General features: G+C 38.6%; 3 protein-coding genes across 3 annotated transcripts in view; all 3 read left to right on the plus strand.

The window, feature by feature from the left end:
- Nucleotides 1-4,333, plus strand: part of LOC104090131 (E3 ubiquitin-protein ligase SIS3-like) — a 6,164-nt gene extending 1,831 nt beyond the window's left edge. Inside the window, exons 7-10 of the mRNA XM_009595184.4 lie at nt 177-242; nt 2,589-2,708; nt 2,832-2,945; nt 3,713-4,333. Coding sequence (XP_009593479.1) covers nt 177-242; nt 2,589-2,708; nt 2,832-2,945; nt 3,713-4,108 — 696 coding nt within the window. The 3' untranslated portion in view covers nt 4,109-4,333. The remainder of the gene's footprint in view (nt 1-176; nt 243-2,588; nt 2,709-2,831; nt 2,946-3,712) is intronic.
- Nucleotides 4,334-13,837: 9,504 nt separating this feature from the next.
- LOC104090132 (CASP-like protein 4A3) lies at nt 13,838-16,057 on the plus strand. Its single transcript, XM_009595185.4, has 3 exons — nt 13,838-14,573; nt 14,725-14,860; nt 15,651-16,057. The coding sequence occupies exons 1-3, from the start codon at nt 13,930-13,932 to the stop codon at nt 15,843-15,845; spliced, it is 975 nt and encodes a 324-aa protein (XP_009593480.3). The 5' UTR covers nt 13,838-13,929; the 3' UTR covers nt 15,846-16,057.
- A 17,292-nt stretch (nt 16,058-33,349) lies between these two features.
- On the plus strand, nt 33,350-43,127 carry LOC104090133 (4-hydroxybenzoate geranyltransferase 2). The gene is made up of 10 exons (XM_009595186.4): nt 33,350-33,841; nt 33,938-34,073; nt 34,883-35,004; nt 36,005-36,074; nt 36,239-36,388; nt 40,080-40,215; nt 40,318-40,414; nt 40,664-40,739; nt 40,853-40,886; nt 42,604-43,127. Exons 1-8 carry the CDS (start codon nt 33,426-33,428, stop codon nt 40,728-40,730), a joined length of 1,194 nt encoding a protein of 397 aa, XP_009593481.1. The 5' UTR covers nt 33,350-33,425; the 3' UTR covers nt 40,731-40,739; nt 40,853-40,886; nt 42,604-43,127.
- The last annotated feature ends 28,962 nt before the right edge of the window (nt 43,128-72,089 follow it).

Below are 72,089 nucleotides of genomic sequence, written 5' to 3' on the forward strand. Positions count from 1 at the left end.
ATCTATTTTGGAGGATGGGAGAATATTTCAAATCCTGATGTTTTATTGGCGTTATATTGTCTGTATTTGAACTAATAGATTTTTGTAATCTGAATAATGACAAATTGACAATTATGCTAGTATTCCATTGGCGTCGGTGTTACTTCTTTAACTAATTTTTCAATTTCTTACTGCAGTGGTTAGCTAGAAGACAAGCCCATTTATTACGCGCTCAACAAGGAATTCCTATCTCCGAATTTGGGGTATGCATTAGAACCCAAAACATACTTGATTTAGTGTATTTTAACTTTCGCATATGGCATATTTGAATTAGGTTGTTCCTGTTATATATTTCCTGTGCCCTTTGATTTTGTTTCCGTTTATTGTATAAAAGCATTAAATTGATGTTATCTTTGCTATCTCTTTAGTCTCCATGTTAAAGTTGTGCTTTTTGCTAGTCAGACAGTTGCTCTTTGTAGGTTTCTATTGATCAAGTCTAATTTCACTAATAATAGGAAAGCTCCGTATACAAGAAATATATCAAAAGGTAGAGATCCTACAAAAAGATATGGTTCTCTGTAAATGATACCCAATCTTTTATATAAACAGTAGTCGCATCTGTGCATCAAAAGGACATTAACAATAAGAGGCAGCTACTCCACAAATGTACAAATCATGCTCTTCCTTCAAAAGCTCACTTATTTTTCTTCCTCCAGACAACTCACATTAGTGCTAATGGAGTACTAATGTGAATAGTTCATTTTTCATAATACCCTGCATGGCCCTATGTAGTAAGAACCATCTAAAAATCTCCCACCCCAGATGTGATGCTACTGCTCGTGGTTGCTCTTTTTTAGGTTTAGATAAGAAACAATAATGTGCACCTGAAATTGATTCACTTAAGAAATATTATTTTATAAGTGCAGATGAAAGAAAGATGTCATAAGGTGAGAAGTAGACTCTCATAGCTTGTTGCTGCCTTTTTATTTTAGTTATCTATACTATAAATAAACCCTACAGAAATGGACACATATATATACGTACAGATGTGTGTGCATGTGTATTTACATATATGTATGATATATATATATATATATATATATATATATATATATATATATATATATATATACATAAATATATGCATAGATGTGTATATGTATATGTATGTATATATAGGGTTTTGCTAACCTACTACATGAAGGTAGTAGGTTAACATTTTATCCATTTTGATTTCTCTTAAATATCCTTAGTTTTTAATGATCACTTCATTGGTGTGAAGGGGCTTTTAGTCTTTTGCGAAAAAACTCAATAATTTGATTTTCATTCCCTTTATTTTCTCCCTCTCGATTTGTCCAGGTTCCTCTGCGATTTTGAATTCCGACGATTTGTAGTCTAACCAACAATTTTAATACATAAACAAACAAAAAAGAGAGTAGAATGAGATTGAGTTGATTGTAATGGTTTCACTTCACTTTCGATAAATTCATATCCAAATATTTGGTAAATCCAAAATAAAGCAGCAGAGGCAACAAAACGAACGGGTGAACAAAAATGAATCCCGACATTGTCCGGCGAACAATCCAGCTGATGATTTCGCATATCAACAGTTCCCAACATTCACCACCTTCCAACAACAAACATCCCCAGTGAACTCAACAGCTAGAAATTAAAAATAGAATTGAAACCTATTGAATGAAATTCAATAAAACATAGAAGTGTCTCTGCTATCGCCGATCTTGATCTTGAAACTGTGTTGCTAGCTTGAAGGCTGAGGAAGGGTTTCGATGTGAGTTTACAGAGGATGATGACGCACATGAGTCGTCTGGTTCTTTCTTTTTTTCTTTTTTGGAGTAAATGACAAAACTGTCCATAATTTAACAAGAGATTTAAGTGGCGGGGTATTTAAGAGAAATAAAAAATGGGTACAAAGATAACCTACTACCTTCATGTAGTAGGTTAGTATGCATGTTTTGTGTGATTTATGCTGTGTATATACACGGGCGTGCAACTTTTTTTTTGATAAGGTTAATATTGTCCACTTATACTGCGCTGGTCAAGGTCATCCAAGTTCACCTGTAGCTTGACTAATAGTGGAGCTGTGTGGGTACCTCTTGTGATTTAAGACTAGGTGTTGGACTAGATAAGATATGCTATTTTCTACAAATTTACCCTAGTTTTGGTCCTGTTTTTGGGAATCAAATTGTATCCCGCCTCCAATTTTTCCATCCGTCGTGGTCAAAGTACCCAAAATAATTTGATCAGATCAGATATGGATCCCATACGCACACCCATACTAGTGTCGTGTCGACAAGGGTGTGGCACCTAAACTGCCGTGTCGGAGCAACTTAGGTGTAAACACTTTCTCTCTTGGTGATTTCCGTGGTAATTTGGTTCGACTAATCTGCTCTATGTCATCAGAAATGAATGTCGAACGATTATAAATGAATAATCACAATGGTCAATGTGTTTCTTGGATCACTAGTACGAAAAATACTCTATGACTTCTAGTTTTTAGAGTCCTGTGTGTCATGGTATGGTGATAATTTGGTTTGCATGGTAAGCTATTCTGGTTTTACTCCACAAGCTTAGGATTTTCCTTATTACAGGTGTTAGTTGACATGATCAGAGTGCCAGATTGGGCATTCGAAGCTGCTGGCCAGGAGATGAGAGGCATGGGCCAAGATGCTGCTTCATACCATCCAGGACTTTATTTGAGCCAAGCTCAGGTAATGACTGAAAACTTATTGTCAACAGCTCAAGGCAGTCCTTTATATGATTCCCTTGCTACACTTGGTGAATTAGAAGATTTTCTCTCATCTTAACTGGTTAATTTTCTGTTTGGCACATAGAGAGAAGCAGTGGAGGCACTCATTCAAGAACTTCCAATGTTCAGGATGAAAGCTGTTCCAACTGACTGCAGTGAGTGCCCTATCTGTTTGGAAGAATTTCATGTGGGAAATGAGGTATTTGTTTTTTCGTAAACTTTGCTTCTCCTGATTATTAAAGAATTTTTATGATTCTTCTTGTATGATGCTCTCAAATGTTGACTCGTTCTTTGATAATAGTAACATTTCGTATTTGCATTCTCAGCTTTAATTAAAAAATACAAATCTACACAATTATATAAAGCTTCCACTAAAAGAAATTGTGAACATCAAGCAAACAATTTGGTATTTCTCTTATGTCCAGTATTCTGTATGCAAGTCGGATTAATTTCCAATTTCGTAGGGTAATACTATAGGAGTACTGGATCAACAATAGTCTAGAGGTGCATGCTTCTCTAGTGGAAATATTCATTGTCGTGCAATGGTCCCCATCCCCACCCAATTTGAGAGAAACTCAGAGCTTAAATTCTGTGAAAGATGGTTAAAAGAAGACGAGAAAGACTTGGTTTGGTGTCGTTTTTAGGTTGTGGTTGCTATTTATGGTCTTCAGGTCTCTGTAGCTTACCGACGAGGATGATTGTATATCTCGGTATCCCTTGAAGACCTTTAACTTGTTAAAAGATAGTTGGGGAGATAAATGCATGCTAATTCCAGTGAACCAGGATTTGGACATTGTGCCCATCTTGCAATTTGTTATCCCTTTTTCTAATTTTCCTCTTTTTCTGGTGTTGTTGGAGGAGGTTGGTTTTTAGAAGCCAACACAACGACTATCACACTAGTTATGTCGGTGCTGTCCTTTATTCGGGCTCTGCTACCACTTTTCTTATTACAAAAGCTTTGTGCAGGTTCGTGGTTTGCCTTGTGCTCACAACTTCCATGTTGCATGCATTGATGAATGGCTTCGCCTAAACGTGAAATGCCCTAGATGTCGTAGTTCTGTTTTTCCAAATCTTGATCTCAGTGCTTTGTCAAATATCCGTGTTGATTCAGAGAGGTCAGCAACCAACTTTGTGACAGCAGCCCGGTATGTGAGATCCCAACCTTCTAGCCAGAGCTATCTGCTGAGGTTGCAAGGTTTTCTTCGCCCTGTGCGCACAGAGGATGCTGGCCCAAGTAGTGAGGTAAACGCAGCTGCTGCTCAAACAAGAGTTGAGAACGGAGCCCTAGCATCAGGACCTGACAGTCACGGAAATGTAGAGCGTGTGGAAGTACTTGTGGAACATTCTCCAAGACAGCTGTAACTATTTGTTCTGGGGAGGTTCCTTCCAAGTTCAAATATTCTAACTTTGCGGGCACTGAAATTTTTTGTCAACCTCTAGCCAATGTTGAGTGTTGTAGGGGCCTCTAATTGTAATTAGATTGCTAAAACTAGCGTGTGACTAATGGACGAAAACAGCCAACGATCGATATATGTTTTTGGCCTGCTTGTTTTGATGTACATTTGGCATCTCCTAAGCCTTCTCTTAGATGGTTTATGTTTTGTAGTCCTTAGTTCGCCTAAACAATCTTGCATAGGATTTTTTTCTCTTCTGGGCAATGCAATGGACTCAGCCTCGCAGCTCGGTATCAATCAGTCAGCTGCATGATTGACCTTTGAGCTCTCACAGCCGATCGCTGCATGGTGTGGGTTCGATACATCTTACTATCTTACGTGCGCAGAAGTCATAAGTCTGCATATTGATCGGTCATCCTTTTAGCAATTTGTATGATTCCTCTTGGTCTATTTTAGAGTTCGACTCATATTCCTTGAAAAAGTTGAAAGGATCTCCTCTGGGATAGTCAATGATGTCTGCATGTGAGCCTTGAGGAGATGAAAGTGAAGAGGAGACAGTGACATAATTAAACACGTCCCTACAAGTGCGACGGATTACATTGAATTAATCTGAGCCTTATTTTGCATAAAATTTCTGCCAACAATTGTATATATCGGAGGTACTGTAGACTCTAGTTTATCTTAAAGGCAGTCCATCTCATTTTTTCGCAATAAGAAACTGTTACTTGCGAACAAACAAGATATCTATATGATTGAAACCAGCATGAGCTAGCTATTCGACGGGAATAAAATTTCAATTGAACATTAAGTTAATAAAAATTAAAATTCCAATGACACTAGGATAACACTAGAAAATTAAAAGAATTCAACTCACACAACATTAAACACTTTTTATAACTTCAAAATAATACTAAAAATACTGCTTTTAAAAATAAATGAGAGATAGTAAGTAGGAGATGATTCACTAAAACATACGAGTAAATAGTTAGAGGAACATTTTTATTATTTTGTACAAGAGTTGAAAGTTCTTAAACAGGGATTAGCTAAAGTGGAAAATGACGCACCAATAATCTTTCTGGAAGGCATCGTTGGTTTTTGTTTTCAAAGGTAATAAAGGCAGTTTTGGTGAAGTGCATTCTCTTTTTGTACGTCCACTTTTGAGAAAAGGGAGGCTTTTGGAGTTCCTTTTTGGTTTTGAATTAGAAAGAAACTTGCTCTGCTTGTACAGAGGAGGTGTATTATGAGAAAAGAATGTGATGCTTTTCTTATCACAATGAGCACCCAAGCCCCGGGAATATGTATTTTTCCGCGCGAAACATACCGAAACATTTACTTTGAATTTTGTATAGGGTAAAATCCGTTCATATTAAATGTTCGTTGTATACGGGTAAAAACGGGGACAATGCATACCCCCATTTCCCTGTGAAGGAGACGGAAGAAGGGCACAGACACACGGGGTTAAAATCGAGGCTAAGAGCCTTTCGTACCGAGACCCATAAAAGGTGAACAATGTGCTCATGGTCGAGCATGATAAAGCAACGCTCCCCGGACCCGAAATGAGCCCTAAGACCTCGGGAAATATGGCAAACGGTTATGCACGACTAACAGAGAGCCGTGATATCCGTACCTAACCGGATATCACAGCACAAATCTCACCCGATGTCGATTACGGATCAATATTTAACGAGAAAGGAAAATTTTCATCTTTTTTAGACTTGTACTAGAGATGAATCTCTCCTACTATATAAAGGAAGATCCAAATGGCGAGGTCATGATCACGAGCCTGGAACTATTGGATGAAAGGTGGGAGGCCATCCTGGTCCGGTTGGCTGCCCAGAAATAACGAATAGAAAGGTATTACAATCGAAGAGCTAGCCTTCGACAATTTCAAGTCGGGGACTTGGAGTTTAGGAAAGTAACATTACACACCAGAAACCCGAACGAGGGAAAGCTGGGACCGAACTGGGAAAGACCATATCGAGTTGTCGAAATAACCGGCAAAGGCTCGTACGAACTCGAAGTGGAGTAAAACTACCAAACAATTGGAACGTGGCACATTTAAAGTGGTACTACTACTAAGGTACGAACTCAATTACTCTTTAATCATGTTATAAATTGTACTAATGTTTGCAGGTAAACGACCAAGGATGGAAGTGGCTATTAGGTCTGAAAGTACGTGTTGCACTCTTTTTCCCTTAAACCGGTTTTGTCCCAAAATGGGTTTTTTGGCAAAGTTTTTAACGAGGCAACAGTAAAACGTGCTAAGAATTCAGAGATGTCCGAAGGCCTTTACAAAAATTCAAAACATACTAAAGAGTTACCCTCTGCAAAAACATCGTTTAAAAATACTTAAGCATCTTTGGAACCTACGATCTCATCGAAGGTCCAAAGCCACGAGCAAATAAAGCTGCATCAAAGTCGAGCTTCATTTGAACTTCTGAAAAACGAATACCCCGGAACTATATCTGATCCTATATTAAGGCACCAAAAATAATACACGAATAAAAGATACTGGAAAAGTAAAGACATGATACTGCTAGAAAGGGAAAATTTCATATATTAATTCATAAATATATTTATAAAGGCCCAATAAAACGTCCTCAAAATAAACACAAAAAACATAAACATAAGGAAATACAAAAAACTAAAAAAGTACTAAGGCATCTACGCCTGGTCTTCACCGGGGCCTGACTCATCGCCAGAACCGTCAGATCCCTTAGATCCCTCGGAGCCCTTGGAACTCTCGAAGCCTTCAGCACCCCCAGGCTCGTAGAGCTCCTTTTCCTCGGTCGAGCTTCTTAGATTCTTCGATCTCGGTCGATAGGTCGAAGCCTCAGGCGTGGATATCTTCGAGTATCTCTCTTCAGGACAACCGCTTCATGTATTTAGTCTTTGTCTTTAGTAGGGTCTCGGCTGCCTCCACATCGGCCTTGTACTGGGCCACCATTTACTCAGCATCAACAGAGGTTGTGTCCAATTTGGACCTCAGTGCCTCATATTCTCTTTCGAGAGCATCCCATTCTGTGACAACCGAGCTCAGCTGTACCCGGAGATCATCATTCAACTGAGATAACTTATCGGCTTTGTCCTTCACCACCCGGAGTTGGTTCTCGACCGATGCCAGCTCCGCCTTTGTAGTTTCCTTCTCTGAAGCCAGCAGGTACATCCTGCCCTTCCACCATTCGGTCATGGCATTGAATTCATCCATCTCGGCCCGGAGTTTGTCGATTAGGTCTATCTTCTGTTGAACCTGCGAAGTTGTGTCATTAATCACCATGACTAGCTGCTCATTTTTAGCCTCAAAGATCTTTACCTTCTCAACCAGGTCGGCATGTTCCCGCTTCAGGGCAGAGGCCTCCTTCTGAGCTTTTTTTAGCTCGACCTGGAGAATCAGGAAGTATTTAAGGGCCTCGTCATGTTGCTCACTCAGAAGTCTATACATGTCCTTCTTCCGGACCTACTCTTTGAGCTCGAACTCAAACTGGCTAATTTCCAAGCGGTATCGGAGGAAACTTTCATGGTGAAGCACTGAAGCCTGTAAAATAATGAAAGCAATGAGAAACACCAAAGGAAAACCTAAGTGGGATTCTTAAAGGGGTACAAAAGTGTTGATGCCTCCGGTTCAATGCCTACTGTGCCTCGTTGAAAAGACTTGACATGCCCACCCCGTTCATCTTTGCTTGGTCCTCCTAGATCACTAGGCATCAGAGGTAGCTGGCTACGCCCACCAGAGTAGACAGGACCCGGGTATCCTCCGGGACAGTGAGAACGACCATTCTCTTACGCCCAGGGTCCACACGCAGTATGAGAAATTGCTTTACCAGTTTTGGGCTCGAACTCAGCCCACCAGCCCGAGGGTACGTCCTTCTTCGGGATCTCCAGGTTACCCAGCCCAAAAGAATCATCCAATGTATATATGTCCATGCCGTCGAAAAAGGAGTTGAGGGGATCATCTGAACCCTGTATTCCCTCACTTGACTTTTCTTTGCCCGTTTGGGCCTCTTCGAGCATGGACTCAGTATAGGAGAGTGTCTCTATGATATCAATGACACCGGTCGCCTCATTCGGAAGAGGAGCGGCTTCCTGGGAGGTCGCAACCTCTATCTCCCCTTGAGGTTTCCAAGCCAGAAGGGGATCGACCTCGTGGTCCGCTTTCTCGGTCGTTGCCTGCTCCCCAGCGGGGGTCGATCCATGGGCGACGAAGATGTCATCTTCTTCGGACTCATCCCTGAGTAGGTAAATATAGCCAGGGTCCGGTGCCCTGGACTTGGTATTCTTCGTGGGCTTCTGGGACCTAATGGCCTCCCTCTTCTTCCTCTTACCCTCGGGGTCTGGGAAACCCAAAGACTTTCTCTTTTTCTTCTTCTCCTTTGCGGGAGTCCCGGGATGTCCTGAAACGGAGGGCTCGGCAAGCAAAGACGGATCCTCGTCCTCATCAAGCGGCCTAAGTTCGGTGGTCTTAGGCAGACCTGTAAGAAAAAAGAAAAGGTTAGCACTATATAAGTTAAGAGCGTGGGAGTAACTATTTTAGGGAAGAACCTCACCATGAGAACGGGCCTCCCATTTTCCCTTCGAAAGTTTGTGCCATGCGCACTCGGAGTACGATATCTACTTACAAATCCCCTTGGTCCACTCCTTGAATTGGGGAATTGCATCTGGAACTTGGGCAACAGCTGCACGACCACAGACACAGGCGATGAGAAAAATAAATAAAAGGGAAGAAATACCTAAGAAAAACAATACTTACGGGATACGTTCCACTCCTCGGTGAATGGCAGAAACTCGAGGGGGATCAAGTCTTCGATTTTCACCCGAACGAACCTCCCTTGCTAACCTCGGTCTCGGTCCTCGTCAATTCTCGAGAAAGGAACCTTGCTTGCTCGACGAACGAGCTTGATCAGTATCCTTCGAAAGATTCGGGGACTGTACAGGTGGAGTAGGCGGTCGAGGGTGAATCGGGGAGACTCAGTGTTGTTCATGAAATGGCGCAAGAGGATCACAATCCTCCAAAAGGATGAGTGGATTTGCCCAAGGCACACCTTGTACCTCTTGTAGAAAGCAAGAATTGCGGGATCCACGGAAGCGAGCATGAAGGGGTAAGTGTAAACACTCAGATACCCTTTCACGTGAGTAGTAATATTGTCATTGGGCTCGGGGATGAACATATCCTTGCCCTCCCACTTGCAGTCCGCTCTGACTATGGCTAAGGTTTCTTCAATGACGGAGCACATGTATCTCCATGCTCCCTCGCCTTGGTCTAGTTGACTAGAGGCCTTCTTGACCTTGAAGTCGTCCCCGATAGAGCAGTCCCCAGGTATGAAGCTCTTCATGGGGGGCTCCTGAGCCATATCGGGAACGGCCACCTCGACATCCGCGACCGCGTGGGAAGATCAGGGGGCAGCCTGCTGAGGCACATACTTAGAAGTTTTAGCCATCGTGATTTAGTAAAATATGAAGATTTGAAGGGAAGTATGAAGGTTCGAAGGAAAAATATGAAGATTTGAAGAAAGAGTATGAATGTTTGAAGGTGGGATGAAGATATGAAAATCTGGGTTAGAAATCTAAGAGAAAATATGAAGGTTTGAAGATCAGAGATGAAGTTATGAAGGCTCAAGTAGCAGAGTATAAATATTTGAAAAAGTTAAAAGCCGTTGGAAAATTCGAAGTTAAAAGCTAGGATCGAAAAGTGAAAGAAGTATGAAAGGTCGAAGCTTTTATAGAGGAAATTGCAATCAATGTGTGACGTTTCACATTCGAAGACAGTCAGCTGATGACTGACACGTGTTCGAAATCAGAATGACGCGATTGATGGGACGTTTTAATTTACCCGTCATCTCACTTACAACGTATGAGAGAAGAAACCGGGGTTCATCTATTCATTTCCCATCGATCTGGTGAACCTAATCTCCGAAAATGAGGGGACTAACTGTATATGGGTAAAATCGGGGACAATGCATACCCCGTTTTCCCTGTGAAGGAGACAGAAGAAGGGCATGGACACACGAGGTTGAAATCGAAGCTAGGGGCCTTTCGTACCGAGACCTATAAAAGGTGAACAATGTGTTTATCGTCGAGCGTGATAAAGCAACGCTCCTCGGACCCGAAACGAGCCCTATGGCCTCAGGAAATATGGCAAATAGTTACGCATAATTAATAGAGGGTCGTGATATCCGTACTTGACCGGATATCACGGCGCAGATCTCGTCCGATATTGATTACGGATCAGTAATCAACGAGAAAAGAAGCTTTTTACCCTTTTTAGTCTTGTCCTAGGGATAAATCTCTCCTACTATATAAAGAAAAAAAATTTTCTTTGATATGACACATTATAACATGCAAACCAAGGCAATACAAATTTATTTTTCTGCTTTCTAGCTATTGAAAAGTTCTTACTTTATTGTTTGTTCGTCATTCACAATTGGCTTCGAACCAAGGGTCCGATCGAGGGCAAAACTATCATTCAACCTAAGCTCGAACTGGGTCGTAACATTGCGATTGGTTTGATTATTCATTTTGTCTTTAACCAAATATCCTTAAAATCGCGTACAAATTCAATTATTATCCATTTTAAGGGTAAACACTCGTATAATAGAGTGACACGTGGAATCGAAAACAGATAGAAAACAAAACAGGTGGAAACCAAGATAAGGGGTAACAGCTTCGGTTGGCACCGGGAAGCCCCCGAAGAGAATATTGTTAATGGAGACAAATGAATGTTTGCCACCCGATAGCAGTCAATGGAGAATATTTTACAGTATTAAATACACAGGTCGTTATAGAGAATTTTGGCATTCATAGCTTGCCATTAGACATTCTTCAATGGCCCTCATAATTGTCATTTAAGTGGAGCTTGATCCTAGGGCCTTGTTCCCTAGGTACAACTTTAAATTGTGACTTCAAAAGCCATTGTAAAAGACACAAATTTTCTAATAAACTTATGCTACATATTACTTGAAAAGCTCAATAATACTTTATTTCTTGTCTATTGATATTTGTATTAGTGCCTTCGGAAGCTCTGCTCCCGGAACCAAGCTATTTGATGTTTTATCTCGATTTCAACGCTAAATCTTGTATTTTATTTAATTTTTTTTATCATTTTGGAATCAAATCGATTCGATTATCTATAAACCACGTTACAAATTCAACTGTACCGTTTACGGATAAACAAATATTTTTCGAGACTTTGATGTATTGATATGACGAAAGTTATTTTTGATTAATTTTTTTTTAATTAAAGTCATTTCCATTTGTTAGAAGAAAATGTTTTTCCACCAAATGGAAAAAATGACTTCTCTCACTTTGGCGGAAGCCATTTTCTGTACTACTATTTTAATCGTAACTTCATTTGTTACTTGTTTAAGCTAAATCCTGTTGTTATTACTAAATTAATACTTAAAAATTCATCAAAACACACTCCACTAATCCACTTTGCTAATATTAATATTAATCTTTAATGTATATGTTAAAGGAAAAATATTCTATTCATCAATATTTTGCTGAAGTTCGTGTTCATCGAGTAACATTCTAGGCTAGCTACTCTAAAAAATAAGTAGCACGGGGCCAAATTGATAAATGCAGGGGCGTATGCAATTTGCTGTGGCATCATCGGACACCGCTTCATCAAAAAAATTTACTAAATATTTAAAAGAAAAATAAAAATAGTAGGGATACATATAAAAAATAACACCACTTATATGTAGTGATTTATTAGTTGGTCGATTTCTTTAAATTGTGACACCATTTTTTAAAGATCCGCGTACGCTACTGTTATAAATGGTATCCTGTGTTTCTTTCATTAATTCAGGTCTGCTAATTAAGACAGGCTTCTGAGCACTTTACTAATTAAAATAAGAACAGTTTGTGTTGTCCCGTATCAGTATATGATTGATCATTCTAAGTGGAAAGCTCTTTTAATAAATTGATTAAAGGGACTGCTAGTGAGTGGAAATTAATATCCGTTGAGTGTACTTGATAGTGACATAAAGCAAAATGAACGCCACTTTTTCTTTTTCTTTTTCGGGCCTAAAAAAAGATAAGAGAGTTTTGGAGTTGATAAATATAAACCATAAAGCCTCTCACTTTAGGAGCCTTTAGCTTTACATGAGGCAAAGATACCTACTCACCACTATCGTCACTTTTTGCTGTAGTAAAAAAGTGGAAACCTTGTTTCTTAACCGAGTAGTTTTCTCTGTGTAATTGGGCTCCTTAAATTTCCTTAACACACGTGAGTTTGAGATATGTTGGACACGGGGACTAAATAAGTGCAATAAGTGGCGCTAAATCTAATTGTCGTGATTTTCTTAATTAAAGTTCAAATTCTAAATAAAAAATTCCTTGGTTAAACTTCAACTAAGTTACGGCCATACTTTGGTAAAATGATTGTAAGACACTACTGTCAGATAAAAATTTAATCAAATAATGGAACGGAATCGAACCAAAACAGAACACTAAAAGTCAAGATATGCGTCCCAATTAATCGACCAATATAACTGCATAAATATTGAATCTTACTGTACTAATCAAAATATATACCTGTAATTTAAAGATATATACACATATATATACATATATTTTTTTTGAAATTATCGAGGGCAATCATTAGGAAAAAAGTTAGTAATAAAGAAGAAAGAAAAGTTAATAAGAGTTGCAATCAATCAAAGGGCATCGTGCTATAACCTGCAAATAGGGATGGTAATGGGGCGATGCGGGACGGAACGTGACGGATTTGAACCTATACGGGGCAGTGCGTGTTTGGGCTTGTGCGGGGCGATTTGATTGTTTTAAAAAATGAGTTTTTGCAGGTGCGGGGCGATGCGGGTCTTGGTGCGGTTTTGGCCAAGCTAGAGACATTTATTGATAATGCAATCACGCAATAGACTCCGGCCTGACAGAAGAACTTTAATGCTTATAACAGTCTAGTATTATACCATATAATCCCAATATCATTTGCACGCTTATGCTTAGTATTAGCTAATTTTTTGGTAAGTATTAATATCAGTTTCTTCGCTCCTTCTCCTGCTTCTTCACTTGCAAATTTCAGTACATTACAATTTTAGTAGTTGTTACCTCTCAATTCTCATCATTGATATTGATTAATTCTGAGTGTCTTAAATTCGTCATTTTGGTCATCGGTGATTTTGATTTATGTATTTAATCAATACAACTTGAATTATGAATTATTTTTTGATAAAAAATAAATTTAGTAAAATAATTTACAGTTGCACCCACCTTAAATCCTTAATTGACTCTAACAAAAAAAAAATCCTTAATTGACATAAAAAATTCCAATCAAAAGACCAAAAAGAAATAAAATTGACTAAATGAAGAAGAAAAATTATGCACGGCGGGGCGAGTGAACGCGAATGTAGGTACAGGATGGGTGGACACGAGTAAAAATATTATGCGGGATCGGAAATTAAAATTTTGCGGATTAAGACAAAATCCGTCATCGCACCCACACCGCTTGCCATCCCTACCTGCAAATGCGATGTACGCACTACGTAAAGAATCAGTTGTCACAAAGGTTCATGCAATCTAACGTAGAGCTGAAAATCTTAACGGACACGGACCATGGTTAGCTTTATTAAGCACTAACCATTCCTAGCCACCTCAGCAAATTTTTTTACATTTAATACGTGGCAGTATCTCATTTGGTACAAAAAATTCACTAAAACTATGAATAGACAGAGAGAGGGAGAGCCCGCAGTTCCATTAAATTTCCTACGGAGTACTTTTCTCTCTCTCTCTCTCTCAATAATAAAGCTCAAATATTTCCCGGTAAACTCAAATATGGAGAAATCCAATTTCAAATCGAATTCCAATTACAATTCAAGTTCCAACTCCAATCACAACAACAACCACCGGAATTTTCACAGGCAGAATAGTCACATATCAATGTCGGACACCGACTCACAGGTGAGTCAAATGGACTCGTTCCACTCACCTCTCCGATCCGACTCACCTCTCCGTTCCGATGAACCCTTTCCCGATGACCGCTCCACCAAGTCGCTCTCCTCAAAAGCCTTGGTTTCAGTCGACAAATACTACTCTCCACTTCGATCTCCCCGTAAACCTTCCTGGGAGAATTTAAGCTTACCTCCGACGCCTACTCCGCCGTCGGAAGCCGGCAACAAGGATCGGAATTCGGCGCGGATGATGAATTTCAGTAGGGCGGTTAGGGAGGATATGACTGCTGGGGTGACGAAAGTGGGGCCGGTTCGCGATGATGACGTGGAAGGTGGAGAGTTGGCCGGAGGGGAGAGGCCGCCTCCGAGGGCACCAGGGCGTTCGAAGAGAGAACTGATGCTGAACAGGGCGGCGTTAGGGTTTAGGGTTTGTGAGTTTATTTTGTGCTGTATTTCTTTCTCGATCATGGTATCTGATAAAACTGAAGGTTGGAGCGGTGACTCTTTTGATCGGTACAAGGAGTACAGGTCTTAATTTTCTTTTCCTCATTTTTACGTAGTACAGTATTAAATATTAATTATAGTTGGCAGCTGCTAATTCCCTGTTTCTCATTTATTATTTTCCTAGAACTACTTTCCTTGACTTGGTGATTTTTAGACCTTTTATATTATGTCACAGGTATTGCGTCGCTGTTAATATTATTGGATTTGTATACTCTGCATTTCAAGCGTGTGATCTTGCATACAATTTGGCAAGTTGGAAACACTTTTTCTCTCACTACGTGCGATATCATTTTGATTTCTCGATGGATCAGGCAAGTAATTCCTTTTAAACTTGTATTTGGGTGTAACATGTATTATAGTTTAAGTATTGGTTTTAATACTTGGGTTGGAATTGGATGTTACTTCTTCATAGTGGCTGTTACTCTGCTGCTAGACAGAAAGGTGTAAGTCCTGATGATTTGACTCTTCTAAAACTCTAAAAGTCAAAAAACCTACTTCTTTGGAGAAAAATGGCATTCCTTGAGACCTTGACCTTCTCAAATAGTCCAAGCTTTTCAGAGCATCTTAGTGCATTTTAGATCCGAGTCCACCAAGTTCTTGTCGTGGTTTGTTCTGAAGAAAAACCTCTGATCTTGGGAGCTAGCAGATGAGAAAATCATGTTGATGCCTCATTTACACTTTATAATACCTAAGTTTAGCATTTAAAGACCAAGCGTACGTGTGGTTGCACTATATGAGATAGGATGTCTGAGAGGCCTTTACAAGGGATCAGCGATACAATCAATGTAAATTCTAGTATGCCAGTCATGCTAAAAAGAGATACAGGTGAGGTGAACCCGATAAAAGAGATACGGGTCATCTACTATACTTCCTTTTTTTTTTGGAGGGGGTGGGGGTGGGGGGAGGGGAGAGGGATGGCCTATACTTCACTTATGCTGAACCTCCTAGAAAAGTAAAATATGCACTTAGCCTTAGAAATCTTTCCTTACTTCATAGTGGTGATATAACAACTGTTTTGAATCCTGGTCACTACTCTGCTTCTTACTTCTGCTGCTGTTTTTATGTATTACTGGCTCTCAAAATTTTTGCTTTTCTGTACAGATATTGGCTTATCTTCTTATGTCAGCATCTTCTTGTGCTGCAACGAGGGCAGATGACTGGATATCAAATTGGGGAAAAGATGAGTTTACAGAGATGGCAACCGCATCTATTGGGTTATCTTTCCTGGCTTTTATAGCCTTTGCCTTTAGCTCCCTCATATCTGGTTACAACTTTTGCAACCGTAATTCCTCATGACCCGAGAATGAGTTCATATCCATTTAGTCGTTGAGTATATTTGAGTTTCCCTACATAAAATTTTATTTTTAGCTTGAAAAGCTGTACAGATGTAGCGAATAGATTCAGCTGTATAACTGTTCCTCTCCTATTACACCAACAAACTCATATCGATTTACCAATGGATTTGGAAGTTAGGAACTCTCAATAAAATAAAGTTCTTTCTTTGGCAATGCTATATATCGTGACAGGAAATTGGAGTCACTAATGACTACCTTTCCCAATATGCAAAAATGGAGAAGAAACTACCACACACATTTTCCTACACTGTGTTAGTTGCGCAAACCTTCTGGGTAGTCTAGGAATTGATACCCATGCCCTCCCAAACAATATGCACTGGATGCTTATGGTAAAAAAAAATCTCCACATACCCACCAGCCACACCTCTATAACATGGGAAGATGTATTTCCATTTGCATTATGGCACCTTTGGCTAAATAGAAACAACAACTGTTTTCATAATCTCTCCAACAAGGTGGCACACATGTATTGAGTAAAATAGGCTCCAAGCAACCAGTTCTCTCTGGTGCAACTATTTTGTTAACTCCACCAGACCCCGTCAAAACAATTGTCCAAGCAGACAAAGATGGAATAGTTACTACTAGACTTATATCTAACTCTATTTGCAACAAACTGGCAATGCTTGGAAACTTAAGTGTTGTCCCTAGTAGTACAACTGATGTAATGCCACCTTAGTATTGTTATTAATATAAATATCCTTTTCTCCAAAAAAAAAAAAAAAGAGAAAGAAACACCGGAAAAAACATATGTATTTTCAACTATTTCCTTTCCTGCAAAATGCAGTGAATGATCAAATCAGACCAGTTATATGGCGCAATATCAGGTAAAATTACATTAAGAAGTTGCTCATACACAGAGAAAATGCAAGCCAGGAGAGAGGCCTTTTAACGAGTCTTGAAACGTAGTTGACGCTTGGATAAAGGTCCTTACAACTCTGCATTCACATGTTAATCCAATATAGTGGCTTTGAGCTATTGTAAAAAAATAAAAAAATATTTCTTTTAAAGAAACACTAGGAAACAGCAAAAGGCAAAAGAAAAACAATGGGATATTCATATTTCTCTGGTACGTGAGAGAATTTCCATGGAAAATGTACTGTATGGTAAATAGATACTACGATTTGATATCCCAAAACTGTGAATCAGTAAAATATCACATTGGAATATTGTATACGGTTAAAACCGTGCCCACCCGATTTTACTATTTGACATAAACCGGGAGGTTGCATAGAAGGATGGCCTCGTAACGAAACAGACTAAATCACGAGGATAAGGTACCGAGTTCAGAATCGAGGTACCGGTCGAGATCGAGGCTAGTAGCGATCGAAGCCAAATGAGACAGACATCGAGCAAGATCGAAGATAGTACAATAACAGAAATGCGAGATATCCGTGACTGGTCGAGGATCATGGCGTAAATCTCGGAACGGATTAAATCAAAAACGGTTAATTAGCTAATCATGGAATTTTCTTATGTAATTAGAATTATACCATAAGTGAAATTTCTCTACTATTTAGGGAGGAGGGGTCTAATCATCTGTAAGGGACATTGTTCACAGAGATCAAAGCAATATAATTCTCTTTCTCGTTTATGCTATTGTTCATCAGCTTGTTATATTTTAATTGTTCTTACATCAACCAGTTCGAGGGTATCCAAACTCGAGGGCTGAGTTCCATTCTAACACTGGTTTGCTTTACTTTATAGTTCATTTATGTTTTTAATTTTCATACTTATCAATTGGTATTAAGTGAAATCACATATCCTTAGAACCACATTATAAATTTAATTGTTATCAAATTTTAAGGGTAAATAGTTTGGCGCCCACAGTGGAGTCAAGGATAATAGTGATTGCTTAATACTGGTTCCGATAACACACACTGCTTTCGAGATTAATGGGTTGTTCAAGCCTTTACTCAAGGTTTGAACGAACGAAGTTCGGTGGCATCACGACAGCTAAAGCAGAATTTAATTGAATATCCAGCGGTAACCTGGGCCGATGTACATAGTCGGTACCAGTCAAAGATCAGGGTCGAGGATGATCAATTGGGGACCCCTTCCGGTTCCGTTATCCAAACATGCCCGTCGGTAGAGCTCAAAGGGATATCGACAGAGAACCCCGGTCGAACAGAGATCGATACCAACCATACAACGCAGATCGTAGAAACAGCATCCTAGGACGCAATCCTATCCGAAACGATCGAAGGAGCGATCGAGTACAGAGCTCTTGAGGGCTCATGAGCAAGAGTGACTTCGATAAACATGCCCATCCCACAGAAGTACCCCGATTATAAGAATACAACTTCAGTATCGACGCATCAGGTATTGTGTCAGCCATTGGGAGAATCAAAGATACTAGATGTCCCATACCCCTACAAACCAATCCATTCCAAAGAAACCCCAATCAAATATGCAAATACCATGGTATACATGGTCATAGAATCGAAAACTGCAGACAACTAAGGGAGGAGGTGGCCCGTTTATTCAACGAGGGTCACCTTCGAGAATTCTTGAGTGACCGAGCTAAAAACCATTTCAGAGACAGGGATGCAAATAGGAAAAATGAGCAGGAAGAACCACAACACGTGATTCACATGATCGTTGGTGGGGTCGATATTCCTCAAGGGCACATGTTCAAACGCACTAAAATATCAATCACCAGGGAAAAATGAACTCGAGACTATGTGCCAGAAGGCACTTTATCATTCAATGATGAGGAAGCAGAAGGGATCTCACAACCCCACAATAATGCTTTGGTAATCTCTATCCTTATGAATAAAATTCAGGTTAAACGTGTTTTAATTGATCCAGGAAGCTCGGTCAATATTATTCGATCGAGGATCATGGAGCAGCTCGGCCTACAAGATCATACCATACTTGCAGCTCGGATTCTCAATGGCTTCAACATGGTGAGTGAAACAACTAAAGGTGAAATCATCCTACCAAAAAATATAGCCGGAACTATTCAAGAAACAAAGTTCCATGTGATCGAGGGCGATATGAGATATAATGCACTACTTGGAAGACCCTGGATTCACAACATGAAAGCGGTCCCCTCAACCCTTCACCAAATGCTGAAGTTCCCAACACCGAATGGAGTAAAAACGGTGTTTGGGGAACAACATGCTGCCAAAGAGATGTTCGCGATCGACGAAGTAATACTAGTATCGGCGCTTTCATCAACAAAGGGATCAGAGTCCAAAGGAAAATAGGAAGCTAAATAGCAACCACTAGCCTCGACTCAGTCGGAGAAGTAGGGAACGGACGAGGACGGTGACTACTGGACCCCTCGATCCTTCATAATTTTCGAGGATTCCGATGCCACCAAATCGACAGTCGAAGAGCTGAAGCTAGTCATATTGATCGAGCATCCACCTGATCGAAAGGTATAACTGGGTATGGGGTTTACCCTCGAACTCAGGGAAAAACTCATTAAATTTCTTATCAATAATATGGACTTTTTTGCTTGGTCCTACCTAGATATGATAGGGATCCCGTCGGAGATCACTACACATCGACTTAGCTTGGACCAGAAGTTCTGCCCGATAAAACAAAAGAGAAGGCCCCAGTCCGAGGTAAAGCATGCATTCATCAAGGACGAGGTAGCTAAACTTCTCAAAATAAGATCCATTCGGGGAATAAAATATCCCGAATGGTTAGCAAACGTAGCCGTAGTCCCTAAAAAGGGAAATAAACTTAGAATGTGCGTAGACTATAAGGATTTAAATAAAGCATGTCCTAAAGACTCTTTTCCTCTACTGAATATCGATCGCATGATCAATGCCATGACCGGCCACGAGATCCTTAGTTTTCTCGATACCTACTCTGGGTACAATCAAATACAAATGAACCCGGAGGATCAGGAAAAAACATCATTCATCACTAAGTACGGCACCTATTGTTATAATGTAAAGCCGTATAGACTAAAAAATGATGTTGCCACTTATCAACACTTAGTAAATCGAATGTTCGAAGAACAAATAGGTAAATCAATGGAGGTTTATATTGGCTATATGCTAGTTAAGTCCCTGCGATCAGAGGACCATTTCACACATTTGCAGGAGACCTTCGATATACTAAGGAAATACTACATGAAACTCAACCCGGAGAAATGTGCATTCGGGGTCGGCTCGGGCAAGTTCCTCGGCTTTATGGTATCAAATCGGGGGATCGAAATCAACCCCGATAAGATCAAGGCAATCGAAGACATAACAGTTGTGGACAATGTTAAGGTCGTACAAAGATTAACAGGGCGCATAGCCGCCCTAGGTCGATTCATCTCGAGGTCTTCAGATATAAGTCACAGGTTCTTCTCATTGCTCAAAAAGAAGAACAATTTTGCATGGACCCCGGAATGCCAACAAACATTGGAAGAATTAAAGCGGCACCTCTCAAGCCCGCCACTGTTTCATACTCCGAAAGCGGACGAGCAACTCTACTTGTACTTAGCAGTCTCGAAAATCGCGGTAAGTGGGGTCCTAGTTCGAGAAGAGCAAGGTACGCAATTTCCTGTATACTATGTTAGTCGAACTTTAGGTGAGGCCGAGACCCAGTACCTACACTTAGAAAAATTAGCGCTTGCCCTAATAAGCGCCTCTAGGAAATTAAAATCATATTTTTAGTGTTGCCCGATTTGTGTGGTGACTACTTATCCCCTTTGCAATATTTTACATAAGCCCGAACTTTGGGGCCGATTAGCCAAATGGGCCGTCGAGATCAGTGGGTACGATATCGAGTATCGACCCCGAACGACCATCAAGTCTCAAATCTTAGCGGACTTCGTGGCCGACTTTACGCTAGCCCTCGTACCCGAGGTCGAAAAGGAACTATTATTAAAGTCTGGTACATCATCGGGGGTGTGGACCCTCTTCACGGATGGCGCTTCGAACATGAAGGGGTCCGGGTTAGGCATCGTTTTGAAGTCGCCCACGGGTAATACAATTAGACAAGCTATCAAAACTTCCAAGTTAACTAACAATGAGGTCGAGTATGAGGCCATGATTACAGGTCTCGAGCTAGCTAAAGGTTTGGGAGCAGAGGTCATCGAGGCCAAATGTGACTCCCTGCTTGTGGTAAACCAAGTCAACAGAACCTTTGAGGTTTGAGAAGATCGAATGCAGAGGTACTTGGACAAACTACAGGTGAATCTACATCGGTTTAAAGAATGGACCCTACAACATGTGCCTTGAGAACAAAACAGCGAAGCCGATGCCCTTGCAAATTTGGGGTCATCAGTTGAAGACAACGAGATCATCTCGGGGACTGTCGTGCAACTTCCAAGGTTAGTAATCGAAGAAGGCCACGCCAAAATCAACTTCACAAGTCTGACATGGGATTGAAGGAACAAATATATCGAGTACCTAAAGAACGGGAAGCTTCCATCGGATCCTAAGGAATCGAGGACTCTACGTACGAAGGTCGCACGATTCACATTGGCCGAAGATGGAACACTATATAGAAGGATGTTCGATGGACCATTGGCAATATGTTTGGGACCAGGAGATACCGACTACGTCTTACGAGAAATCCATGAGGGCACTTACGGAAATAATTCCGGTGCCGAATCATTGGCTCACAAAGTCATCGAAGCAGGATGTTATTGGGCCGATATAGAAAATGATACAAAAGAGTTTGTTCGAAAGTGCTACAAATGTCAAAGGTATGCGCCGATGATTCACCAACCCGGAGAGCAACTCCACTCAGTCTTATCACCACGACCATTCATGAAATGGGGAATGGATATCATCGGCCCTCTACCATTGGCCCCAGGTAAAGCTAAATTTATTTTGTTTATGACTGACTATTTCTCTAAGTGGGTTGAAGTACAGGCTTTCGAGAAAATTAGAGAGAAAGAAGTCATAGACTTCATCTGGGACCACATTATATGCCGATTCGGGATGCCTGCCGAGATTGTATGCGACAATGGAAAGAAATTCGTCGGCAGCAAAGTGACAAAGTTTCTCGAAGATCACAAAATAAAAAGGATCATGTCGACGCCATATTATCCTAGTGGGAATGGACAGGCCGAATCGACAAACAAGACCATCATTCAAAATCTAAAGAAAAGATTGAACGACGCTAAGGGAAAATGGAGAGAAATATTGCCCGAAGTCCTTTGGGCGTATCGAACAATATCAAAATCCAGTACGGGGGCAACACCATTTCTCTTTAGTATATGGTGTCGAAGCTCTGATCCTGGTTAAAGTCGGGGAACCTAGCGTCGGGTTTCGATATACAACGGAAGAGTCAAATCATGAGGCTATGAATACAAGCCTCGAATTTCTAGATGAAAAATGGGACGCTGCCCTCGTTCGAATGGCCGCACAGAAACAACGGATCGAAAGGTACTACAGTCGAAGAGCCAATCTTCGACACTTTAAAATCGGGGATTTGGTTTTTAGGAAGGTCACCCTCAATACTCGAGACCCAAACGAAGGAAAACTTGACCCGAACTGGGAGGGACCGTATTAGGTCCTCGATATTATCAAAAAGGGAACCTACAAACTTGGCACGATAAACGACGAACAATTACCAAACAATTGAAACATATCACTCCTCAAACGATATTACTGCTAAGGTACGACCTTCTCCATTTTCGTTTATATTTTATACTAACCATTTGCAGGTGTTTAATCGAAGACACAAAAGGATTCTTTAAACACAAAGTCCTTAGGTCTGAAAGCACGTGTTGCACTCTTTTTCCCTTAGACCGATATTTGTCCCAAATGGGTTTTTCTGACGAGGTTTTTAACGAGACAACCATTGTTCGTTCTAACTTAGAGCAATTCAACAGTATCCAAGGCTCCTTTACAATCAACTTCGAATACTGGGGGGGGGCATCACCTTCGGATAGTTACAAGGAAAATACTTCGTGTCGACATGGTCTCGATAGGTAAAGGACCAAACAGTCAAATAAACCGTGTCCATGTAGATTACTCGAGCCCTAATGGCAAAACATGTACGCATGTATAATCTATTGAATGAAGTATTTTTCCTTACCAGATGTTCCATGCCTTAGAGAAATTTATACTTTACAATTTCATACTTATGATCTATTGTGGAAATTGGCTTAAGGGCCGATCACAATTGAAGTTCAAGCAATTTACCCTATACTCGGGGACTGCCGTCCAAAATATCGACATGATCGGATTACTAAACCTCGAAATCGTAAGACCTTAAAAAGGCAATCCTCGATTTTATAGGCCACGGCCACCCCACTCGAGGACTGACATTTCAAACGAGTTTGAAGTATAGCTGGGAAACAAGCCTAAGGGGCAAATCCCAAACTAAAGGCTACGGCCAAATTAACACGGTTCGGAGACGTCCGAATTCCGTTATAAAATAGGCCTTCAAATATTCTCATAAACCGGTTAAAAAAGGCAACCCTCGGCTGAATTACTAAGGGTCTCGATAATATCGACCCTCGAAAAACCCTAAGGGGTAGTGAATTGTTCGAACTCCTGGACAATTTTGTGCTAAAGCATAACAAAGCAAAGTATTTCGATAACACCAATCCTCAAAAAACCTAATGGGTACAAATTTATCTCGTGCTAAGGCATAACAAATTTTTATGATTAATTTTTCAAGCCGAAAAAGGGGAAAAACCATTCTTTTGAAGCCATACCGGCCTAATTCAAGAGCCTAAGGGCCATTTTATTTTTTGAGTTAGAGAAATCGTCCTTACTCAACTAAAACCTAAGGGTCATTCTAATTCGAGTTCGAGCAAGTACTCACTCGATTTTAAAGACTACACTGGTTTGACTTCGGTCTAGTTGCCTAAAGTCCCAAACTTGTGAGGAAAATCTCCATAAGACATGAAGACATGAATATAATAGAATTTTCACGAGACATGAAATAGAATAAAGACAAGTCAAAGAGAAAAAAGATCTTTTAGCTGTACGAAAATATTTACAAGGACTAATTAGGGTCCCGCACAAAAAAAAAGCATAAGATTCCTAATTTTCCTCAGGGGCAGCTTCTTCTCCATCGGGGTCCTCCCCATTCTCGGACCCGCTCTTGCTGCCATTATCATCATCATTATCGGAAGAGGCCAATGCTCTAGCATGAACTTCATGCTCTTTAGCCTTTATTATCTCGTCGGTAAGATCGAAATCTCGAGCATGGATCTCCCCGAGGGTTTTCCTCCGAGATTGGCATTTGGCGAGTTCAGCAATCCAATGTGCTCGAGTTTGAGCGGTCTCGGTTGTCTCTCTCGCTTGGACTTGAGCGGCTTCAGCATCGGCCCGGTAGACGGCCACGATCGCCTCTACCTCGGCCTTTGCCTTTTCGGCTTCAGATTTGGCCTTTGCAAGTTCGGAAGCCAATCGAGCCTCGAGCTCCTTTATTTTCTTTGCGTGAGCTGAGCTCTTCTCATTCATGCATAGAAACTGACTTTCGACCGATGACAATTGGGCTCGAAAAACCTCTTTTTCAGCAGCAAAGCGGTCCATACTTTCTTTCCACCCCAAGGTCTCGGCCTTCATCATGTCGACCTCCTCGCGGAGTAGCTCGATTCTCTTGACCTTCTGCTGCAGCTGTGAGATTGAAATGTTATCCACCATTCCCGAATCAAGCCCATGAGCTTTTAAGATTTTCATTACCTTCTCGATCAGGTCGGTCTGATCTTGGTGAGCCTTGGCCAACTTGGCTCGGAGGTCCTTGATCTCCTCTTCTTTTTGCCCATTGAGAAGTTTAAGGGCATTTATCTCCTCCGTGAGCCCTCGGAGGTCGACCTCACATCGGCTCAGCTCTACTCGGGACTTTGAAAATGCCTCCTAATGGAGCGCCAAAGCCTATACAGAAAAAAGAAAGAAAATTAGAAAGGAAGAGAATAAATAAACTAAGTATGATATCGACAAATAGAGTTGAGACACACCCGATTCAAGGCTTGTTGAGCCTCATGGAAGAGACTCGATGCTTCGTTCAGGTCGGTAGCATCCCTGACCCCGATAAAGTAACCACGGAAGGGGTCCTCCCCTCCATGGGCCCCGTCTACTTCGGGAGTCCTCATAGCTTTGGCCTCCCGAAGTGCCTCCTCAAAAAACGCAGGGAGAATCGACGAGTCTCCAATATCTATTGCCCCAAGTAAGCCACTTGGGGCGTTCTCCTCGCTGCGAAGGGCCTAGAAGCCGGCCCCTTCAGACATACACGCCTTTTGCTCATCTCGGCGGGAGGCATCTTCGATATTTTCCAAGACCCACTCGGCTCGAGGCGGAATCTCCTCAACCACCACTGACTCAGCTGGCCCTTGGAGCCTCGATGGTTTTCTTCACTCGGGCCACCAGCTCAGAGCCATCATCTTCATCATCTTCTTCTTCTTCTTTTTCCTCCCTTAGCCATTGAATCACATCTGCAGGTAGGGCAACAATGTATTTCTTCGGCTTACGAGCCGGATTCTTCTTAGGCTTTGGACCCTCGGAGGTTGAGGTCATTTTCCTCTTCTTATCCTTCGCCGGCTTCGGAACCGGGGTCGAAGTCTCCTCCTCACCAGACGGGGGGCTCAAGACTGCATCCTTGCCCATGTCTGTACACGATAAAATTGAATAAGTAGAAGAAGGGCATCTTAATCAAATCATTAAATACACAAAATGTGGGCTTACCATGATTCTTGGCCTCCCATCGGCCCTTTGCTAAATCGCGCCATGAGCGCTCGGCATATGTAGAGGTCGAGGCCAGGTTCCGAACATAACTCTCGAGGTCAGGAATCGCACGGGGCATCCAAGCGACCGCTACATCATGGAAAAAGACATCAATAAGAAAAGACAAAGGAACAAATAATACATGGAAGCTAACAGTGAGACGGTACTTACGATTCATGTTCCATTTCTCAAGAAATGGCATCTTCTCGGCTGGGATTAGGTTGGAAGTACCTGCTTAAGGTATCCCTCAGTTATCGAACATATATACCTCAACACTGGCTCACATTGACCAGGAATCAATGAGGCTTTATTGGTCTTGAAATCGGAGTTTAACGCGCACCCCCAGGAATGCATTGCTCAAGACGGGGTTCCACCGGCGTTTTCCTGCCGGCCAGTTGAGAAGATGAAGCAGCTTCTTTTTGTGGTACCGTTTTTGATGTTTTTGCCATTTTTGTGTAAGTTTGAAGAAGAGGAAGATAATATGACTTGACGTTTGAGAAAGGATTAACAGCAAAACCTGAAGATTTGTAAAATGAAAGAACTTAAGAGATGTAAAAGCTTTGGAGATTAGAAGGAAGTGAAAGTAAAGTTTGAATCAATGAGGAAGGGGTCTATTTATTGGATTCACGGCGACAGTTCAAAAGCACTAGTGGTCGAACACCAACTGACACTCATTAATGACTTGGGGAACTGTACCGACGGGATATTTCGGTCACTCCCGTCGCTTATGTCACGAGGATGATGTCATGACAGGTCGAGGTAGAAAATCGAAGGCTCAATTCGTTTCTTGTCATTTCACTCCAAAAAATGAGGGGACTATTTGTATACGGTTAAAACCGGCCCCCATCCGATTTTACTATTTGACTAAGACCGAGAGGTTGCATCGAAGGATGGCCTCATAACGAAATAGACTAAATCACGAGGATAAGGTACCAAGTTCAAAATCGAGGTACCTGTCGAGATCGAGGCTAGTAGCGATCGAAGCCAAATGAGACAGACATCGAGCAAGATCGAAGATAGCACACTAACAGAAAGGCGAGATATCCATGACTGGTCGAGGATCATGGCGTAAATCTCGGAATGGATTAAATCAGAAATGGTTAATTAGCTAATCATGGGATTTCTTTCTGTAATTAGAATTATACCATAAGTGGAATTCCTCTACTATTTAAAGGGGGTCTAATCATCGGTAAGGGACATTGTTCATAGAGATCAAAGCAATATAATTCTCTTTCTCGTTTATACTATTTTTCATCAGCTTGTTATATTTTAATTGTTCTTACATCAACCAGTTCGAGGGTATCCAAACTCGAGGGCTGAGTTCTATTCTAACACTGGTTTGCTTTACTTTATAGTTCATTTCTGTTATTAATCTTCATACTTATCAATTGGTATTAAGTGAAATCACGTATCCTTAGAACCACATTATAAGTTTAATTGTTATCCAATTTTAAGGGTAAACAAACATAGTTAGTGATCTTGTAATTGACGGAAAAAAGTGATCATGTTATATTGGACGGATTAGTCTTCGTTCAACTTAAGATCGGTATGATAAATAATTTTTATAAAAATACTTATTGAATCTATTTTCCAAAATAAATTCGTATACATACCTTCTAGATACTTATTCTGGGCCACCTCTAACGTTAGCACAAGTACTTAGGACCCCAAATTTGAGGGGTCCCAAGTTTTTAGAAATAATAAGTCTATAGGTATTTTTTTAAAAATAGTATTTTTAGTATAAAAGTAGAGTTTTCCGATAGCAGTTCAAATTATAATTGATAAAACCTTACCTAAGATCAACAATGTCTCAAAAAAGATTAAATGAGTTGGCTATATAATCAATTGAAAAGTAATTATTAGAGAAAATCGATTATAAAAAAGTTGTTAACAACTTTGACTCTCGAAAATCTAGAAAAATATAGCTCAAATAAAAATATATATCATATTTGTGTTTCAAAATTTAGATCTCACATTATACTTTGTCTTTAAGTTATACGTGTGCTTGAGCCGCCCTTGTACCTATTCAATATAGGCCTTAACCAACGAGTTGTAAATTCATTTTTTACTCAGTTAAAATTAGTTTTACTATTTTTTTATTTGAAACAGATTAACTACATTGAGGAAAATGACTATTTTCAAAAACAACGATGTGTTTTAAAATAAAGACGGTAAAGTAAAGACAAGTATAGAGAGAAACTGATATATTATTCAAACTTCAAACTTATGTACATAATGAACTGAAAACTCCTCTATTTATAGAAGAAAGGAAGTAGCTGCGAGGCTTTTCAGGAAGCAGCTGCAAGGCTTTTCTTTAGCTGCTTCTAAGCTGTCTGCATGAACTGCTTGCAACCTGCCTGTTTAATAAGAAGCTGCTGCAAATCATTTCATTGAGCTGCTTGCAACCTGCATGCATCAGCTGCTTGTAGATAAACTTCAACAGAGTACTAAATGGATAATCTTCTTCAAGAAAATTATCTATAGTAGAGTAATAAATGGACATCCATAATATAATTATTTTTATAACACTCCTCCTTGGATGTTCATTAAAAGATAATGTACCTCATTAAAACTTTACTAGGAAAAAATTCTGTGAAAACAAAATCCTAGTGAAGGAAAAAGAGTACACATATTTAGTAATACGCATTGCTAGCTGCCTCATTAAAAGCCTTATAAGGAAAACCCTATGAGAAAAAAAATTAGTAAGGAAAAAAGAGTACATCGCGTATTTTACTCCCCCTAATGAAAACCTTGTTTCAAATATTTAAGTCTCTGTATTCCAATCTTGTATACCATCTTCTCAAAAGTTGAAGTTGGTAAAGATTTAGTGAATAAATCTGCCAGATTGTCACTTGAACGGATTAGTTGCACATCAATGTCACCATTTTTCTGAAAATCGTGTGTGTAGAATAATTTTGGTGAAATGTGCTTCGTTCTATCTCCTTTTATAAATCCTCCCTTCAATTGGGCTATGCATGCAATATTGTCTTCGTATAAAATTGTGGGTCTTTTCTCACATTCCAAACCATATTTTTCTCGAATAAAATGAATTATTGATCTCAACCATACGCATTCCCTACTTGCTTCATGAATAGCTATTATTTCAGCATGATTTGAAGAAGTAGCAACAATAGATTGCTTTGTGGAACGCCACGATATGATAATACCTCCACATGTAAAAACGTACCCGGTTTGAGATTTAACTTTATGGGGATCAGATAAATAACCTACATCTGCATAACCAACAAGATCTGCACTATCTTTGTTAGCATGAGACAAAACCATATCAAGAGTTTCCTTTAAATATCGTAATATATGCTTAATCCCGTTCCAATATCTCCGTGTAGGAGAAGAACTATATATTGCTAGTAAATTAACAGAAAATGCTATGTCAGGCCTTGTAGCATTAACAAGATACATTAGTGCACCAATTGCACTGAGATAGGGTACTTCGGGACCAAGGAGTTCCTCATCCTCTTCTGGAGGTCGGAACAAATCTTTATTCACTTCAAGTGATCGAACAACTATTGGTGTACTCAATGGGTGCACTTTGTCCATGTAAAAGCGTTTTAAGACCCTTTCTGTATAGGCAGATTGATGGATAAAGATCCCGTCTACTAAATGTTCAATTTGCAGACCAATACAAAGTTTTGTCTTTCCAAGATCTTTCATCTCAAATTATTTCTTAAGATATTCAATTGCCTTTTGGAGCTCTTCTGAAGTTCCAACAAGATTTATGTCATCAACATAAACAGCAAGTATAACAAATTCTAAAGTCATTTTCTTTATAAAAATGTATGGACAAATAACATCATTTATGTAACCCTATTTCAGCAAATATTCACTGAGGCGATTATACCACATACGCCCAAATTGATTTAAACCGTACAAAGATCTTTGTAATCTGATTGAGTACATTTCCCGAGATTTTGAATATGCTTCAGGCATTTTAAATCCTTCAGGAATTTTTATGTAAATTCCATTATCAAGTGACCCATACAGATAAGCTGTAACCACATCCATTAGATGTATTTCAAGCCTTTCATGTAAGGCTAAACTAATGAGATATCGAAATGTTATGGCATCCATAACGGGTGAATATGTTTCTTCATAATCGACTCCAGGTCGTTGTGAGAATCTTTGTGCAACAAGGCGAGCCTTGTATCTTTCAACTTCATTTTTATCATTCCTTTTTTGCACAAAAACCCATTTATGACCAACTGGATTTATACCAGCAGGTGTTTGGACTACTGGTCCAAAGACCTCTCTTTTAGCAAGTGACTTTAATTCCGATTGAATTGACTATTGCCATTTTGGCCAATCAGATCTTTGTCGACATTCTTCGACAGATCGGGGTTCAAGATTCTCACTATCTTGCATAATGTTAAGTGCAATATTATATGCAAAAATATTATCCACCACTATTTCAGATCGATTTAAATTAACCCTGTCACCAGTAGAACTTATTAAAAGTTCCTCACTCACTTGAGTCTCGGGTTCATTGATTTCTTCAGGAATCTCAGAACTAATCAGATCTTGGGTCTCTTCAGGAGATCCCTTCATAATATCATTTTGATCATTTGTCGATTTTCTTTTTCTAGGATTTCGATCCTTAGAAACCAAAGGGCTACCACGCTTCAGGTGTGCTTTAGGTTCACTAGCTTTCATGCTAGTAGATGGTCCTGTTGGGACATCAATTCGGATAGGCACATTCTCTGTAGGGATATGCGACTTAGTTATCCTTTTCAAATCAGTAAATGCGTCTGGCAGTTGATTTGCTATATTTTGTAAATGGATAATCTTCTGGACCTCCTGATTACATATAGGGGTATATGGATCAAAGTGAGATAATGATGAAATTTTTCACACAATTTTTCTTTTGATTTCCTTTTTCTCTCCCCCTAATTATGGGAAATTTGTTTCATCAAAGCGACAATCTGCAAATCGAGCAGTAAATAAATCTCCCGTCAATGGTTCAAGATAGCGAATAATAGAGGGTGATTCAAACCCAATATATATTCCTAACCTTCTTTGGGGCCCATCTTACTGCGTTGTGGTGGTGCTACTGGCACATATACAGCACATCCAAAAATTCGTAGATGGGCAATATTTGGTTCATGACCAAAAACCAATTGTGAGGGAGAATATTTATTATAATGTGTCGGTCTGAGATGGATAAGTGATGTTGCATGCAAGATAGCATGACCCCAAACAGCAGTGGGCAGTTGTGTTTTCATAAGTAGTGGTCTTGCTATCAATTGCAGGCGTTTAATAAATGACCCTGCAAGGCCATTTTGAGTATGAACATAAGCTACAGGATGTTCAACTTTTATCCCAACTGATAGACAGTAATCATCAAAAGCTTGAGATGAGAATTCTCCAGCATTATCAAAGCGAATAGCCTTTATAGGACAATCTGGGAATTGTTCCCTTAATCGAATTATTTGGGCTAATAGCTTTGCAAACGCCAGGTTGCGAGATGATAGTAGGCACACATGAGACTATCTTGAAGATGCATCTATTAGTATCATAAAATATCTAAACAACCCACTTGGTGGGTGAATAAATCCACATATATCCCCATGTATACGTTCTAAAAAGGCAGGGGATTCAATGCCAACCTTCATTGGTGATGGTCTAGTGATCATTTTGCCTTGATAACAAGTATCACAAGAAAATTCATTATTTGTAAGAATCTTCAGGTTCTTTAATGGATGCTCACTCGAATTTTCAGTAATTCGTCTCATCATTATTGATCCAGGATGGCCCAAACGGCCATGCCAAAGAACAAAAATATTTGAATCCGCAAACTTCTGGTTTACGATAGAGTGTGCTTCAACTGTACTAATTTTTGAATAGTATAAGCCAGAAGATAGAGTTGGTAACTTTTCTACAATGCATTTCTGGCCAGAAATATTCTTTGTAATGCAAAGATATTCCATGTTCATTTCATCTATCGTCTCAACATGATACCCATTTCGGCGGATATCCATAAAACTCAACAAGTTTCTTCGAGACTTGGAGGAGAATAATGCATTGTCTATAATAAGTTTTGTTCCCTTAGACATAAATACAGTAGCTCTTCCGGAGCCTTCAATCAAACTTATATTACCAGAAATTGTAGAAACATTTGCTTTTTCCTTATGCAAATAAGAAAAGTATTTTTGATCTTTGAATATGACATGAGTTGTTCCACTATCAATTACACATATATCTTCATGATTGGTCTTTGATCCAAACATAATTTGAAGATTATCCATATTCTTCAAAATGACATAAACAAAATAAATATGATAGTAAACATCATTATCAAAGCATAACTTTTATTTATATACAACTATTACATAACTATACTGTTTACTACAAACAACGAAAATTAAAATATTTACATCTCTATAGATTCATCACCGATCACATGACTTATTTCTCCTTCTGGAAGTGCAAAGTAATCAACTACATCCAAATGCATGAAGTCTAAATTATCTTGAGAAATAAAATTTGCTTCAACATTTTTCTCTGTCTTCTTCAGGGAGGCTTGATACAGCTCAACCAGGTACTTTGGCGTACGACATGTACGTGACCAGTGCCATTTTCCTCCACATCTATAGCATGCATTTTCTGGCTTTGCTGCTTGCACCGCTTCATGCTTTTGTTCCTTCCTTTTCCACTGCTGGTGGTGAGGAGGGTTCTTTGGTGCATTGTTATTACCACGATTAGAGTTTCCTCCCCGACACGGCTATGACCATGACTCGGGCCACGCCCTCTTCCACGCTTAGCTTGGTGGAAGTTCGTCTCATTCACTTCAGGGAATGGACAAGAACCAGTAGGTCGACTTTCGGCTTTCATGGTTTTTTATTAATAGCCCATTATGTTACTCGGCTACAAGAACATGTGAGATAAGTTCAGAATACTTTTTGAATCCCATCTCTCGATATTGCTGCCGCAGGAGCATATTCGAGGCATGAAAAGTGGTGAAAGTTTTCTCCAACATATCATGATTAGTAATATTGTCACCACATAGTTTCAATTGGGAAATAATTCTGAACATAGCACAATTATACTCATTGATAGATTTAAAATCTTGTAGCCTTAGATGAGTCCAATCATAACGTGCCTGTGGAAGAACGACCAACTTCAGGTGGTCATATCTATCTTTCAAATTATTTCACAGTATGATTGGATCTATAACAGTAAGATATTCCATTTTTAGGCCCTCATCAAGGTGATGGCGTAGGAATATCATTGCTTTGGCACCGTCTTGGTTTGATGCCTAATTTTTATCTTTGATGGTATCTGCCAGACCCATCGCATCAAGATGAATTTCGGCATCAAGCACCCAAGACATGTACCTTTTGCCCGATATATCCAGAGCTACAAACTCAAATTTAGAAAGATTTGACATTATTTAGAAAAAGAAAGTTCGTACCTCTGATACTTTCAAAGTATTTTCTCGAGATGACAGAGTCTCGTGATGATAACGTGTTATAAAATAAAAACGGTAAAGTAAAGACAAGTATAGAGAGAAACTGATATATTATTCAAACTTCAAACTTATGTACATAATGAACTGAAAACTCCTCTATTTATAGAAGAAATGAAGTAGCTTCGAGGTTTTTCAGGAAGAAGCTGCAAGTCTTTTTTTTAGCTGCTTGTAAGCTTGCAAACTGCCTGCATCAGCTGCTTGTAGATAAACTTCAACATAATACTAAATTTATCTATAGCGAAGTAATACATGGACATACACAATATAATTATTTTCATAACACTATATAAAATTTTGGATTGTTGCGAGAATTAACAATTCTGAAGAACAAACTGCTGTCCAAAAGGAACAAACAACCTAGGACCGTCCTTTAAACTTCTAGTACCCACATTTGAGCTCAAAAATGGCATTGTACCGCCGTCTTTCTCGAACTTCCCGTGTCTTCCAATGGCACCCTCGCCCCTCTGTCGCTGCCCTCTACTCTTCCCGCGATCAAACAAACCCTAGCCCAACTGATCCTCATTCTCTGTTAATTAACCCCTTTCAATCTTCTTCTTCTGATCATTATATACCCAACTCCAATTTGAAGAAATCGTTGACATATTATTACTCTCCACATTCTTCAAGAATTGAACTTTTAGGGTACCGTCAAGTTCTTCACTTTTCAACCTTTGCTAATTCAGAAGAAGAGAAGAAGAATGAGCAACAAAAGCATTCTTGGATTGATACGTATTTGCCCCAAAGAATTAGACCCTATGCTCATCTTGCCCGACTTGATAAGCCTATTGGCACTTGGTTACTCGCTTGGCCCTGCATGTGGTAACTCCATTTTCTCCCCCCCTCTATTTCAATTACTCTATATCCCTGTGCTTGTGTGTTTGTTATAATTCTTAACTTTTAAGGATTTATGTGTAGGTCGATTGCTTTGGCTGCTACGCCAGGGAGCCTTCCTGATGTGAAAATGATGACGCTATTTGGTTGCGGGGCTTTGCTTTTGCGAGGTGCTGGTTGTACAGTTAACGATCTTCTTGATCGAGATATTGACACTAAGGTGATTGGGTTTCCCTTTTAGCGTTAGTAGGATTTTGTATAGTTCTTTAAGTCGAATTACACTTACATATTCCCAAAGAAAAAAATTATTTATTGCTCATTTTTTATTTGGATTATTGACTTGGTAACTCCAAGTAGTGTTTTAGAATAATTTGTTAGTTCCATTAAAAAGGGAAAATCATAAGCTCAACACTTGATAAGAAGATGTGCTCTTTTTCTCAGTCCTCTAAGATAATAGTGAGGGGGAACAAAAAGAGAATCAATTTTCTGACTTGATATCTAGAATGCTTCTGCTACTTTAGGATGAGGATGTTGGATATTGAATGAAGGTGATGCTGCCTGCTACCTCCTTCTCCGTTGTCTTGGTCGCTAGGTGAGAGATAGGGGGAATTAATGGGAAGAAAAAATAGGTGTACTCTTACCCTTGATATTATGGTGTTTCATTGCAAGATGGGGGCTGCTATAATTAGTTCCTTTACTGCTTCAGTTGGGTAGCAATGTGTTGGTTTAACCATCGAATTTTGAAGTTGATACCCTATGTCTGTTTTATTTTTCTCTCTCTTGTTCTCATACATAATCATTTCTAGTTCCTTTTAGTATCAACTAGGAGTTCATAGTTAAAAAGTCATTGAGACTGATATTGATCGGAGTACCTTGCATTTGTTTCTTCCCTGATTCCTCTCCCTATCATCACCAATATAATCCTTTCTTGTACCATCCTTCCGAAAGCTGGTTGACTTTGGCCTTTTGCTTGTAACATCAGTTTTTTCTTCTGCTTTTAGTACATTTGCGAGCTTTCATGCAGTGCAGGTGGAAAGAACAAGGTCGAGGCCAGTCGCGAGTGGTGTATTGACACCCTTTCAAGGGCTCTGTTTCCTTGGCTTCCAGTTGCTACTAGGTCTTGGGATTCTCTTGCAATTAAACAATTTTAGGTTTGTGTCTTTTTTTCTTGACATGATTCTGTTCTTTCTCAGGTTTCCTTTGCACAGAAAGCATTTTGCTTAATCTGTTTGAGAGTGTTTTAATTAATTGGTTCATTCTAGTTTATTAACTGAACCCATTCAATGGCTATCTGTTCTCATAGAAGAGTTTTATATGATCTGCTTTCGTCTCATGGTTTATACTTTATAGAGAAGTCAGTGAAATTTTCTTCATATGTTTGGAGTCAGCTTAAATATTTTCATCTTGCCATTGCTGAAGTTTGCAAGAGCCATGCTTTTTTTGCCAAAAACAGGACTCTGAAACTGAATGATCCTGATCTTGTCAAAACACAAAAAAGTTTATATGATAGAATGATACTTTGCGATTCTGATGAATGCTTTCTTGCTGGATGTCCATTTCTTTAGTCACCCTATGGATATTGTTGAGTAAGTGGAAAAATGCTTATTAAAACTTTAGAGCATTACGCAGTATAAATTTGTTGAGTCTGATGACGTGGAAACCATTTCTCCTTAGAAGAAGGACCAGTGTGTCTATTGAAAAGATCTTAAACTATTTATGACAATATGTAATGAACACATAGGTTTACAATTCTCTTCTTTTTTCCACTTTCTCACATCAGGCAACATTTCCAAGACCTCTCCCCCAACCAAAAAATTTCAGTTCCGGGGCTTTACTTCATTCAATTAATAAGAATAATATCACAGTTTTGCTTTGGTAAAATCTAGGTATGGAATGTGTAGTAATTCTTGCAAGTTGCTGACATTTGGGACTAAAGACAGGGCATTTGTCGGAGTCCCCTTTTGAATTATATATGGTTTGTCCCATATTCTGCTAAAATAATCACTTCGGGTTTATTTTCTAATTTGCCACGATTTGGAGAACTGGGTATTTATGAGTATCTTTGATCTCTTTCTTGCATTTCGATGTAGAAAGCATTTCTTGCTTTATATGACGTTTCACATTTCTAATGATTCATCTCTCTTGCTGCAGCCGCATTTTGGGTGCTTCATCCCTGTTGCTGGTCTTCTCATACCCCCTCATGAAGAGGTTTACTTTTTGGGTAATGTATCCTAATGTCCGCGTTGCTTTTCTCAAATCAGTATATGTGTACCGTCTCCCTCACTCTCACTGCCCCCAACCCCAAAGGAATTTCTCTTCTCAGCTCCTGTGGATCTTTCCCAACAGTTTGGTTAGAATGGGTGATGTCTATATCTGTTGGTGCAGCCTCAAGCCTATCTTGGTCTAACTTTCAACTGGGGAGCTTTGTTAGGTTGGGCTGCTATTAAAGGAAGTATTGATCCTGCAGTAGTGCTTCCACTGTACGCCTCTGGGGTGTTTTGGACGCTCGTGTATGACACAATATATGCACATCAGGTACATATTAATCATTTGAAATATGACTGCATATTATACTAATTTGAGTTTGAAACGTTTAGCAGAAGACAATTTCACATAAATATAACAAATCAAAAACGTTTTACTTCAGTATATTGCCTTTGCACCTTAGAAACTTGGTCTCCTGTACATGCACACTATTGCCTCGTGCTCGAGTATATCTTGCTTAAGGACTTCCTGTAACCCTATCCAGAAAGATTCAGTTTCCTGTCACAAGCTCACAACTACACCCTTGCTGCCTCACATCATGTCTTTTTCAGATTGCTCACCCACTTGATAGATTTTAACAGTCAAATTGTGACCCTTTTTCTGCATGTTATTAGCATCTGTCTATGACTGTAAGGCAGCTTTAATCATGTAATTTGGGTGTCAGATGCAGAGAGATTGGGTTTTTATCTATATACATACATACATACATATATAATATATCTTTATTATTATAAAAGCATGAATAAAATGTTGGATTACAAAAATAACCTTTTAATATTAAGCATAATAACGCACAATAAAATGATATAATCGGAATTCTAGACATTAGCATTGTAATCCTATTAGTTTTAGGACATAATACTATATGTTAGGAATCATATATGATTACCTTTAGGAATTAGATTTTATTCTTTTTATTTTTAAAAAAAAAGAATTTCAATGTTTGTTGCTACTGAAATTCATATATACAGAATAAAATTTACACTACGCAATGTCAGCACACTCTGCTTATGAAAAGTCCAGGAGTCTCCTTAACAAGACGTTTCGTAAATGTCCAAAAGTCACTTTCTTTTATTTAAATATTATTAAATAATTAAATAAGGTACATTTCAATTATTTAGAAGGTTATTATAGTAATTTAACTTTTAACTTTTGGGGTTCCCACTTTTATAATGACACATGATGGTTTAAATATTTATTTATATGAATGAACAATAAAATTTAATTAATGAGAGAATTTTATATATAATAATACAACAATCATCTAAAGCATAATAACTCACAATAAAAAGGACATAACCGGAATTCTAGACATTAGCCTTGTAATCCTATTAGTTTTAGGACATAATATTACACGTTAGAAAACCTACATGATTACCTTTAGAAATCCCATTAGTATAATTATGTTCGGGCATAGATATATAATACTATATGTTAGCATGTAAACCTAATACCTTTAGGAACATGTTAGATTTTCTATTAGTATAATTACTTTCGGGATATGGACATATTTTTAGCCATGTAATTCTATAACTTTTATGATATATACTTTAAAAAAAATTCCTATTACTAATTTAATTTGAAAACGTATCATATTGTTCAAATTCATTTAGAAACAAGAGAGCCTATATTATTATAAAAGCACGAATATAATATTGATAAACCAAAAATAGCCCTAAAATATTAAACAGAAGAATTCATAGGGAAAGAACATAGTTGTAATAACTTATTTTTTGCTCTAGAAATATAAAAATAAGAACAAATTCAACATTCAGTGACTTCTTGCTTCTTGTCAGAAACGAAGAAGAGCATCCAATAAAATATGATTTGGTTCTTTCTAGAACACTTGGTTATCAACCCCAATCGTAATAGTAGTGCATTTAATAAGGAGAATATTTTCATCATTGGATTAAACCACAATTTATGAGAATTACATGATTGAAGTTAAAGAGCTATCTTAGCTAGCAAAAATGAATTTGTTGATCAACTAAATAAAAGGTTGATTGCTAAGTTTTATGGTAAAATCAAAATATTTTTCAGTTTTGACTCAGTACAAGATGATACCAACAATTACTGCCAAGAAAATACTTAAATACTTTAATACCAAATAGCCTTCTACCGTACATGTTTGTTGTCAAGTTCATTATTTCTCCATATATATAATAGACTAAGTTAAAATTGATCTTCCATTGCATATAGGTTGATTTTGAAGAAAAATATGCCCGTCATGTTACTGAAAACTTAGATCTGCTGAATAACTTATGTAATAGTACACATACGGTATATAGAAGTTTCGACAATAACGTCATATATGCAGAACTTATGATACTGATCAATGTGTTTCTAAGTATGTGTTTAACCCGGAATTCAACTTTCGTCTTCCGAAACTAAAGAATATCCTTCTAAATTTGTGTGAAAATAATTTTCAGTATGTTTATATTTTGTAGTTATAATAAATAAAAACAAGGACAAACATCCTAAATATTGGACTATTTTTACCACAATATATTTTCTTACGCGAATAACTATATGTTGCACTTTCAAGAGAGATATCAATATCGACAACAAGAGTTCTGGTTATGGCAGAATAACCAAAGTATTATAAGGAAACATATACAAAAAAAACACATTCTATAAAGAAATGTTCGGTAAGATACCATCACATTAGATACCTTTAACTACAATACATAATTATCTACTTAACATGACTAAAATTGATCATTTATGTAAGTTCTGATGATGCCCTTTCATTTTGAATTCACGTATTATGCTAATGTAACAATATTTTTCGGCATTTAGATGATTGTTGTAGTATTATATATAAAATTTCTCTCATTAATTAAATTTTATTGTTCCTTCATATAAATAAATATTTAAACCATCATGTACCATTATTAACGTGCAACGCACGTTTATAGATACCGGTATATATATATATATGAAAGAGAGGGAGAGAGAGATTTGGTTCCCATAAGTCCCATTTGCTTCTCTTTAGTGGTTTTCGTTTTGGAGGATTATATTTTTTGGGTTCATCTGATTAGTATTGGATCTTATAGGATTTTTTTTGAGAAGGTAAAAATAAGGATCTTATAGGAAAATTCTGGATTAACAAAATTCTCCCTCGATTCCATCTTATATGGCAGCGTTTAATTGGAAATGGAGTTTAAGATATTACTTGACATGTGTATTATAATTTATACTGATAGTGCAAGCCTGCATGGAATTTGAAGTAACACTTAAAAAGGTAGTATGATGGACAAATATATCGACAAAGTGTGGATTATGAATAGTTAAATTAATTTAAAAGTGTTAATGTGGTATAGAGTAATATTACTAATGGAGATTGGGTGTCTTTTGCAGAAATCATATTCTTTTTTGATATACTACTTTTGGTATACTACTTATATATGGGAGTTTGTTTTTCCCAAATCAATAAAATTGTTGCTTAATTGAAAAATAATGTTACTAACAGGATGGTATCAAACATTTTATGGCATTTCAAATGGTAAAAGTGTCTGATAAATTGGAATTGAGGGAGCTGCTGCATCCTAGTTTGAATCTTCTTTAAGTACTACTATAATGTTGTTATCTGGGGAAAAGGCTATTGGTATCAGATTACATTTTATATTTGCTGGACGATCTTATGCCTGCACCATGTATTAGGTAATATTGACATGAAAACCGGCCTTTGCCAATAAAAAATTTGGCTTCCAGAAATATCTAAATGAAAAAAAGGACCCACGTTAATTAGGCCTTTTAGACTCAGGTTCGTAGTATCATAATTGCCTTCTGCTACAATTGAATCCCTCATAGCATCTGGCATATATGTGCATGTTTATTTATATAGCAGATGCACCAATCTAAGATTTGTGTTCCCCATTAAACTAGTCTGAGACACTTAGAAGTTTTCCAATTTATGTGAAACCAGCTCTTGTCAATATGTTGGTGAATGTTCATTCAGGATAAAGAAGACGATCTCAAAGTGGGTGTCAAGTCTACAGCCTTGAGATTTGGGGATTCCACAAAAGAATGGATCAGTGGTTTTGGATTAGCATGCATCAGCAGTCTTGCTCTTTCCGGAATTAATGCCGATATTGGTATGTGTTCTCTCCAATCAGTTTGTGACAAACATTTTCCTTGTTACTTATTTCCCATATTTTGTTTTAGTTTAATTTATTCTTCTCTTTTTTTTTTAACAGGATGGCCATACTATGCATTTCTGACAGCTGCTTCTGGCCAGTTGGCTTGGCAAATTTGGACCGTTGACCTATCATCTCGTGCAGATTGCAACAGAAAGTGTGTATAGAATAGTAATTAGAGACATGCTTACATTTTAGTTACTGTGAATATATGGTCATTGGTCAACTGGATTACTTCTATTTGTCTGCTTCCTTGGACATGAAAGTATCAAAAGCAATTCATCCTTAGAAATACAGTATTATAGCACCCAAATCAGTTCAATGTATCTATGAATTGATTCATGTCACTGATAATGTTTGGTCTTTTAGATTCTTACTTTTTGAATCTATTGTACTTTGTATGTAGATTTGTGTCCAACAAATGGTTTGGTGCTTTTGTCTTTGGTGGGGTTCTATTTGGAAGACTATTGTGACTATAGTAGGTAATCACGATGCTCTTTTCTTCTCTAACCTTTTGTCATTGTGATTTTAAATACCATAATTGGGTAGTAGTCGAAGTTGTATGCTAAGTCATTTGTTGATAATTCTTATGCAGATAAAGAACAAGGCTTATTGTACGACTGGAGATAGTAAGTGTTACAAATACACTGTCCATTCTATGAAACTTTTGTTTACATGTACCTATTAAATGATCTTGTTAATTCTTGTAACTTTGGGGTAGACTTTGCACTTTATAGATAGGGTGTTTTAGCCTTGTGGAAGGCACACTTGAAGTAATACTTCTACATCTATCTATTCTTGATATGTCTCAATAGCAGTAGTCTTGTGGCTTTATTTTATAATTAATAATAATTGTAGCTATATTTCATAGTACGTTATTAGCACAAATCTTTAAGTTTATTTCCATAATCTCCTCAAACTTGAACTTAATCAAGTTAATTCTTGTAATTTTGGGTGTACCTATACGTACTATAAATAGGGTGTTCTTAGCCTTATGAAAGCCACACTTGAGGTGAATAAAATACTTATACCTCTGTCTATTCTTGCCGTAGCTCAATTGCAATAGTCTTGTAGCTTTATTTTATACTACTAAGTTATATACTTGTATTTATTTTATTTTGATTACATTGGAGATTTTGCCCTTTTGGTTTGTATCAGGATAAAGTAGTGGAAATGATCACGTCATATTGTATTATAAGTAGCACATAGAGGATAAAGTGGATGGTCAATTGGGATAATCTGGTAATGTGACACGATAATGATAGGAAGTGTTAAAAGAGGACACGTTAGACCTAAAATAACATGGAGAGAAGTGTTTTAGAAAACCTACAATCTCTTGGAATCTATAACTAAGAACATAACACGATTAAACTTAAAAGATACATAAAAGTGATGTCAACTAATTGTGATTAAGACTTGGTCGTGTTGCTTCTGTTATATTAGGTTCGATGGTTGCAAGGAGCGTTTTTAGTTTGTTTGGAGGATTTGTAGGTCAGCAGAATATAGAAAGGACTTTTAATGTTTGAGAATCCTTAATTTTGTCTTAAAAGATGAGTTTTTTGGTGTGGAATGGTGTAAATGGAACATAATGTATTTAGAGGACCCATATAGCTGACCCAACTAGTCTGTGATTCATACTTAATAGTAGTAGCAGGAGTAGTAGTTACGTAGTTGTAGTAGTTAATGTTGATTTGATATCAGGACATAAACCGCAATAGTTACGTCGTAGTAATAGTTATTGTTGATTTGATATCAGAACATGGCGTGACCTTATCTCCTTGGAATAATGTAGCCCGCGTATTGATTTTGTTTGGTTTAATCGCTGAATGCTTACTAATTTAGGACTGTATTCCAATCTCTGGAACAGCTTTTGCGCATAAGGATTCAGTAATTTTGCTCCTTTCCTTTTTGGATAAGTAGATCCAGTAATATTAATTAAAGGAATATAAAACTAACTGGATTCTTAGTCCTTGCTTACTGATGGGATATTATGTCTCCGTCAAAACAATTTATATGTTGCATAGCTCAGATTAGCCAATGCTTGTACTTGGCGAAATATTATGAGTACCCAGATCTTGACATCCCATTCTGTTCTTTTGCCTTTGACATCAGTCTCAATACCTATCTATATTTGTAATGCATTCTCTTGCTAGAAATTCCAAGGACACAAGCTCCCTCCACACCCCACCCACCCCCGGGGTTAATGTGGTGGGTTGTCAAACCATAAGTCACAAAGGCTAGAACTTCTTAGTAAATTGCATTTCTTCACAGCTGATGCCATGTGTGCTTTATCATCACTCTTCTCCTTCCTGTGCTCACTTTGAAGACTTGTATTTGTTCCCCCAGGGCCTAAAACTCTAGTTCAAGTATTCTTTGACCAGGTTGTGTCGTGGGAGCTCAATTTTGGAGCTTGCAACGAATCTCCAGCTGAGTCGTCCGAAGCTGCATTTGGGTTTACAAGAAACATCTGCAGGATTTGTCACTGATTCTTTTGCAGATTTTTGTTTGGAGATATGGCAAAAAGGTTTCCCCCTAGCTCTCTTTGGAAGTTCAAAGCTGTATCACCTAGGTCAGTTAACCAGAGAAATCTCCAAATACAGTAACGTCAACTTGTATTTGTTGGCCAATGTTGTTGTAGCCTGTAAGTTCCATTTTCAGTCAGGCTATTTGATTGCGTAAATGTTACATTAAACACGTGTAGACTTTCTTTTTAATGTATTCACTAAATAGTTTTGGCTGCTTAGACATGCTTACTCTATACATATATGTATATGTGCATCCAAATGTTATAGCCTGTAATGGATGATAGATATATCCTCTCATATGTAGACCTTAATCAAATTACATGTGCTGGTTAGTTTAATCTCGTATATTTGTTTGTTTTCTGCGAGAATTCTGATTTGTTGTCGAAAGGTGAAGAGATAACTCATTATTCCATTAAACTCGATTCAACAACTCAGTTAATGATTTTTTTTTCCTTCTCAAAAAGAACTCAGTTAATGAATTTACTGATGCTTATAATTGCTGGTAGCTTGTCATAAATTACTTGTCATAAAACAGATTCTAATCTTATCAGCCTGTCAACTGTAGTGTAGGTTTTTGTCTTGTCTTTTAATATAGCTATTTGTATAAGCTTTGCTATGGTTTTGTATAGTTACACTGGTGAATAATACAAAAATTGTTAGTTGCCAAAAAAAAAATAAAAAAAAATTACGTGTTGTAAAACTCTCTGTTAAATGTAACTTAAGGAGCTAATGTTAATCGTTTAAAACGTATTATTTTATGAGTGTAAATTTAAATCAGGGAACCTATGTTCAACAAAAAAAAAAACACATGTTTCCTGTATTGTTTAGTTCTTAAAAAAAATAAAAAAAAATCCTTTGATCGTAAATCTTTACTAGGAATTATAAGTGTTGTATTATAATATTGGAGTGTTCTTAGAATGTTTTAACATATGTTAAGTATAAATTAATAAATTATTCATAATTAAGTGAAAAAAAGATTGAGGTGCTTGAATTGGGCCCGAGTTCGAGAATGGATCGGTATGCTAGCCGGCAGAGTTGGCTAAAGATAACTAAGCTACTAGTCAATGGAGATGGCTCTTAACACAAAACTCACTCATTGATTTCTATATAATCTGATGGTTAAGTGTTATTAAATCAGCTCTAACGTCATGCTCAGACCATTATATATTTTATTTATGACATAGTTTCCACTTTCCTGTGATAGGGTAAAAGGGGGAGTGGGACTTCATTAAGGAGGACTAACCAAATCCTAACGGACGTATGTTCATAAATTAATATTTTTGTTACATTTGGACTAAAAGATATACTAATATAATTTTAATATCTAATGTTAAAAAGATGCAGTTTGATCTAATTAAATCCAAAGGATTTGGAGTGATGTTTTTATAAATAATCATCTGAAAATTAGGACTACTGCATAATTAAGAACCTGTTGTAACAAACACACATGTGATGTGCATCGTCAGCCATGTTGCTTCAATATTCACATTTGAGCTACGTGACAACGACTACAACATTATTTTAATATTTTACAACCAAGTAATCATCTTCTTAGCTTACTAATTTGCCAAATGTTATTTGTATCGAACCAACTTGTTAAGCCAAAACCTATGTTAAGTCATTATTGTCTACCTAATTCTTTTTAGGACGTCCTAACAAGATTTCAAAGAAATATACGCCTCAATTATTTCGAATCACTTCTTAAGAATATTTCACTATATATATGTCCTTATTCATAGAATTCTGGTAAGCAGGAATATATAGCTTGGTGGTTTAGAATATAATTAATACACGTTAGCAACTAATTATAGACAACTTTGAATTATTTAGCGGATGTGCAAAATAAAGATGTCAAATTTGAGGTCTATGAAGTATTAGTAATTATAATAAGGGAGGAGAACTTAAAATATTAGAGTGAAACTAAAAGAAAGCCTAAAACTTAAAAGTTGAAAAACCAAACTGCAAAAGTTTAAACTGAAGAAGGAAAAACATTATTCAACCAAACTTACCGAGCATATGACCCTCGATAGAAATGTATGAAGGTCGAGAATTTAGAATAGATGGTTAATAAGTAGTCAAACGTTTTTCTTCTCCATACTAGTAGTATAAGTGTTAGTCTTGTATTTTCTTACTTTTAAAATTTTATTACTATCTGTTGTTTCTTTTGCTTCGGTTTCTTATTATTGTTATTGTTACTGTTCATCTGTCTTTGAGCTGAGGGTTTATCGGAAACAACCTCTTTCCCTTCTTAAGGTAAGAATAAGTAGTGGCGGAGCCACATGCACTTAAGGGGTGTCAATTAAGAGGTGTCAACCGACACCCCTTTGCCTGAAAATTACATTATGTAGTTCGGTAATTTTTTATAAAATATGTATATATACTATGTATTGACACCTCTTGATTTCTTGGTGAATTTATTTCTTTATATTTTAACCCCCTTATGAAAATCTTAGCTCCATCACTAAGGGTAAGATCTACATGTACACTGTCCTCTTCAGACCTCACTTGTTAAATTAAACGGGTTATGTTATTATGGTTTGTTGTCACAAACTCTTAAAAAGAAATCACACTCATATCGAACTCCCTAACTTTAATGCATCAAGCATGAGGATTTAAGAAGAAAAAGATGGATGGCCATACCGAAAGAACATGGTGATAAATGCACGTGACATTCTATCATCTTAACTTCTTAAGCCATGTTGCCCCCAACATTCAAAACTTGGAACTATATACGTGAAGAAAAGACTACCCCTATTCTAGTCCCAACCACCCATATATTTCATTTAATTGTATAGTCGGGACTATGTAATGTAATCACTTAACCCTATGATATAATCCTAATTAATCAAGATTTAAGGGATTTATAAATCTTCATTAGAAAGGACAAAGAAATATTCTTACCTGTGGCTGTTGCATAACCAGACAAAATCACCAGGCCGTACTTTTACCGTATTCATCCCAACCCACATGGCTTGTCCATCTGTTATTATGTGTGTGGGGTTTAGGTTACAATGCTTTCTTAATCATTACTTTATTAACCTAAAAACCATTAAAATAAGCCTCGCTTTTTTATTAAGTGACAAAATGATTCTTACCCCCATGCCATTAGTTTAATAATGGGTGTCAAATGAACTCTATGTACGTACGTAGACAGTACCACGAAGAGGATCTGCCGTACGATTCATCTAATAAAAAAGATTAGTTAATTAAATTAAATATTAATAATACAAATGATACGGACATGAATTAGGGAATCGGATTTGGAATTAGGCTACTTCGCTGGAAACAGATTATTGCTGCAAAACTTTTACCTGCCCTTTGATATCATGCATGTTATCTACATGTACACAATATTGTTTTAAAATTTGAATTAAATTATTACAAATGAGTATGCTGTTTATTTATTTACTCCATTTGTTATTGATTAATGACATTAAAATGGTCAACCAAACAAATCACTATTAATTCTCCTCGTGTGGAAGTGGCATAAGCCTAGAAAAAGTAAACATAAAGCTTAAATAATAAAGCAATCTGCCTCCTTCCATTAATTCCTTCTTTCGTTTATCTCATTTTGTTTGATGTTCATGTACTCAGAAATGGCACGACAATAATCTAGTACATAAGGCAAATTCAGTGATATGAGTAGGCAAAAGTTTATACGTACAATCAACAAGTTTCCGTGTGTACGAAGTGTGCAAAAAAAAAAAAAAACATGAAAAAATCTCAAATCAGGTAAAATGAGTTACTATGTACCATGGCAAAGTCACGAATTTAATTATGACATTACGGCCTTACAGGCCAATAAAGTATGAAATTCCTCGAATATGTCCAAAAACTATCACAACAAAAATCAATTACTCCATTAAGGGGTTGACAAATTCTTTTCTTCTACTTTCTACAAAGCTAATAATATTAATCAAGAATCTTCTAGGCGAGCAGCTTGATTAAATTACTTTCCTTAGTGCCTTTTTACTATAGTAGATAAGTTTTACAAGCAAACTATTCCAAGAAAAAAGAAGAAAAAATATAATCACTCAATATCCATATTGTGGAGATTAAAGTGGCAAATAAGAATCAAAATTCATTATGATAACGCAAAAGATGTGCAAATAATAATTGATCTACTTTCTAATTACATTGTCGGTTTTTTTTATATATATATATATATATATATATATATATATATATATATTATTGTACAAATTAAGACATTATATACTTTCTTATTTCTGGAAGAAAGACGTACGGAAAAGATTCTAAAATATGATCGACGCACTTGAGCATCTGGCGACTTCTATACGGAATTCAAACAAATACCACTAGATTCTTTCTAGTCGAATTCAAACAAATATATCTTTCTTTGTTGATATATACTGAATAGGTTCTATTTAGATTCTGTTTAGTGAACGCATGCATATACAGTTTCAAGTTATCGTTCGTCATTAATGTTAATTGTAGTAATTACTTATAACTTGCAGTTGGTCTTTGAATGACCTAATTGTATAGGACAAAAATTATTCTAGTTATATTTAGACTACGTCGGCACTAAGAAAGCCTTCGAGGGCTGCCACGTGTCATCCGTATGATTTTAACAAAAGACAGATTCAAGGTCGACGTGATCTGACAAAAGATAAAGGGCTAGGTCAAGGAGTCAACAAAGATCGGAGTCGAGGACGAGTATCCATCTTAACGAATCAATAATGGCTAGTTTTAGGGATAAGACTTTAAAGAGAATATTCCAGTGAATATTCTCGAGATTTGTACTATTAAAGTTTTGTGGCACATATACCCTTATAAATAGAAAAAGACATAGTTATTTGTAAAAGAACAACACTTTGACATTCTCTAAAGATTCTTGCTTTATTACATACATACAAAAGATACCTTTTTCTTGAGATCCCTATCTAGTTTTTCTCCAACGATCCAAGGAGAACCCGAATATTCAAAGGTACATCAATCATTTATCATTATCAGAAAGAATATTATACGATTTCATCCCTTTTTGGTCATCTCTGTTATATTTATTTACATAAATATACCATTTATTGTTGTCTATTGTTGTTCACTTCGCATTTGTGCCATTAAATGTTGTTCATTATTATATGTCCATCATTATTTCTCACATACTTTGTGACATTTTGCCACGACACTAGTTAAAAAATCTAGTGGATATTATTATCGGCTAAGATTAACCTATTTTGTTAAGAAAATCTAATTGTTTAAACCTAGATCAAAATTTTGGGTCAAACAGTTTGGTGTCGTCTGTAGGGATTCCCTTAGCTAATCTTTTAGTTTTCATTAGATTTACAACTCACATGACTTGTTAATCTAACAAACCACAAGGTTTATCTACCCTCTTTGTGCGTGCAAAAATTTCCATGGCCGGTAACTAGAGAAACAGAACTAGGGAAACAAATAATGTTCGCCATCAACGAAGGCTACGAAACACAAGGCGAAGAAGTGATGCTCACTGCCTCCCCCAGGCGAGAGAGATCGCATCCCCCTTTCTGCAGCACAACAAAACCAAATAGGAAAGGAGCCTCCACGTCCACGGGAGAAGGGACGCCACCTTCTATGGAAAAGCTCCTCGAAGTATGGCTAACTGATACCCTAGTAAGCGTACTCAAATCCATGCACGGCTACAGAAACCACAAGAGTCCACGTGGTACCGCGAGGGGACGAACATGGCGACCAACTAGACCCTCCGACTTCAGGTAAAACTCATTATGTTACTGACAGTGCAGGTGACAACGTCCTCGCCGCTTTTCTGAAAAGAATGGAAGAAATGAAAAATGAAAATAAGGCGCTCAAATACCAAATGAAAGAACACCAGGAAAGAGTAGACAAGATACCTGGCGCCCCCGAATTACTGCTGAAAAGGGACACCGGTAGGTTCATAGAGCAGCCATATAGCGAGGAGATGATGACGACCTCAACGGACCAACTCGTCGGCTCATCTCGATATAATCCGAGCTTAGGAAAAAAATGAAGAGACAATATGAGGAGAGATCACCCAGTCTCGCGGCCAAACAAGGAGCGACATCAGCCCTATGTCAGGACATTCGCTCCCCCTTCCACTATGATGACACCCTGTCCAGGCCGTGATCGGGGACCCACAAGAACGATAGAGGTATGTCTCCCTTGTTATCTGCTCACAAATTTTATGTTTCACCTACAGAAGTGGTCTACGCCCTCCAGAAGCTCGGAACGAAGGTAAAGTGGCCGCCAAAGCTGAGATCCGACCCCAACACCAGGAAATCTGATGCCCTATGCGAATTCCACCAAGAACGCAGACACAAAATAGAAGATTGCATCGCCTTATGGCTAGAGGTGGAAAAGCTACTATAGCAAGGGTACCTCAAAGAACTGCTCAGTGACAAAGGCAGGAACACCTTAGCAAGGGGTCGAGAATGTCAGGGCCCGCCGAAGCCACATTCGCCACCTCATACCATCAACATGATTATTGGTGGTAACGATGATGCCACCGTCAACGACGTCACATTCACCACCACCCACAAGCTCAAAAGGTCGATCACCCATGAACGATATGACGGACTCGAAGAAAGTATCATCTTCGATGAGTCAGATGCCTCTTGATACCCAATTTTATCCTCATATTTTTAAAATAATATATATATACTTTCAAAATATCATTTTGCATCATTACTTAATTTGCAAGAGTTATACAAATATTTTCTATAATTTTTATAATTTTTTGAAGTTTTAAAATTGATTTTCTTACATTTTAATTACTTGAATATGCATTAATTACCCCTTCAAATTATTTTATGACGACTTAATCATCCAAATTTATTATTTGCACCCACATATATGTTTTATAATATTTTAATTCATTTTCATATAATTATATTTGTATTTTTGAGCTATTTGTATAATTTTGCAATAATAGCCTATATTCTATGCATAATTATATTTTATTACATTATTTGTGCCAAAATAGCATTTAATATTTTTATAATGTTAAGATGTTATTTTCAATCATTTTTTACTGCACAAGTAATATTTTTATTATTTATAAAGTATTTTAAACAAATTTTGCATATTTAATTTACAACCCAATACAAGGCTAATTTCGGACCAAATTATAGGCCCAAACACTTAGCCCACCCCACCTTCCTTTTGATCTTGGCCGTTGATCTCAAATGATCAATGACCCTAAATAAAACCCTCACTTTCCTTATATTCCCACCCCAAATCCTAGAGACCCATTTCGTTTCCCAGTCGCCCTCACACACTCTCATATTCTACGAACCCTAGCTATCTCATCCCCCCAAAATCTCTCTGAATTCGGTTATACTATGGAGTCCTACGATCTGCTTACATTATTTACACTACCCTGATACTAGTCACACGCTCTTGATGTTACTTAGTACTTACCTATTCTTGACAAATACCATGCCCTGAGCTATGCACAATCATCCTCAATCTTCGAGACTTAGACGATATTTCGTCTATATACACTCACCACTAGACTCTATGGGTCTGATTTAGTGAGAGTTTTAACCATTTTTGTTCTTCGTTTTAAATTAGGGTTTGCCTGCTTCATCTTAAATTGATTCTAATCTATTTTGCATGCTATATTTTCCTTATTTGTGTTTAATCAACTGTCTTTCCTTGTTTGGGTACTTAATTTTGATGCTATATAAACCCCTCCCCAATTTCCCCTTTGAACAGACGCTAGTCGCTAAAAACTACTACTATCTCTCTTATTCTTTCTTGTCTTACACTATTCTGAGGCTCAATCTTTTGGCCGGCTGAAAGCCAAGGCTACCGTATTCTGTTAACCTTCCTCCAGTGCAAGCACTGCTTGGGGTCCGTTTCGAGGCTCTTGTAAACTCTGAAGCACTGGAGGTTTGCGGTTTTTCATCACTCTACTGCAAATTATTGCTATTGCTGAGATTTTGGGTTTCTTGTTCTTTATTCGTTTGTTTTAACTGGTTAGTGTCATGTACCCTCGTAATTCTACTCCTTTTTCTTTGTGCTTAAGCTATGTGCATTAGTGTTGTCAGAATTTCTCTGAGTTATTTTCGATATTATGTCATTTCATATATGATTCTATTTATTTTAGCATTACTCTATAGTTCCATTAGCTCCAATTATGTGCAAGTCTTGATGTTAACTCATATGTGTATAGTTAAGTTGATTTATGATGTCTGCCTGATTTGTAATTAAAACCTAATTGATGGTTGTTGAAATTTGTTTAATTTCTCGCACTGAAACCCCTTTGTGAGACTATATTCTTGCTCAAAATTTCTTTCTTTATATTGAATCCCTTATGCCTAATTTGCTATTTCTCTGCAAGTCATGCCTAAATGCTTAGCCTAATATGCTAGCCTTAATTATGTCCAACCTGAATGACCATCATGTTTACCTGTTGCTTATTCTGAGTTTGGCTTCTTGCCTTTTATTTGTACTATCATGATAACCAACTCATGTGTCCGATACTTTAAATGTGACCAATTCCTAATTGTGGTGACAACCAATTGTGAGCTTAATACGTGTACCATGTTTGGTCCAATCCTTTGTTGCTTGATACTGCTTATAGCCTATAAGATGAAATGAAACATCTAGCCTTTATGTGACAATCTAGTCTTTGCCTATTATGAATTCTGACCCTCTCAAGTGTCACCTGACCTTCATATTCATCATGAATTCTTTAGACTTTGGAATCTTTGTGTTATACTCAGCATGCTAGGCTTCATGTTGGCTGTCGTAGACCATGCCTACTTGTTTGTTTACTATGTCTAATTACCATTCTCTGACTATGACTTTATTAGACCTTCATGCCTTAAACTCCTAGTTTTGAATCTCTTTTAGGCTAATTTTGGCTTATGCTTCACTATAAAATCGTTGTTCTGAAAAACTAAGTGTGTATATGTGCTTACCATGTCAACCTAAGTGATATGCCTCTCCAACTCTGCTAATATTGTGCATGTTATACTCTTTCACTTGTTATGAAGTTATGTTGTTAGTTTTTCATGTCATGTGGAGACTAAGTTCCACTGGTTCTCCTAGTTTCATGTTTAATCCCTTGTTTGATCAATCTTGTCACCCTATCTCCTAAAAAATGCAAGTGCCAATATGCTTTCACTTGAATCCTGCTGAATGTCATGTAATCCTGTGTCTATGAGGTATTACCTCAAGGTGGTTCGATTGATTACTATGTATGGTTTGTTAGCTCATATGGCTAAGTGGTTTGTCTATAATCACTGGGTGTGGCATAAACTCATGCGTAGCCCTGGGCTGTGCAAATGGCACGCCGACCTGTTTGAGATGCGTTTGGATCTGGGTCTGCTGTTCGAGTGGGCTGTTGAAGGCCCAGACATTGCTGAGTTATTTTCATTTGGGCCTGCCCTTGGGCCAACAATTGTCCAGTGTGTAATATTTATACTCATACTCATTATTTTGGGCTGTAATAATTTGTAAACTAGACAGTTGGGGAAATCAGTGAAATTGGAAAATCGGGTACATTCTAATGCTTGCATAAAGGGTAGAAAACATGCCTATAGGGTCTACATGGTCTATTTGCTATTTTATTCAACATGCCATATATGCTATTTAGTTTCATGTGTTGTACACTAATAGAAAGTATGCCTATAGGAATCACACACACACTTTACTTCATTTGTCAAATATGCTACATTTGTTTCCATGTCTACTATCCAACACTCTTAGATAACATGTCTGTAGAATACAACAATGCAATACCTTTACTTACCTAGATGCCATGACTATAGGGTCATAACTAATTAATCAACTACTTCGTGCTATTTTTGTACTGCTTCACTTAGATAGCATGCCTATAGGGATAAAGTATTACAAAATCGAGTCCATTTGTCAACTGTTAGAAATCCTGCCCATAGGATGTTGATTGACGCTGCTAATCTTGTGTTTTCAAACGGCTTCGTTGCCTAATTATGTGACGATTAGAGATTATGCCTATAGGGACTGTCACCTGCCTAAGACGCATGTCTATAAAACCAACAATAGTAATTCAGAAACTGCAGCACTATCTGTATAATGCTGGAATCATATAGAGATCATGCCTATAGGACTTAAGGACTCTAAGTCTTAATTTTGAAATGTTCGACTGCCTAAAACCAGAAATCAGTCTGTGTGCTTTCTTGTATATGTGTGGAGGTTATTTGAGCCTTTTATTATAATTATATGCAGTCCTACCTGTTTTTGATTGTCGCCTAGTTTTATCACTTTGAGCCCCTGAGTTGAGTTTAGAACTACCAAATAGTAATCCAAAGCCTCCTGGACCATAGGCATGGGACGGGTAGTGCACGCATAGGGTATTACTTAGAAATGAATTAGAACACCTTTAAGTAAACAACTTCAATATAGTAATCGGGTAGCAGGAAATGATAGTTTGTGCCCGCTGAATAATATGAGCAACTCTTACCTAAAGGGAGTTGCGAAGTATTATTTATGTTGTACGGGGTGATCCTTTAGGCTAAAAAACTTAGGACCCCCCTTTTGTTTACGTGCATATTATCCATACTTAACATAGATCAATGTGGTTTGTACCTATGTAGTTATTAAGACTTGTATCGACTCTCATATGTTTTAACAAGACTCTACGACTTTTGAACTTCCTTTATATTTCTTTGATCACCTATATTAACTATATAATCCACGTAGTCTAAAGTTCGGTCGGGACCCACAGTTGTGGACCTCGAAGAGTACCTAACACCTTCTCTTTGAGGCAATTTAACCCTTACCCGATCTTTGGTGGCGTTGACTAGTCAAACATAGTTATTTGCAAATAGGTGCCCTAACACACCTCAAAATCATTAGGTGGCGACTCTTCTCTTGATACCTCTTTTAAAAGAGTTGTCACACGTTGAAGCCCGCTTTCGCAAGAAAACAGGGCGCGACAGCATGTCGACTCTACTGGGGATGCTTAGGCTTTTACCATAATGAACTTGACTTATGTGGAGTGCTTTCTTTTATTTTTCTTTATTTGTTTTAAAACTGCTATTATATGCACATCCCTTTCTTTATTCACCTTTGTTTGTTTTAAAACTTGCTATGACATGCACATCCACTCCCTTATTCACCTTTATTTGTTTAAATTTGCTATGACATGCACATCCCTTCCTTTACCCTCATTTGTTTGCTATGACCGCTCTCCATCTCTTTTCATATTGTCTAAGACTGCTATATTATGACTCTCCCATCCCTCTTTCCTTACATGCTTCATTACGTTCTGGCACATTTTCATGAACTAAACTGACTTCTTTCTTTTTTCTTTCTTTTCTTCTTTTCATGTTCACTTTACTATTTTATTTACTGCTTTTACGTACTTTTATCATGCAAATACTTGGCAATGTATTATTATTTCTGCATAAAGCATGCTCTACATCATACTCCACTTGTACCAATTATCAACATAGTGGCGCTTGATGAATATCCGCGCTTTCCTGAAAGCACCCTTTTTAAATTGGAAAGGCTTACTTGTGGTAGACTAGTTGATCATCGGTGCAGTTGGCGGTCTCGTGCCTTTCCCTCTCAAGCTGTCCACTTGGGAGTACCAGTCTAGACCCTTCTAGAAACCCTACTCCAATTTAAAATGTACATGCATCTTGCTAAACCTAGTATGGGTTGAAGCATTGTTAATGTAACAACCCGCTAAGATGAACCTTGTCCAAAATCCGACGGGATTTCCATAATCCCAATGGACACTATCATATTATGTGGATTACTTGGAGAAAATATGCCAACATGTTGATCATTATTGCGTAAGTAGTCAAATCTGGAGGGGGAAAGGGCTAACCTTTGTTTGTTTGAAGAAAATAAAGCATGAAATCCCTAGGTTCGGTATGATCCAAAACATCCCACCTTTGCTACTTGACTGGTGGAAAGACCTTGCACCTTGTGATAAAAATCGTGTGAAGAGAGTACGCGGTGACCTGCCATCTTTGATGAACGTTCGACCAAATAGGGAGTTGATCGAGGCTGCCGCCATGCTTTGGGACGAGAAAAAAGTCATTTTTCGATTTGGCAATATAGAAATGACTCATCTCCTAGAGAAAATAGGAGGTTTCACCAAGTTGCCATGGGATAGTCTGGGATTACTGGTACCATAGAATCGTACTCCCCGCGGTTTCCTGAAAATGTTGGGTTTTAAGAAGAATGATGTATTGCTCTGTCTAAAGAAATCATGCATCCCTTTTGAGTTTCTTTACGAACGTTATGGGCATAGCAAGTCGTATTGTCTTCACCATGATGAACTAGCCATTACTTCCTTGGGATGGGTGCACTGCCGGGTTTATGTGTTCGTGGTCTGCTTTTTGGGTTTGTTGATATTTCCAATTAAAAGAGGAAGGATTCATACTCGCTTAGCCATGGTCGCCAGGACCTTAATGGACGGCATCGAGCGACAAACTTACACTATCATCCCTATGATCTTAGCTGAGATGTACCACGCTCTAGATCGGTACAAGCAAAGATTCAGATACTTTCAGAGGGGCGATTATCGTTAACAGCTTATGCGAAGGCCACTGAATGACTACATAGACAACCATCACCCGAAGAAAATGACGTTTATTCCGGACAGGTTTGCACAACCTGAAAATGCTGTAAGTTAGGTGCGTTTCTTCAGCAATCTAATAGACGAGCAGGTACATTGGATGAAGGAGGAACTTTGGCAAAAACTTACTTGTTGTTAGATATGCACGATCTGGGAAACCTGATTGATGGGGTCAAAAGAGCCAAGCATGGAGAAGGTTCTTCAGGGACCCAGTAGAATAGGATATAATGTTCTTTACTGCTTTCCAGCTTAGATTAGATTTCAATATAATATGGCTTGATGCCATTAGTGACTTTATTATTATTGTTGATTTAGTGAAAGTTTGTTTGGCCTATTATCGCATTAATGAAATGAATCAAAGTTGGCATCAATTTTCTCCAAGTCTATGTGTCGTTTAGGCCTACCTCAGGCACAATGAGGTCCCCAAAATTAGGACGCGAATTATTGCATGACTTTGTGAAACATGTTTAAATATTACGAACATTCTTTTATTTTCACCTTACTAACTTGGTTACCTTCCTTTTCAGTTTTGATTATTCCCATTCCCAAAGGTTGGTTCGTACATACTGGCATCGTCAGCATACCACATTAGATCCAGAGGTCCTCCACCTCCTCCTCCATCTAGAGACCCGAAAGGCAAAAGCAAAGGAAAAGGGAAGATGGATGATTTAAGTATCAGGAAAGACAATGCTACTGTGGCCGAAAATGTGGAATCTTTAGATGGCAGAAGCACTCCGAGGCAGAATAAGCTGGTCTTACGTTTGGAGCAGAAAATACTGGAACTACAGGGTGAGCTTGAGCAGGTTCAAAATCTGGCAAACCTCTCCCTTACTCTCAATGTTCCCGACATCAACCAACAAAACCCAATTACCTAGAAGCAAATGCCACCACTAAACCCACAAAACCAAAATCCACCACCAAATCCTCCTGCACCACACAGGTATCATAATCCCGCACTTCCCCAGAACCTTAACCCGCCACCAGTGCCAACCCCTCAATAACACAACCATCATCCAACCCAATACCCGCAAACAACTACTTATCATACCCCCTAAAATGAACCACAATCCGCTCTCGATACCCAAAACTCGACCAATGACCACCCATATACCCAAGTTCTGGGAACTCATCAAAGCAACCCGATATATGTGGAAACCTTACCCAATTCCCTGCAACAAACTCTATACATATTCGAGTCAACCGAGAAGTACATGCTCATTAAAAACACGACAAAGGAACTTAAGAAGCTCACAAGTAGAGTCAAAAGTGTTGAAGGTGGTAAAGGCGTTGAAGGTCTAAACTATGAGGACCTATGTATTCAGTCGATGTGGAATTGCCGGAAGGTTACAAACCTCCCAAGTTAAAAATGTTCGATGGTACCGGTGATCCAAAGGTGCATCTGAGAACATACTGTGACAAGCTTGTAGGAGTGGACAAGAATGAACAAATTCGCATGAAACTATTTATGCGAAGCCTAACAGGAGAGGCCTTATCTTGGTATATCAGTCAAAACCCAAAGAAGTGGGTTAGTTGGTGAGTATGGCATCAAATTTCATGGATAGATTCAGGTTCAACACAGAAAATGCGCTTGACATTTTCTACATTCAAAACCTCTAGAAGAAGCCGATAGAAATCTTCCGCGAGTATGCTACTCGTTAGAGATCAGAGGCCGCAAAGGTAAGGCTAGCACTTGAAGTAGAACAAATGAACAAGTTCTTTGTTAGAGCTCAAGATCCACAGTGTTACAAAAGGTTAATGGTCATTGAAAATCACAAGTTCTCCGACATCATCAAGCTGGGAGAAAGAATAGAAGAAGGAATTAAGAGCGGTATGGTAACCAATTTCGAGGCGCTACAGGTCACGAATAAAGCTTTGCAATCAGGAGGTATTTCAAAGAATAAGGAAGTGGGTGCCATGATGGTAGTCCAGGGTCCCAAGTCTCCCCTCACATACCAAACACCTCCACCCACATATCAACCCTCACCCCCAAAATACCAATACCTTGCCACCACATACCATACCTACAACACTCAACCTGCATATTACCATTCACCTCCACCCGCCCGCAAATATTACCCAAAGCCACGTCCAAATTTTGACCGTAGACCTCCTAGATAATACACCCCAATTGCTGAACCCATAGCCTAATTGTATGGGAGACTGAAGGCCGCTGGTTACATCACCCTTATTCCTAATGTTGTTGTGGAAAATCCTTCCCAATGGATCAACCCCAACAAAACATGTGCTTATCATTCAGGCATGAAGGGTTATACCATTGAGGAGTGCCGCACGTTGAAAGACAAAATTCAGACGCTAATGACACTAAGGTTATACAAGCAAAAAAAGATGTACCAAATATTCGCAACAACCCTCTCCCAGATCACAGAGGTGAGGGAGTGAACGTGATAGAAACTGATGAGGATTGGGATCAGGAAGGGTCCATCAGACTCATTCAAGAGGAAGACACTTCTAAAACATCTTCGGTCACACTCACGCTAGTTGTGGTTCAAACCTAAGCGCCATTTAAAGTTGAGGTAGCTACACCCTTCACTGTGATGGTAGCCCCCACACCATCTTACCAGTTTGATGTCGTCCCGTGGGATTCTATTGCGGAAGCAAGAAGGAAGGGAAAATCCAAAATGGAAGAAACAGGTGACGCCCAAGGTATGACCAGAACTGGCAGAGTTTACACACCAGAGAATCTGGGAGGAACGAGCAAGGAAGCTGCACCTAAGCCGCCTGTTGTCAAGACTGGCACTGATGATCTCTGGAGGAAGATACAAGCAAGGGAGTATTCTGTTGTTGACCACTTGAACAAAACCCCCGCTCAGATATCCATCTTATCACTGTTGCAAAACTCAGATGCGCACATGAATGCTTTGATGAAGGTGTTGAGCAAAGCTTATGTACCCGCCGGTATCACTAATGGAAATATGGCTAACATGTTCGGACATGTATTGGAAGGCCACGAAATCCCTTTCCACGAAGACGAGTTACCACCAGAAGGTTTGAGTCACAATAAGGCGTTGCACATCATAGTGCAATTCAAAGATAAGTTCATCCCCATGGTTTTGATAGATGGAGGTTTGAGTCTAAATATATGTCCACTGACCGCTCTAAAAAGATTGGGTAAAGGCTTTCACAAGATACGAATGGGAAGCATGAATGTGAAAGAGTTCAACGTATCTCAGAGAGCCACTATATCGGAGAAATCAACCTCAATTTACAGATGGGTCCGACTTGGTTTGATGTCAAGTTCCAAGTGCTAGATATATCTGCTACTTACAATCTATTGTTGCGAAGGCCATGGATACATGCAGCCGGGGCAATGGCTTCAACTCTGCACCAGGCTGTGAAGTTTGAGTGGAATCATCAGGAGGTGATCATCCATGGAGATGGGAGCAACCCCATCTACACCAACCAGACCGTTCCAGTCGTCAAAAATAAAAGGAAGATGGGTGGAGAAACATATCATCACATTGATCGGGTTAACGCAATTAAAAAGGACCAATGGTGGAGCAACAAGATAGAAAGCATATTGTTGTGGACGGGGTACGAACCAGGCAAGGGTTTCGGCAAAAAGCTTCAGGGATCACCAAACCCGTACATCCACAGTACCATGGCACTACTTTTGGGCTCGGATATGAATACACATGGCAAGAATATCAGGATTGGACACCACCGTGTCGTGCTCCTTATTATCCACTAGAACAACTTGTACCACCTCTGCACCACATGTTCCATCAGGCTGACATGATGTGGAGATCCGAGGAGGATGAGGTTTTGGCTGGCATGAGGAACTATTTCTAGATGAAGAAAACATGGACTATAGTGCAACTATTGAGGAGGAGGAGGAGGAGGAGGAAGACCTTACCATTCAAAATATGGAAGAAAGAGTTATTCTCAAAATTGGACCGCTGCACCATCCCGGGCTCGTCGAGCTCCTGGGTAGCCTGGCAAATTAGCATGAATTATTTTCAAATAGTTTTGAGCATTTAAGATATTTTCAGTATTTTGTTTTGAAATAATTACTTGAGCCATAGAGTCGTACTTGTTGACATTTTTAAAGTTTTATTAATGCATTACTAATTTTCATATTTATTACCATCTTTCTACATTATTTTCAGCATAATTATTACATATCCTGATAAACCTACGGCTATGACATGTAATGAGACAATGCAATATAAGGACAATGATTCAGATGATCCGGAAGATGATATAATACCTGAGGAAATCGTCAGAGAAGTAGAGAACTTTGAAAACAAACCAAAGTCTAATTTGGAGGAAACTGAGGCTGCCAACTTAGGGGATTCCGAAATAGTCAAGGAAATGCATATAAGCATTCATCTATCACCGTCAAAGAAAGAAGAGTATATCAGATTCCTAAAGGAGTATGGGGACATCTTTGCATGGTCTTACGCCAATTTGACTAGTTTAAGCACATCCATAGTAGCTCACAAGCTACCCATCAATCCCATGTGTCCACCAATGAAGCAGAAGCTCAGAAAGTTCAAGCCAGATATGAGTTTGAAGATAAAAGAGAAGGTCACCAAGAAAATCAAAGCTAAGATTCTCCGAGTGGTCGAAACCCGACCTGGTTAGCCAACATTGTTCCAGTTCTGAAGAAAGATGGGAAAGTTAGAGTATGTGTCGATTACTGAGATTTAAACAGAGCAAGTCCTAAGGATGATTTCCCGCTGCCCAACATACATATACTAATTGAAAACTGTGCCAAACATGAACTTCAATACTTTGTGGATTGCTTCGCAAGATACCATCAGATTTGGATGGATGAAAAGGACGCCGAAAAGACCGCCTTTATCAAACCATGGGGAATATATTGTTACAAGATGATGCAGTTTGGTTTGAAGAATGCTGGGGCCACCTACATGAGGGCCATAACGACCATCTTCCATGACATGATACACAAGGAAATAGAGGTGTATGTGGATGATGTTATCGTCAAATCTAAAAGGAGTTCGGATCACATAAACGACCTGAATTGTTTTTCAATCGACTTCGAAAATATAATTTGAAGTTAAATCCTGCAAAATATGCCTTCGAGGTCCTTGCTGGAAAGTTTTTAGGTTTCATCGTCAGTTGTCGGGGCATTGAGTTAGACCCGTCAAAGATCAAAGCTATCCAGGACCTGCCGCCTCTAAAGAATAAGAAAGGTGTGATGAGTTTTCTAGGGTTCCTCAATTATATTAGCCGTTTTATAGCACAATCAACAGTGATATGTGAGATAATCTTCAGAATGCTGAGGAAAGATATTGCAACAAGCTGGACTGAAGAATGCCAGATAGCCTTCGACAAAATCAAAGAATATTTATCCAAACCGCTCGTGCTGGTCCCACCAGAACCAGAAAGACCTTTGATGCTTTATTTGTCCGTGTTGGATGGGGCTTTTGGTTGTGTTCTGGGACAACATGATGAAACTGAAAGAAAGGAGCAGGCGATATATTATCTGAGCAAGAAGTTCACGTCTTACGAAGCCCAATACTCTTTGTTGGAATGCACCTGTTGTGCTTTGACATGGATAACTCAAAAGTTGAGACATTATTTCTGTGCATACACTACATATCTCATCTCAACGATGGATCCGCTAAAATATATCTTTCAGAAACTCATGCCTGTGAGTAAGTTAGAAAAGTGGCAAATATGGCTGAGTGAGTTCGACATCGTCTATGTAACTCAGAAGGCTGTCAAAGGGCAAGCATTGGCAGATCACTTGGCAAAAAATCCCGTAGACGGAGAATACGAACCATTAAAAAGGTATTTTCCTAACGAGGAGGTGTCGTTTGAATGAGAAGATATCACTGAGGCTTACGATGGTTGGAGGATGTTCTTCGACAGAGTAGTAAACTTCAAAGGAGTAGGTATCAGAGCTGTCTTAGTATCAGAAATCGTTCAACACTATCCGGTATCCGCAAATCTCAGGTTTCCATGCACCAACAATATGAAGGAATATGAGGCCTGTATCCTGGGACTCAGATTGGCCATTGACATGAACGTTCAGGAGCTACTGGTAATCAGAGATTCAGATCTCTTGGTGCACCAGGTTCTAGGGGAATGGGCTACAAAGAACATCAAAATATTGCCATATTTGCACTGTGTGCAAGAGCTGATTAAGAGGTTCACAAAGATAGAGTTCAAACATGTTCCAAGGATTCAGAATGAGTTTGCAGATGCATTAGCCATTTTGTCTTCCATGATACAACACCCAGACAAGAATTTAATTGATCCTATCCCAATAGGAATTCATAAGCAGCGAGCTTATTGTGCTCATGTTGAAGAAGAGATTGATGGAAATCCGTGGTTCCACGGCATCAAGGAATACTTAGAAAAATGAAAATACCTAGAGAGTGCTAGCCATACTCAGAAAGCGCACGATTCGAAAATTGGCCAACCATTTATTTCAAAATGGAGGAATTCTGTATAGAAAGACTCCTGATTTGGGTTTGTTGCAATATGTCAATACCAATGAGGCATCTAGATTGCTCGAGGAAATACATGCCGAAACTTACGGACCCCACATGAATGGTTTCTTTCTAGCCAAGAAGATATTAAGAGCAGGGTATTTCTGGATGACTATGGAAACAAAATGCATCAAATATGTTCAAAAGTGTCACCAATGCAGATATATGCTGACATGATACGAGTACCGCCCAACGAACTCAATACAACAAGTTCGCCCTGGCCCTTCTCTGCTTGGGGTATGGATGCCATCGGGCCAATCGAACCCGCTGCTTCAAACGGACATAGGTTCATTCTGGTGGCTATAGACTACTTCACAAAATGGGTTAAAGCCGCATCTTATAAAGTTGTAACTAAGAAGGTTGTGGCAGATTTTATTCAGGACCGCATCATTTGTCGATTTGTAGTACCGGAGTCAATCATTACTGACAATGCCATCAATCTCAACAACGACTTGATGAAAGCCATGTGTGAAACATTCAAGATCAAGCATCGGAACTCTACATCATACATGCCGCAAATGAACGAAGTCGTAGAAGCCGCCAACAAAAACATCAAGAAGATATTGAGGAAAATGGTAAACAATTACAAACAATGACACGAGAAGCTACCATTTGCTTTTCTAGGGTATTTCACTATAGTTCGTATATCAACTGGGGCAACTCCCTATCTACTAGTTTACGGTACTTAAGCCATTATTCCAGCCGAAGTGGAAATCCCTTCCTTAAGAATCATACAAGAAGCCGAGCTCAGTGATGCAGAATGGGTACGAAGCCGGTATGAACAACTAGCTCTCATTGATGGAAAAGAATGAACGGGGTATGTAACGGTTAACTCTATCAGAATAGAATGACAAGAGCTTTCAACAAAAAGGTCAGGTCGAGGCAATTCACGTCGGGGCAGTTGGTACTAAAGTGAATCTTCCCACATCAGGATGAAGCAAAGGGGAAATTCTCATCCAACTGGAAAGGCCCTTACATGGTTCATTGGGTATTAATAGGAGGAGCGCTTATACTTGCAGAAATGGATGGAGAGATTTGGCCAAAACCTATCAATTCGGACGCAGTCAAGAGATACTATGTTTAAAATTGTGTTTGCACTTTCTATTTGATATACTGAACTACGCTTGACCTGATTCCCGTTTAAGAGGGATATGTAGGCAGCCCTGTGGGTTCAGTCACATCAAAATAAAATCTTTATTTCCCCTATGGTCAGAAACTGGGGCAAGGTCTCAAGTTTGCCCGATCTTATCATGTTTGGAACCACCAAAATAATGTATTGCCAGAAGTATGCATTTAATCTTGGGGCATAATTTTGAGGAGGATCCTCAAAATTCCGAGTCAAGGAGGTTGCAATATCTCAACATGCGTCACAGTCATCAATTCATCAAAATTATTTAATCTCATGTGTTATCACATATTTCAAACAACTATATTTTTACAAATAATTTGTCAAATGCATGCATGTTTTTCGAAAATATTTTGTTCCTTCGGCAGCCAGACGTTACCCAGGGTGACTCAAGCAGGACCTCAAGACAAGAGTAAAGGCGAAGCAAGAAATCGAGAGCACGAACCAACCTTTACCCTTGCCAAAACTCACGATTTTATTCTTTGGAAATAGGCACAATGAACATAACAGGAACATCCGCAAACACATACATACAACAAGATCACTATCTTCACACCAACAAGAATCTCCAAACTGAAATACATCAAGCTAAGAAATGCTTTACTCTCTTGCAGTTAGTCATTATTTTTCTTTCATAGGGCTAAGCATTGCCCTCATCATCGCATAAGGCTAAGAACTGACTTTCTTTGCATAAGACTAAACATTGTCTTTATTCTTCGCATGAGGCTAAGCATTGCCTCCACGTTGCATAAGGCTAAGCATTGCCTTTCTTTGCATGAGACTAAACACTGTCTCCATTCCTTGCATGAGGCTAAGCATTGCCTCCATTATTGCACAAGGCTAAGCACTGCCTTTCCTTGCATGAGACTAAGCAATGTCTCCATTCTTTGCATAAGACTAAGCACTATCTCCATTCCTTGCATAAGGCTAAGCACTATCTCCACATTGCATAAGGCTAAGCATTGCCTTTCCTTGCATGAGACTAAGCACTGTCTCCATTCCTTGCATGAGGCTAAGTATTCCCTCCGTTATTGCATAAGGCTAGGAGTTGCCTTTCCTTACATGAGACTAAACATTGTCTCTGCTCTTCGCATCAGGCTAAGCACTGCCCTCATCTCATACAAGACTAAACCTTGTCTCGTCTCGTTCTTGCATACGACTAACCATTACCTGTTCCCTCTACCAAATGATCGTTATCATCGCATCTTTGCATCTCATGGGTTGAAACATCGCCATATTGTCCGAAGGCATCATAGTCTGAGGGCATCATCCTCATAGCTCGAAGACATCATGCCATGGTCGAAGGATCTCTCGAAATTACATATCAATATTCAAAGGCGTCATAGTCCAGAGGCACCATCCTCATGGCCCGAGGACACCATTCCATGTACCGCGAATCCCTTACCATACTCTTCATGGCCCAGGATGTCATGGTCGAAGGACATCATCCTCATCGTCCGAAGACAACCTTCATGGTCCTAAGAAAATTTGCATCATGTTTAAATTTTCACAATAACCTATATATATTCGCGTGCATCGTGTTTTAAGTTTTGAAGGTAACTCAGAAGGTAACCGTTCTACAAACAGGAGCAATTCTCGCTCCGGTTTCCATTCTCAACGTTCGCATCCTTGACTATCTCAAACGTAACCAACGACCAGTAATTGATTACCTTTTGTCCCATAACCGCTCAAATACTTGCCTTATATATCCATAACGTTCAAATTCGCATCCATAGCTCAACCTGAAATCATCCGTTACTCACGACAATATCGCATTCAAAAGATCCTTTTTCGAAACATACGACCACTCTTATAACAACTCCATCGGTTTCATTCGCCGTTGGATCCACAATTACACACGAGCTGATTCCTGTAATACTAGGGATATATAGGCAACTCAAGCACCAGGGTTCGGTCCCCATTTCTTTTTCAAAACACATCACTCCTCACTCACTTCAGACAAAATTGGTCATCATTTTCTTTACCCGACAACTCTTTCTTCATTCCCGAGTAAAGATAGGTAGTTGTTGATACCTAATTTTGCCCTCATATTTTTAAAATAGTATATATACTTTCAAAATATTATTTTGCATCATTACGTAATTTACAATAGTTATACAAGTATTTTCTATAAGTTTTATAATTTGTAAAGCATTAAAATTAATTTTCTTGCATTTTAATTACTTGAATATGCATTAATTATCCCTTTAAATTGTTTTGTGAAGACTTAATCGTCCAAATTTATTATTTTCACCTATATATATGTTTTATAATATTTTACTTTATTTTCATATAACTATATTTGTATTTTTGAGCTATTTGCATAATTTTGCAATAATAGCCTATATTCTATGCATAATTACATTTTATTATATTATTTGTTCCAAAATAGTATTTTATATTTTTATAATGTTAAGCTATTATTTTTAATAATTTTACTGCCCAAGTAATATTTTTATTATTTATAAATTATTTTAAAGATGATTGCATAGTTAAATCAAACGACCCCTTTTAAAACCCGGTCGCGACCCGTTTATTCAACCCGCCCCACCTTCCTTTTAATCTTGGTCGTTGATCTCAAATGATCAACGGCCCGAAATAAAACCCTCACTTTCCTTATATCCCCACCCCAAACCCTAGAGACCATTTTCTTTTCCCAACAGCCCTCACACGCTCTCATCTTCTACGAACCCTAGTTGTCTTACCCCCCCCAAAAATCTCTCCGAATCCGGTTATACTATGGATTCCTACGATCTGCTTACCTTATTTACACTACCTTGCTACTACTCACACGCTCTTGATGTTATTTAGTACTCGCATATTCTTGGCAAATACCAGGCCTTGAGTTATGAACAATTGTCCTCAATATTCGAGACTTAGATAATATTTTGTCTAAATACACTCACCACCAGACTCTATGGGTCTGATTCAGTGGGAATTTTTACCATTTTTGTTCTTCGTTTTAAATTAGGGTTTGCATGTTTCTTCTTAAATTGATTCTAATCGATTTTGCATGCTATATTTTTCTTATTTGTGTTTAATCAACTGTATTTCCTTGTTTGGGTACTTAATTTTGATGCTATATAAACCCATCCACAATTTTCCCTTTGAACAAACGCTAGTCGCTAAAAACTACTACTGTCTCTTCTATTATTTCTTGTCTTACACTATTCTGAGACTCAATCTTTTGACCGGCTGAAAGTCAAGGCCACCGTATTCTGTTAACCTTCCTCCAGTGCACGCACTGCTCGGGGTCTGTTTTGACGCTCATGTGAACTCTGAAGCACTGGAGGTTTGAGGTTTTTCATCACTCTCCTGCAAATTACTGCTATTGCTGAGATTCTAGGTTTCTCGTTCTTTATTCATTTGTTTGCAACTGGTTAGTGTCTTGAACCCTCGTAATTCTACTCCTTTCTGTTTGTGCTTATGTTATGTGCATTAGTGTTGTCTCGATTTCTCTATTCGATATTATGCCATTTCATATACGATTCTATTTATTTTAGCATTACTCTATAGTTCCATTACCTCCAATTCTGTTCAAGTCTTGATGTTAACTCATATGTGCATAATTAAGTTGATTCATGATGTCTGTCTGATTCATAATTAAAACCTAATTGATAGTTGTTGAACTTTTTTTAATTTCTCGCATTGAAAACCCTTTGTGAGACTATATTCTTGCTTGAAATTACTTTCTTTATGTTGAATCCCTTATGCTTAATTTGTTGTTTCTCTGCAAGTCATGCCTAAATGCTTTGCCTAATATGCTAGCCTTAATTATGTCCAACCTGAATGACCATCATGTTTACCTGTTGCTTATTCTGAGTTTGGCTACTTGCCTTGTTCTGTACTATCATGATAACCAACTCATGTGTTCGATACTTTAAATATGACCAATTCCTAATTGTGGTGACAGCCAATTGTGAGCTTAATACGTGTACCATGTTTGGACCAATCCTGTGTTGCTTGATACTACTTATAGCCTATAAGATGAAATGCAACATCTAGCCTTTATGTGACAATCTAGTCTTTGCCTATTATGAATTCTGACCCTCTCAAGTGTCACCTGACCTTCATATTCATCATGAATTCTTTAGACTTTGGAATCTTTGTGTTATACTCAGCATGCTAGGCTGCCTGTTGGCTGTCGTAGACCATGCCCACTTGTTTGTTTAATTGGGCTGTAATAATTTGTAAACTAGACAGTTGGGAAAATCAGTGAAATTGGGGAATCGTGTACATTCCAATGCTTGCATAAAGGGTAGAAAATATGCCTATAGGGTCTACGCGGTCTATTTGCTATTTTGTTCAACATGCCATATATGCTATTTAGTTTCATGTGTTGTACACTAATAGAAAGCATTCCTATAGGAATCACGCACATACTTCACTTCATTTGTCAAATATGCTACATTTGTTTCCATGTCTACTATCCAACACTCTTAGATAACATGTCGGTAGAATGCACCAATGTAATACCTTTACTTACCTAGATGTCATGACTATAGGGTCATAACTAATTAATCAACTACTTCATGTTATTTTTGTACTGCTTCGCTTAGATAGCATGCCTATAGGGATAAAGTATTACAAAATCGAGTCCATTTGTCAACTGTTAGAAATCCTGTCCATAGGATATTGTTTGACGCTGCTAATCTTGTGTTTTCAAACGACTTCGCTGCCTAATTATGTGATTATTATAGATCATGCCTATAGGGACTGTTACCTGCCTAAGACGCATGTCTATAAAACCAACATTAGTAATTCAGAATTATGAGGTTGTTTTCACTACCTTATTACGCAAACAATTAGAAATTATGCCTATAGGACTTGTAATGCTCTAATCTACCCATACGTTAGTCCAGAAACTGCAGCACTACCTGTATAATGCTGGAATTATATAAAGATCATGCCTATAGGATTTAAGGACTCTAAGTCTTAATTTTGAAATATTCTACTGCCTAAAACTAGAAATCAGTCTGTGTGCTTTCTTGTATATATGTGGAGGTTATTTGAGCCTTTTATTGCAATTATATGCAGTCCTATATGTTTTTGATTGTCGCCTAGCTTTATCATTTTAAGCCCCTGAGTTGAGTTTAGAACTACCAAATAGTAGGTTCAAAGCCTCCTGGACCATAGGCATAGGATGGGTAGTGCACGCATAGGGTACATCTTAGAAATGAATTAGAACGCCTTTAAGTAAACAACTTTAACATAGTAATCGGTTAGCAGGAGATGATAGTCTGTGCCCGCTGAATAATATGAGCAGCCCCTACCTAAAGGGAGTTGCAAAGTATTATTTATGTTGCACGGGGTGATCCTTTAGGCTAAAAAACTTAGGACCCCCTTTTGTTTACGTGCATGTTATCCATACTTAACATAGATCAACGTGGTTTGTACCTACGTAGTTATTAAGACTTGTATCGACTCTCATATGTTTTAACAAGACTTTTACGACTTCTGAACTTCCTTTCTATTTATTTGATCACCTAGCTTAACTATATAATCCACGTAGTCTAAAGTTTGGCCGGTACCCGCAGTTGTGGACCTCGAAGAGTGCCTAACACCTTCTCTTTGAGGTAATTTAAGCCCTTACCCAATCTTTGGTGGCGTTGACTAGTCAAACATAGTTATTTGCAAATAGGTGCCCTAACGCAGCTAAAAATTGTTAGGTGATGACTCTTCTCTTTTAATACCTCTTTTAAAAGAGTTGTCACACGTTGAAGCCCGCTTTCATGAGAAAATGGGGTGAACAATGCCGATAGTTTGAATTTCCCTCACAATGATGCCCTTGTCATTACTTTACAAATTTTATATACTGATGTTGAACGAATCATGGTAGATGATGGAAGTGGAGCGTGCATCATCCATCCTCGAGACCTCGCCCAGATGAGACTCGAGGATAAGATAATGTCGCGTTACATTACGCTAACTGGTTTTAACAATGTAGTTTAACGGACTTCAGGAGAAATTGCACTCCTCGTCCTTGCTGGTGGGGTAAATTTTGAGACAACGTTCCACATCATGGACCAGGCCACCATGTAAAATGCCCTAGTAGGACGACCATAGATACACCCTATGAGAGTCGTCCCCTTCAGCCTATACCAAGTGATCAAATTCCCAACACCTTGGGGAATGCGAGGGGAACATCGCACATCTCGGGAATGTTACCGAGTCGCCATTGACAACACAACAACTCAACAAAAAAAGAGAAGGAAAATGAAGCATAGCAATCAACTAGGTCGAGGTCGCCACGAGATGGGGCTAGGGAAGCCATTATGGATCCCAAAATGGTTGAAGCCGCAGAATCAACCATAGAAGACCTCGACCCCGTTCAATTAGACCATATAGAACTTAGTAAAAAGGCCTACATCGGCTACAAAGTCCTACCACCAGGTAAATTTAGTCAATTCTTAATAGCTAACACTGATTGGTTTGCTTTCAGCCATGCAGATATTCCAGGCATCCCCAAATATATCTCCACACACAAATTGAATGTCGACCCCTTCTAACCCCCAGCAAGGCAGGTCCGCCAAAAGCTCAACCGTACCATTAATGATGTCGTCCACAATGATGTAGAGAAGTTATTAGCAAACGGCTCCATCAGGAAGTCAAAGTACCCCAAATGGATAGCCAACGTGATGATGGTCAAAAAGAAAAATAGAAAATGGAGGATGTGTGTGGACTTCACAGACCTAAACAAAGCATGCTCGAAAGATTCATTCCCGTTTCCACATATCGACCAACTCATTGACGCAACGGCATGGCACGAGCTGCTGCATTTCATGGACACATATTCAGGTTATAACCAGATACTCATGGAGGAAGAATACCAAAAAAAGACCACATTCATCACCCACAGGGGAACATATTGTCATAGGTTCATGTCGTTTGGGTTAAAAAATGCAAGGGCCACCTATCAGAGGTTGGTCACAAAAATGTTCAAAGACCAACTCGGCAAGACTATGGAGGTATATATCGATGACATGCTGGTAAAATCCGTGAGGGCGGAAGATCACATCGACCGCTTAAAGGAAGCCTTCGACATACTAAGACAGTACATGATGAAACTAAACCCCGAGAAATGCCCGTTTGGTGTAGCCTCGAGAAAACATTTAGGCTTCTTAGTATCGCAGTGAGGGATTGAAGTCAACCAAGACCAAATCAAGGTTATCGATGGAATACCTGAGTAATTGACTATTAAGAAACAAGTCAAAAACTGACTCGTCGAATTGCCGCTTTATCAAGATTTATCTCACGATCGTCTAATAGATGTCACAGGTTTTTTGGCGTACTAAAAAGGGATAACGGCCTCGAGTGGACGTCCGAGTGCATGAAATCACTATGAGAACTGAAGGTGTATTTGTCATCGCCACCTTTATTCTCGAAGCCTGAACCTGGGGAATACCTCATCGTCTACCTCGTCATTTTCGAAGTAGCAGTAAGTGCGGTCCTGGTTCGAGAAAACAAAGATACGCAATCTCTTATTTATTACATCAGTAAAACAATTATCGACGCTAGGACGAGGTACCCACACCTCGAGAAATTGGCCCTGGACTTGGTCGTAGCTTCACGAAAGCTTAGACCCTATTTCCAGTGCCACCCTATCTCGATCGTCACCACTTTTCCCCTAAGAAGCACTTTACATAAACTCGAGCTATCGAGGAGGCTGGCCAAATGGGCCATCAAGTTAAGTGAGCACAACATCACATATCAACCTCGAACAACAATACAGTCGCAAGTGATCGCCGATTTCGTCGCTGACTTTAGCACAAACGTAATGCCCGAGGCCAAGAAGGAAGCCACTCAAACTTCTCTTCAAACACAAGACCTCTAGGTCCTGTATACCAACAACGTATCCAATGCTTTTGGATCTGGACTGAGACTCGTACTCGAGGTCCCTACCAGCAAAGTAATTCACCAATCCATAAGATGCCCAGATATGAGTAACAACGAGGATGAGTATGAGGTAGTAATTGCAGGGTTGAGGCTAGCACTCAAATATGGGCGAAGTAGCTGAGACTCTGTATTGATTCTCAGCTCGTAGTCAACCAAGTTATAAGGACTTTCCAAATCAAAGAACAAAGGTTGCAAATATATCAAGATGAGATCTGTAAGTTGCTGCCCAACCTCGACGAATGTCAACTCGACTAGATCCCACAAACTCAGAATAGCGAAGCAGATGGACTTGCCAAGTTGGCCGCCGCCACCAGAAGCATCACGACCGGGGATAAAAGCATAGTACATCTCCTCAACTCGTCTCTAGACCAAATCGAGGTAAAATTTGTAAGTTTAACTTAGGACTGGCGCAATTATATTATTACTTATTTGCAGGATGACACCCTCCCAAACGATAAAAAGAAAGCTAAAAAACTAAGAATGCAAGTGACCAGATACAGCCTCCTTCATAACGACTTATACAGGAGAACATATGGCGGCCCTTTGGCGAAGTGAGGTTTGAATCAAACCCAACACATTCTCGAGAAAGTCCATGAAGGCCACTACAACGCTCATTCTGGCAATCGAGCACTTGCCAGATGCCTCATACGAGCCGGGTACTGCTGGCCCATTATGAAAAAACATGCCTCAGAGTTCGTGAAGAAATGTGAGCAATGTCAGAATTACGCCCCGATAATTCATTAAGCAGGCAAACACCTTCATTCGGTCACCTCTCCATGGCCATTTATAAAGTGGGGAATGAACATCGTGGGTCCACTTCTACCGGGGCGAGGTAACGTACAATTTCTTTTAGTTTTAACTGACTATTTCTCTAAATGGGTATAAGCAAGGGCATTCTCCCAAATCCGCGAACAAAAGAAAATCACTTTCATATGGAGGAACATTAGCTACCAATTCAACCTACCTAAAGAGATAAGTTGCGATAATGGACCCCAGTTCACAGGAAGATAAACCATTGAATTCTTCAAAAAATGGCACATTAAGAGGATATTTTCAACTCCCTATCACCCATCTAGAAATGGGCAAGCGGAATCCTCCAATACCATACTAAACATCATGAAAAAGAAGCTCAAATACACCAAGGGACTATGGCCGTAAATACTGCCCGGAGTATTATGGGCGCACAGAACTACCCCGAAGACGAGCACAAGAGAGATGCCATATTCCCTAGTCTATGAAATAGA

This window comes from Nicotiana tomentosiformis, chromosome 3 (genome assembly GCF_000390325.3).
Source record: "Nicotiana tomentosiformis chromosome 3, ASM39032v3, whole genome shotgun sequence".
In the NCBI taxonomy this organism is placed as follows: domain Eukaryota; kingdom Viridiplantae; phylum Streptophyta; class Magnoliopsida; order Solanales; family Solanaceae; genus Nicotiana; species Nicotiana tomentosiformis.

Bases quoted from the DNA above. Each gene is read 5' to 3' on its own strand.
- LOC104090133 (XM_009595186.4), top strand. From the start codon at position 33,426: ATGGCATTGTACCGCCGTCTTTCTCGAACTTCCCGTGTCTTCCAATGG. The intron at 35,005-36,004 runs GTTTGTGTCTTT...CTCTTGCTGCAG, and splicing joins TTGCAATTAAACAATTTTAG to CCGCATTTTGGGTGCTTCAT. The intron at 36,075-36,238 runs GTAATGTATCCT...CTGTTGGTGCAG, and splicing joins TGAAGAGGTTTACTTTTTGG to CCTCAAGCCTATCTTGGTCT.
- LOC104090132 (XM_009595185.4), top strand. From the start codon at position 13,930: ATGGAGAAATCCAATTTCAAATCGAATTCCAATTACAATTCAAGTTCC. The intron at 14,574-14,724 runs GTCTTAATTTTC...ATTATGTCACAG, and splicing joins GATCGGTACAAGGAGTACAG to GTATTGCGTCGCTGTTAATA. The intron at 14,861-15,650 runs GCAAGTAATTCC...TTTTCTGTACAG, and splicing joins TTGATTTCTCGATGGATCAG to ATATTGGCTTATCTTCTTAT.